The sequence below is a fragment of the Strix uralensis genome, chromosome 14 (assembly GCF_047716275.1).
Source record: "Strix uralensis isolate ZFMK-TIS-50842 chromosome 14, bStrUra1, whole genome shotgun sequence".
NCBI lineage: Eukaryota > Metazoa > Chordata > Aves > Strigiformes > Strigidae > Strix > Strix uralensis.
Genome location: NC_133985.1, coordinates 12865374 through 12937462, shown reverse-complemented (window position 1 = coordinate 12937462; position 72089 = coordinate 12865374). Strand labels below are relative to the sequence as shown.

General features: G+C 38.9%; 1 protein-coding gene across 2 annotated transcripts; it reads right to left on the bottom strand.

The window, feature by feature from the left end:
* Nucleotides 1-16272: 16272 nt before the first annotated feature.
* On the bottom strand, nucleotides 16273-61413 carry CPEB4 (cytoplasmic polyadenylation element binding protein 4). 2 transcript variants are annotated; one of them, XM_074883514.1, is made up of 9 exons: nucleotides 58393-61413; nucleotides 48255-48336; nucleotides 30831-30854; nucleotides 28705-28878; nucleotides 26231-26320; nucleotides 25481-25599; nucleotides 24465-24579; nucleotides 24073-24254; nucleotides 16273-20714 (listed from the first exon to the last, which is right to left on the bottom strand). In XM_074883514.1, exons 1-9 carry the CDS (start codon nucleotides 59512-59514, stop codon nucleotides 20487-20489), a joined length of 2136 nt encoding a protein of 711 aa, XP_074739615.1. In that variant the 5' UTR covers nucleotides 59515-61413; the 3' UTR covers nucleotides 16273-20486. The 2 variants fall into 2 exon arrangements, with proteins under 2 accessions (XP_074739615.1, XP_074739616.1); XM_074883515.1 differs by lacking the exon at nucleotides 30831-30854.
* Between the last annotated feature and the right edge of the window lie 10676 nt (nucleotides 61414-72089).

Here is a 72089-nt window from a genome sequence, read left to right as displayed (position 1 = left end):
CTTCCTTTTAAAATGATGTAGCATAGTCCCACAGACAAAGGTCTATATTTATCCAAAAAATCTTAATGAGTAGGCTGAATTTCATTCAGAGATTTAGGTTAATGCATCTCGTCTATCCTGTAAAAGTAGCAATTATCCACCTGGAAGAAAAGCTTTGTTTCCAGGGCCCCTTAAGTCTGTGTCAGTACAGGTACCAACTGCAGCTGTAGTTTACAAGAAAAGAAACATTAGAGCACCAACTCTACAATTTACAATCTGGGATTATAAACCAAACACTCTCCAGGCAAACATTTCATTGATAGAATTGTGGGAACAGGGAGATCATCGCCCTTAGTACAAGAAAAAAAAAAAAAAGAAAAAAGTGTGACTTCAAACATGTGTTTTGAAAATACCAAAGAACTATGACATTTTTGCTCTGCCAGAAAAATGATCACATCTTGATTGAATACTTTGCTTTCTCACTTCCTTTTCCAAGCTGAAATGTCAACTATTTTAAGTAAAATCAGAATATTACTCAACCACAAATCAGAAGAGAACCTTGATGCCAGAGCTGTCATCAAAAGGCACATTCCAGTTACATATTTGCAGTTTTACTATTAAGAAAACAGAGATTAAACCCTTCCAAATGCTTTGCTGCTTAATGACACAATCACTAGCATGTTATTAAAGCTCAACACTGACATTCCAGTCATTATATCTGCAAACACTAAGACATTATGCAATGAGAAAACAATCCTTTTATTGAAACCAAGGATGTCTAATTGTGACAGGTAAATGTTTTATCTACAGAGGTGAAATCCATATACATACTATTTTCATGCAGTCTTCATGTCCCTTTTACACAATTTGCTAGTTTAAAAGGGCTTAACAGTCAATCAAGAGTTCAAGTATGAAACTCCATAACAGAAGAAAATTATATCATGTTATTGAAGTCAGCTAGATAAACAATACCTTCTGATTATGACAATATCATTATGTGCTTCACGGTGAACAGTAAGACAGAAAACATTCACCTGGTTTCATATTCAAAATACTTGCTGAGATTCATGTATAAATGAATGAACGAACATAAGGGTAATTGTGTATTTTAATATAATAAAGTCAAATATATTCAAATCAGTAAGAAAAAAAATGCTTCTTTATATTTTGTGTGGAGTTCTGCCTTACTGAATTTGTGTTTGTTTATGATTCTGACAAGCTACAAAAAAATAGATATAAATACAGAGTCAATGCTAAATGTGTATCTCTATTCTTTTGCAAGCAAACTGTCACAGTATTATGCTCATTAAAAAGCTTTGGAAACTAATAGCTAAGTGAAACACTAGACTTAATGACTTGAAATAAATATCTCGCAACAGAGCTGTTTAAGCCACTGTAAAAACAAACCTCTTGAACAGTAGAAGCACATCCACCAGACAAACAACAGAGAACCTGTTTTCACTGAAATCACTTGCAGTCTTGCCACCGACATCAGTAAGAACTAGGTAAAATAAAAACTTTCACTACTTTCATATTTCCTTTTGGATTGAATCTTCCTTTATTTTCTTGCTATACCCAGTCAAAGATAGATGACTCCTAGAGAAAAAAAGATTACAAAAATGAAGTGGTGCATTCCCTTTAATATAAAAAAAGTCAGATATAAAGTGTGACAAATACTCTATTCAGATTCTTCAGATTTTACTTTGGACCATCACAGAAGGATTTAGCTCAATAAAAACGCAAAATCTACATCCCAGTCTTGGCAATGCACACAGCCCTTCCTGCTGAGGACAGATCTATCCTGCTTCCCAAACATGACTGAAATCTTAAAAAACATTTGAGCCCAATGTCAGTAATACTGAAGTATACAACGGGTATTTATTAATAATGTTAAACAATATCAGTGCATCTTTTTAATATTATGATTTTGTTTATTTTAGCATTTAAGCTTGCTTGGCAATTAACGGACTACATACATACCCTGTCCAGGTAGGATGCCTCATTCTGTGAGCTTCGGTTCATATCATTGCCTGTGGGAGAATATTTTGTGAAGGCACATCATCATTTTCTGTCACACTGAATCTAATCTTAATTGCAACATTCCAAGGAGTAAATAGGTGGCATTAGAGTTCAAGTAGATTTTTGTTCTCTCAAGAAAACTATTTATAGAGGCAATAAAATGCAGCAATAGTTTTCCAGATTTATTAATCTCATTAAAAAAAAAGATAAAATGAACCCAGTTTATTCAGATTTGTTGATCCATATCTAAAGGTCTGATAGAATTATTCCATTTGCTTCTTGTTTAATGAAAATTTCAGATCAATAAGAGACTTATCTCCTTGATTTGATGTTGTGTAAAATCTGTTAATTAGGAAGAAGGTATTAGAATTGATGGTTTTCACCTAAATAGAGTTTAATAGTAAATTCTCAATTAAAGTTTCTGAAAAATGAGGTGCAATTACAATTAAGGATAGAGTAAATGTTGAGGGATAGAGTAAGTGTCGGGTTGGTTGGTTTGGGATTTTTTTAAAGTTACTGGCAATTATATACAAAGATAATGCTCTCCCTCCAGATGACAAAAAGAAATGAGTATCTGAAAAGGGAAGGGGCCCTGTCTATAAATACAAGCTTCACAAATCAGGACATTGCATATCTGTAACAAAATCAGATTAGCAGCCATTATATTAAGATGATAAATCCACCTAGGAGATCGCATATCAGCAGAATTTTGGGGTTTTTTTACAAAAAAATGAAATTTTGGAGGAAATCACCTATTAGAGATTTCTACTCCTTTTTCCTCATCTCTTGATCTCCTTTTTGTTGAAAGCAAGCAAACAAAAAACATGGAAGGGTTTTTTTTTTCTTTAGTGTCCTACATATACACAGATGTATATGTGCTATATATACATCCAACATACACATTAATAGCTGTACACAAAAATTTCTGCAATGATCCAAACTGTAGATCAAAACCTTTCGATTAGGGAGAGTAGCACAGCGTTACAAGGGCTTCTGCAACAAGTGTTAAAGGAGGAAAAATCCTAAAACACTACTGACATGAACGACACCCACTCCCCTGCACCAAACCTCTCCTGGCAGGCAGGAATGGATGAGTTCAGGGGGAAGGTACCCATGCCCAACCCTGTGCAACTCTTAAATGTCACAGGTGCTCACTTCTACAGGCATGAGTTAGATACAGTGTTATGGTTGCAAATAATTGCTCACTCTCATTACTTCAAACAAACGAGCAATAATATGGATGAACAATGCACCATATAGAGAAGCAGATAGCATTTTGATTGATGGCAAAGATAAGAGAATAAGGATTATCAGAGCCACAAAAGAGTTTCCATATAAGGAGAGACTTTGTAGACTGGAACTTCTCAGCATAGAAATATAAATATGACAGAGGCCAATGGAATCTTGATTGGTATAAAGAATATAAATAGCACATAGTTAATACCCAGCATTTCATAATACCAGAATTATTCAGGAATTGGTTTTAAAGCAAACAGAAGAAGTGCTTTTGCACAAAATGCTTAATATTTGCTGAATAATTGCAGAACATGCTGTTGTAGCATATTTTGGAATTTCTTCTACTATTCCAATAACATCCACTGTAGGTCACAGGGGGCATTCATTGAGGTAGACAGATATTTGTTTTAAAACAGAATTGCACTTTTTTGTTCTCATGAAGAAAATTTTTGAGGGAGTATTTTCTTGTCAGGTATGCAGAAATCTAATTAGTATGCAACATACAACATTTTACAAAAATAAAATACTGGCAACAACGGACATCCATTTTGGAATATACCCTAACACACCTACATATGGAAACTTCCATCAGTACAAATGTAAGCTAAGCAGAAGTACTGTGGGTGAATATGCCATTTTTTAACGAGCCTGGTAACTCTTCATGGATCAGTATATTCTTTTTCCTAAAAATTCATCAGGCTGTGAGGTCAAAAATTCCAATTACATTTGTAAGCATACACTGCATTATCTTAAATTGTGCAGCAACTACAATGTCTCTAATTGAAGTTGGCTCAATGCAGAGCACAAGTTTTAATTCCTGAGTCATTTTCCAGTAATGAATAGCTGCATTCAGGCCACAGTGTGAGAACATGTTTGATGGTTGTGTTAAATTGTGTTACAGCTACCTTTGAGGAGCGTCTAATTTATTTATTGTCTGTATGAAACCAACCAGTATTTTCCTATGTGAAAAAATAAATTATTCACACAAGTACTGCCTTAGACCAATCTGTGAATAATAGTTTAATTATGTATTTCATGTGTTCGGAAAAACTTGCAGATATTTTATGTTCATGTCTTTAATGCTAGACAGCAGCAAACGCTTCTGCCTTCTTTCCTCCAAATGAATACACATAAGACCCTCAGTGAAACACAAGGGTTTTACAGATATGGCTAGAAGTGTCTAAAGTATGCAGTGAATTCCATAATTTGTGAGTTATAAAACCTACTACCCAAAACAAACAGCTGAATGGACCTTAAACCTAGGGATCTTAAATCAAAGCACTTACATTAATAATTTGTTTTCTCTAGTAAAATAAAACATTATCAGTTCATTGCCTACCTTCTCCATTAAACTGACTGCAAGTCAAGAGTCGACTTCTGAACTTTTCATTTTCTTCAAGCATCTTTGAAATTACTTTGCGGACCTTAAGCCAGGCTTTGGACTGAAAGGTAAGATTGAACTTTCTCAGTGAAGCATATAAAAAGTTTGCATTAAAACATCTATAGGGCAGAACTTTGAATTCTCCAGCATGACTATGGAGTCCAGTTGTTTTTTTGCTGAGGATCAGGAAGGGGGAGGTCTGGAGGAGGGATATATATGTGGGATATACTGGAAGAATGACCTCTATTTAAAAGTCAAAAATCATAAATTACTTCATGATTTTCCACATGCGATATCCTCTTCCTTTCTTGCCTAGAACTCTTGTTTATGCAGGGCTTGTGAAGTGCCCTTCTAGATAAGAAGATCTTATGAAAACGTGTGTAGAGCCATTAAACTCTCTTAAAGTAATCCAAAATGGGAGGATAAATAAGATTGTTTATTTTTCTAGGAGCAAGAGCTTTCCATATAATTCCTCAACAGCAGCATAATTCAGACCCCACACTCAGATTCCAGAATAGCAACAACCTTGCCTATTTCATATCAAATACATATTAATCTGTTTTATAGATGTTGATGACCTTTATTTTAGAGGCATAAAGCTCCATTTATAGTGGGCACATTTCAAACTTGTGCATTTAAAATATTTAATTGGAACTGTTGACAAAGGCATTCAGGCAGAGAGGCAGCCTAACAAATACCAATGGCTGTTAATGTGCTAACGTTATGACTTTTGCTGGACCCCATCCGTGAAACTAGTTTAAATCTAAAGATAATCACTTTCTCATGGACGTTTATGGCTAAAACATAATACATATTCCTCATTCTTTTTGAAGACTATTTAATGTACTAGAAGAACGATATTATAGTATGATATTAGCTGTTCCTCTGAAGTCAGTAGTATTTTGCTAGTTTTAAATCAAGTATCTGTGACACTACTATAGTACAGTCTAGCTGATTACTTGTACTTCACACATTACGAAATCTCATAATGAGTTACTGTTTTAATAAATGTGCCTTTTAAAATTTCAAGCATTTGTTGAACTACTGAACAGGAACAGAAATAGGTCTGTGAAACAGAAAGTAATTTTGTATTGCTACTAGTATGGTGTTAATACCTCTGATTCTCGCTTTCACTTATTTGTAACCTGTGGGATTTCTTTGCTTAAAACATAAGAGGAAGAGGAGCTGCAGAGCTTTTTCCTGCTGGGTTTCACCCAGCAAGGTGTGCAGCACCCTGGCCCCAATCCAGCAAAGCATTTCAGTACAGGCTTTAAGTCAACAGCATGCTCTCATTTTTCAAGGTAAGCACACACTTAAGTGCTTTATTGAATGAAAGCCAGAATTTTAAAGCCCCCAGAGAGGGAAAATAATACCATTTTTCTTTTCTGTAAGTAAGGATTTCAGTAACAGACTACCAATTCAATCTTTTAATCTCCCCTCATGCTCTCACATAGACATACACAGAACAAGCAGGAAGCAATTTTCTCAAACGCAAAAGCAGCTAATTCAGCTCCCGCATTTTATACCTTTTGCTTCTTTTGTTTAATTACTTTATCAACATTTCTTGAAGGGAAGGGAAAGTCAAAGATGTCAGCCTTAGCCTCTCGAAGGTCACCTAGGAAGAGAGTTTAGAAAGCATATTCTGAGTGTTTACAATATATTCCTGCCAAAGCTGTAGATCTTCCACGTGGAAACTTACTTCTGGTCCCAGCAGGTTACAGGATATCAGCCTTTACACTGTGCTATTGCCTTGAGATATAATTCTCCATTGTAACCATGGGCCAAGTGGGTGTCTCTCAAACTCCACAAAACAGATTTCAAAACTGTACAGCAACCAAAAATTAAGACAACAGGCTTCTGGGCCACACAAACTAGCTTTTAATTCTCTCTTTTTCCCCTTGCTATAGCAGCTACTAAAATTCTGCCAGAGCTCAAAGAGAAGGTGAGTAGATTGAGGCAAGAAACCAGACAAATCATCCCTGCTAGCACTAAAAAACAGAAACAAGAAGGGCAGGTTGATACTGTGGATTCAAGACAGATATCTGCAAGGAGGAAGGACTCGGGTGACTTCCCAGCAAGGTGAGGATGGCAGCTTTCCAAGGAGCTGCTGGACAGGCAGGGCATGGCATGAGCTGAGCAAAAGGGTGACCCATGTGGGGATGCTGAACATGGCCACAGCTGCAGGCTCATCCCTTGCTGCAGCAGGACTTCAGGCAAACCAGCATCCTCCAGGCCACCACAGCCCCACCACCAGATACCCATGGCAGCCACATCACAGGAGCAAGGCTTTGAGTTACCGATAGTCACAGTCTGCCTCCAAGCCACAGGTTGGCATCACTTAGATAATAACCCATCAGAAGTGGTGCTTTTAATTACAGATTAACATAACATTTCACTTTGAAATCTTTGGAAAAATGGCTTTTAGGAGGAGAAAAAAAATGTAAGACAATGAAAACATCTCAAGAGCAACAAGTTAGTAAAATTCAGGACCACCCTATCTGTGTCACCCATCATTTCCAGCTCACACGCCAGAAGCCAGGTCATGTTCTCCATTTTCACTCCATTTCGTCCTGTGCAGCAGAGCTATGTTTCATAACAGATCTCAACCAGTGGAAAACTCCCTAATCTTTTTTGTTTGCTTTTATAAAAAAAAGGCACCCACACCCATGCCCATCCCAACTTTCTTTGGTTCCAGCCACAAAGAAAGAAAATTAAGAAACATCTTTGAGCTGTCACAGCAACAAGGGAGCCAGCAGCACAGCAGCTCTCTGGTTAGGCGGGAATCTCCTGAGGAGAGGAAGGAAGGACCCAGAAGTTTGGTGTGTAACAAGCAGCCCTGTTGGATGTAGCTTATTTTTGGCCTTATCGCTGTCACAGAAAAGGACAGGGAAGGCTGCACTGCAGGCAGTCACCTCACCTTACAGGTCGGAGACGCTGTAGCTCAAAAGTGTAAGAGTTTGGGGCAAAAATATTAAATTTTTCACTCATGTAAGTTTAACACCATGTTCCACCTCCTGCCTAAATACCCTGTCCAACTGTACTGGGCACATTAAAAAAAAATTGTGCCACCTTCACCCCCCAGTGTGCAGAGTCTGATTGAGAGGGAGGAGCCCAGTGGCACAGTATCAACACACTGCAGGGAAATGGTTTCCCGCCAGAAGAGGGGAACATGGCAGTGGCTCAGGCCTGTGCTCTTCGGTGCCCAGGGGCACAGAGGTCCCCGTGCTCAGCAACACGTACCGCAACGGCAGCTGACAGGCTTCGCCATGCCACAGCTCCCTGCCACCTGTGCCCTGCCACTGGCAGCGGGCAGCCCAGGGCTGGCCTCGTCCCCTGGCACCGAGGCTGCCCTCTGCCTCCCGGTCTCCCCCATGGGGCTCGGCTGGGGAAGCGAGGGCCCAGCCCGGCCCGCCTCGGCCCGTCGGCAGCCCCTGCCGTAGCGGATGATGGAGCCGCAGCGGTGGGAGCCAAAGCTGTTGACATAAACAAGCGTCACACAAAGCTTCCCCTGGCTGCGGCCAGGCTCCATCTGTGGTGGGGCAGGATGGCGGTGAGGCCCTGCTGAGGAGAGGCAGGGGCTGGATGGGCGGGCGTCCTGGCTGCCACGCTGTGGGGTGAACAGCACCGGTGGCCTCTTCCTCTGGGCAGGCATAGCGTGGGGAGACCTGCAGAGCAGCCCTCCGGCCCTGTCCTGTCTGCTCGCCATATTTCAGTGTCCCAGCTGGGTGGTGAAGAAGGGAGAAATAACTGTGAGCAGGAACACTGAGCTCAGTGCAGAATGGGAGCAGGCCTCTCCCGGTCTCTCTCTCTCAGTAGTAACCTGCTCCACAAGGTTGCTTTTGGCCAGCATTAGTTAGGGTTTAGCACAAAGTATGCTGCCTGAAGTCATATACTGATATATTTCATGCAATATTGATAAAGTGATATAGGGGACTCCAGGATGAAGGCAGTGATGAATTGTTTGTCTCTGCTGTGATTGAAAGAGGAACAAGTGGGATCTTTTTGGTGTGGGAGCTTCCATAGTTCCTGCATTGATATAATGAATTTTCACATTGGTGTACTTGAAACAGGTTACCTGCTAGGGCATGGCTGGGTGGCTCCAGCCACCTGCTTAACAACATTTATGAAACAGTAATTTAAATAGCTGTTATCATTTTGTTCTTCTAGCAACAGCAGGCGTACATGCGCACTGTGCGATACTGAGGGGACACCCAGCGCAGGCAGGAGTCCCTCCCGTGAAGGTGCTCTACAGAGACGTGTCCCTCTGCAGCAGTGGGTTTACGAGATATGGCCAGTGACAAGTGGGATTTCTCAAACCACTTAAGAGCACAAGTCCCATTGATTTTTGCTTTGGCTCTTAAATACTGCTCCATAGTATTTCCCAGAGTCTAACACACTTAACTGCTCAGAGGAGGGAAAGCATTACGGATTAGAAAGAATAAATTCTGTGAAAAGACCTTTCTCTAATTGTTTTAGCAGCACCAGCAATCTGAACGACGCTGACAATTTGTCACCCTGGCCAATGGATCCGAAAAGACCACGAAGCAAATTGGAGTCTTTCCTCAGCCTTTGAGGAGGCTGAGAGTCCCTGCGGTCCCCAGGGCTGCTGTCACCTTGTCCCCACGCAGGGCAGGGTGCTGTGCAGAGGGACCCCACGAGGTGGCAGCCTTACCTACCGAACAAGCCTGTGTCCCTACCTCTGCGGCGACCTGACGTGAAGACGGGGAGCTCAGGACAGGATAAAAACCCAAAGAACTCTTCTGCGAAGTATCCCAGGATTTCCAGGTATTTTACACGCTGTCAGAAAATGGCATTTTGTGTATGCAGTTGAAAAAAAGGAAAACAATTTCCAGAGGCACAGCCTGACAGTTTGCCAGAGTAATTTGTTATTTCCCAATGATAAAAGGGCATCTACTGCAGGCTCCAAAGTGTACAGACTAAAAAGGAGGTCACAGATACAATACAACCACCGAGTCAGTAGCCTTGAGATCAACTGTAATCTCAAAATAACTCCCCAAACACCTGAGACTCCCTCCTCTGCAAAGATCTGAGCTAACAAATTGGCCTAGTGAGGTAGCAGCCAGAAGTTCAATCTGGGGGTATTTAGCCCAGAGAAAGGCAACCGAACAGCTTCATTAAAAACTGATCCTGGAGTGCAAGCTTCGTCATATCCATTAATCACAAAGCCCTGGTAAAGAAAGTACTCCTTTTCCTGAAGCACACAAGTCTCAGTCCACAACACAAAAAACCACTGAACACATGCACATAAACAGCACCATTTTCATTCCATGACTGTCTTTGCACTGTGCATGAACACTTGCTGCTGTGTCTTCCCTGACCAGGAGTTCCCTTTGCCAACTGCCAGGCTGCTTCCTTCCTATGTCCCTGTCAGGGCATCACGGCTGCCAAATCAGTGGTTTTCTCAGTATCTGTATTTATGGAATATGTTTCCACCCTACTAATACAAATACACGTGCCTTGTGTGGCACATTTTGTCCACTTTTCCCAACAGCACGTTGCCAGGACTTTGACTTCAAACGCAAATTAAGCTCAGATCCCTTTTAGGATCTATTGCTACTGACAAAAATCAATGCCCCCTTAAAATCTATGAGTCTGCAAAACTGAAAAATTCAGCTATTTTAGCTGCACACTGTTCTTCATCCTCCTTTCCAGATGTGTGAACTGACTACCAGTTAGCTGCTACCTCTGTATTTATCACTTTGAACAAACATCTCAGCTCTTCACCACATCTTCAACTGTCTAGTTAAAAATAGACCAGATTCTAGCTTCCAGCCTGCACCTCATCATGCCGTTGTTCTGTGTTCAAATGTCAGCTTCAACTCAGAACTTGTATTGTTTCCTGAATTCTATTGTTTCAGTTTTTTTTAAAATAAGGTAGGTTTTGGTGGTAGCAAGGCTATAGCTTACGCCAAGGAGAAGGAAGGAAGGAGCTGATGAGACATCGCTGCATGCACATTTAGCAACTCCCTGATTCCCTAGTGATAGCCAGCAAAAACGAAACTCCTGCTGTTGGAGACTTGTTTTTCTATGAGGATTCTTTGCAATGGAGTTAAACAAAGTACTCACCATAATTCAACATAATTCAGGCAAGGCAGGTTGCTTATTAAGTATTACATTATCTTGATCTACTGAATACATCTGAAATATGAATCTTAACACGGTTAACAGGGATTTTTACGTGGAAAGTATGCTAATTCTGGTAACAGCTACAGTCAAACCTTGTTAATTATACCCTCAGCAGTATCACAAACAATTACTGTATCTCCTTCGTTTTCACAGAATATTTAATAAGAGTCACTGGAGTGAGGTATTTTATTAGAATGTGGTTACTTTAGAGAATACTCTGGGGACCATTTATTAGTATAACTAGGAATCATTATAAAAACAAAACTCACCATTTCTGGTAAATCGAAGCAATGCATTATGCCTTCAGCTTTTGCTTACTTGTAAAATTTCATAATTTACAATGGATCTCACAGTTAATTATGTAAGCAATAACACAGAGCAGCAGAGAGATAAAATGGCCAGCTGCCATTTTAACACACCTGCATTTCATATTAATGAACCTGCATATCTCAGATTGCTTTACAAACCATACATGTGGGAATCACTTCATCCACACCAGTCATAAGGAGAGGCATATTTTCCCATTTCTTCAGGCTGTGCATAAAAATATTTAGCAGACTATAAACTAAGTTTGTTACATAAAAGCCTGAGCCTTCCCTTGAGATTTTCAAATCACTGAGAAGATCCATAGACTTCACAATCAAACCCAAGTCAATGAGACTGAAACCATTAACTTAGAAGAACTTTGTGTTACAGGATTTTAATAGACATTGTCAATCTGAAATAAAACTATGGGGGAAACTCAAAAAGGCAAAATGAGCACTGAAGATAACACCAGAATTAAACAATCTTATTTCTGGGAAAGACCTGTAGTCAAGTGAATACAGCTAAAGGAAGGCAAGGACTTCAGTTTCTCTGATGTCATTTTTCCACACAGATGTGCAAGTTATTGGTATTTAATGATGACATCCTTTGTTTCCAAATCAGAGATAATAAAATTTTACCAAATTTTGGGCTGCAGGGACTATGATATTAAATGTTACTACTGCTATTCTGGGGAATACGCAGTTCGACCATACATGAACACACAGATGAGGAAGTTTAGTCCTACCTTTGATAAACCTCCAGATACTGTTCTCTCACATCCTGGAAGAATACTGGTTCAGTACAGGATATAAAAAGCAAAAATCACTAAATCATCCTCAGATTCAGTGGTACTGTAGGTCTTACAAGACCACCTGTCCAAGCACAGAAAGCTCACGTTTTCTTAGCCTCTCTTCTGAAATCTAACGTGATCTCAGGCCAAAGTGTGCCTGCAGGCTAACATAATCACCAATACACCTGTCTGCATATATGAGAAAGTTCTATTTAACTACAGGATAAATACCACTGAACATACTCATTCCTCAGCAGTAAGTCCACTTTGTAATGGTACTAGGGTCTTTGCAAAACTGTTCCAGATACTGAACATTCGCTCCCTCCCTACCCCCAGAGACATAAGGATACTGCCAGAAAAGGAACAGCGCAGGGCTTCTGTCTCCAAGGACTGCTAACTCTGCAGAGAAAACTCAAGCAGTCACTGCTTTGTTCTGCCATCACATTCCTCCAATGACATCCCCCTGTAAAAGCAACGCTTGAGCAAATTTTCTTGCCACTGACTGAAGAGCCGAGTCGATTCTGCCAGTGTGTACAGAGCAACATCTGCCTGTGAACAGCTGGCCTGCTGAAGCAAAGCTGGGGGCTACTGCCTGCTGCTTACAATGAGAATGTGCCTCAAAAACCTGAGAAATCGCATTTAACTCACTGAAAGAAAATTCAGAAACGCTTACATGAATGTACTCCATACACAAACCAGTACTGGGCATGTGCTTAAAGCGACAAGCACTGTCTTGAAAAATGACACTTTGTTAAATTGACAACTTAATGCTTTCACATGCATAGCAAGGCATAAACTGTCACTAAGCAAACTGATCCCGGTTCATGAGTCAGCAGCAGTGTAAGATGGTGATTTACACTGAGCAAACATTTTCTCAAACGTTGGGTTGGAGAAGGTTGGAGGAGACTTTTTTTTTTTTTAAATTAATTGCTCTATGTGTGAATTGCTACCCTTCCACAGATTACAAAACTGTAAGAGTTACTAAGGCACACAGCGTGTGTCAACTGCATCTACACTATCAGTCTGCCATTTAAGTAAAATTGATGTTCTTCATTCACATGAAAAGCACAGCAGCTCACCCTGCCACGCAGTTTTGGAATAAAAAGATGTCACATAGCTGAGAGCAACAAAACGCCATTTACAACTTTAAGATTAATGCAAAACCAGAAATGTGTTCTCACAGTTACCCTTTACCTGCGTTGTATTCAGAGGATTTAATCTCAGCTTTCATGACTCACCAACATTAAATTTCATAAAGAAAAACCCACTCAAACACAAACCTTATATATTTCCATATTTTATATATAAAGGAGGACTGAGAACTTTTCACCAGCAAATTTTGTGAAGGAACCTTAATGGAATAGTACCACATAACAGTCTCCCAAGTTCCATAAGCAAGGTGACTGAGGGAGCTTCCCTTAGTAATAGATACATTCAAATAAATTAACATTTAGTATCAAATTGTCTCTCTGATAAGCCCTACAGAAAGTCAGCAAATTATTGTTCATGTGTCATGAAAACAGGTGATATCTGGTAGCATTCATCAGAGCACCAAGATTCAGAAAGACTTTCTCCCCATCTTAAATGGGGAGCTCAGTATTTAGAGCACTGCTTCAGCCCCCCGCCCCCTTCAATTTCTATGACTGCAAAGACAGCTGCAAGTATATTCTTATCCCAGAGGCTGCTTTTCATACTGACAGACTGAATCAGCTTATTTTACACAGAGGAAGAGATGTCAATGTTTTTTCCTCATCTATCCTTTCTGAAGCTATTATTTGTCTTAGATTTCCTGTAGGCAAGCAATGTGCATTTTGGACTGTGGCTGAGTGGGTTTTCATAGCACTGAATAAACAGCAGCTGGAGAATCGGGACAGACAGTAGAAACTGTCCAACAACGACTTGACAGCTAAGAGACTCTCTTTAAAATATACCTTAGCCTTTAAATCTGTACTAGATGGGTTATATCCATCTCCACCCAAACGGAGTTTCTTCACTCATGTGGAATGTAGCAGTTCATTTAGTGAAAGTAGCACCCAAGAGAAAGCTGGTGGCAGTTTGTGCTGAAAGAAAATAGTTGAGATTCATGTACTGTGGAAATTCTGAAATTCCACCCAGCAGGCATACTTCCATCTTCTAGAGTCTGCCTGTAGCATTTATTTATAGTTTCAGGACAAACTGAAACCCAAAAGGGATTTGTTATATCATCTTTCCTAGAAATTTACTTCTCAGCAATTCAGAATCAGCCAAGGCCATCACTACCAAGAGTGACTAATTTTAGTTTTGAACACTCCAGGCTTCTGGCATTTCACCTTAATGAGTTGAATTTTTTAGCCTCTGCCTATGTGATAGAATTTCATTTATTAACCATTCAACAAAGTACTTTGCAATCTTCATATAGGAAATTTTAGAACTAATACACACATCCCCAACCATAAACCAGATGCTATATCCTGATAAACACCTTTGAGTTTATAGCATTTTGAATCGAAATGAGTCAGGGAGTGCCTTGCTTCTGAAGGACATCACTAGTTCCACCACCATGGCATCAAAAGACTTAAACCCCCCATATTCCAGGACCAAATTTCATGTCTATCGTACTTGTTAAAAAACATTATCAGATAAACCACTGATAAGCACATGCTTTCTAAAAGACCATTTGCACTTGAAAACAGTATCAAGAACTTGTTATCACATTGGGAGAGGCTGAACTATGACTATTTCCTAACAATACCAACGCAGAGAACAGAGAGATAATGCTTCCGTTACCAGCCAAGTCACACGCTAAAAGCTGGTCAATACTGTCTGGTGTTGTTTGGCTGGCATAAAACACGGCACTGCGGAATTCATTATTCACTGGGCAGACAACACATCTCTAGCCTCTGTATTTTTGATCCAAAGCGTACCAGCATTTTCGGTTTAAACAGCCATTTTAAGGGATTGGGAATATACCCACGGAGTCACCAGCGAAACTTTTCATTCTTGTCAACAACTAGTTTCTAAAGGCATTAGCTTCTAAGTTTGCATCATCTGAAGCCACTGGGAACTGAAGTGATTAGCATCTTGCAGAACTAATCCCATTATAGCTCAATTCTGTAAGATCTGCATTTCCTGAAGCACCCACAGAAAAGAACGATACCGGAGATCTATTTAACATTTACAACATCATTCCTTAGATGATGGCACAAGAGATTAGCAGCTCAAACGCCAACAGCAAAGTACTGGTCAGTGCAGTGAGCGCAGTCCGATTCCTACTGCAGTACTGTACTTTGGGCAGCAGGTTTTTTTCCTCACAAGGTACATGTGCATATTGCGACTCATGGTTCCACTTAGCAGAGCTACTTCCAGACCAATCAGAATTATACTTCATTGAAGATTGGCTCTTTGTATCAAAGTAAGAAAACCAACAAAGTTTGGGGAATTCCTACCTAGTGAGAATGCAAAACTCTTGAATCCTTTATGCAGGGTTCCTTTTGAATAGTCCATGAAAGGTAGATATGTGACATTGTAACGCTTCACAAAACTTTTTTAGACATCTTAAGTTTAGGTATGTTAAATTAAAGGCTGACACGGTAGCAAGCTCATTAAAATGCCAGACTTTTTTGTTCTGTTAGTGTCAGATCACAGCCATGAGACAATTAAAAAAGAATCCTTGTCTGCCCACGCCTTGCTTGGCTCCACTCTGGCCCTAGTCTGGTTATCTTTTTGTCCCAGCTGCACAGTGGTTTCTGACTTACATGATGCATTACATGTGCCTCAGTGGTATTCTTCCCATTGAACCTGTCACCTGCCCAGTTAGCTTGATTTCACTGCTGTGTATTGGTTTTCATCTTTGCCCCTATGAATTAGCTGCAGAGAGCACAAAGTAGAAGCAAACTTGCTACAATTCTTTAGCTAGGTTGATATGCTTACAGCTGTGCAAAAACCAGAAACGGCAGTTCTGACGCTGCTGAAAGGCTTTTCCAAAGCTACACACATTTCTAACAAATAATTCAACAAGCACCAAATTCACAAAATTAAGTAGTTAGCATTCAACATTCCCTAAAGACAACGTCTGGACACAAGCAGTAAAAAGGGTTCTTCTTACAGCCTGATTCAACAGAGAGCAGAGCTACAGTCCTCTAGACATCGCCCTTTCCATTTCTGCAGCACTGAACAATAATTTTGTACCAATTTAATGCAGTGTTCACGGTACTTGGCACCTCAAATGGTTATATCCTCCCTCACACACCTCCTACGAAACCATGCTCCACGTTTTGACCAGCACAGGACTGCAGAATTTAGCCTAAAACACTTTACACACACAGCCAGACGTGTGCCATATACTTCATCAAAATCACTTCCCCAAGCCCCATGAGCTTCAGCCACAAAGGAACATGTTTCTACAGGAGGCTTAAAATAAGGTTAAGAAGAAACATTGAGTTAAAAGTTTTATTCATTCAACATCTCACATTACAAATATTTAAAAATTATATGCATACTGGTATAAATAGTCATTTGCAAACTATTTAATAACATTAATTTTCACTAGCACTTCAACAAATGAACTCTTTAAAAAAAGTAACTTGTGTTATATAACTTAGAGTAGAACATACAAAAATATGAACTTAAACGTGAAAATGACTTTAATAAAAAATGAATTACCCTTATTTAAAATGCTATAATAAATACTACAACCTCCCCATACACAGTAAAAACTATATGGAAATTCAGCCAAGTAGTACAATTAACTGACATACTTAAATAACTTTTCCTTCTGATAATATGAGCAATACATTGGGGGAAAAACATATTAGGGATTAGTAAAAACTAGACACCCACTTGCTAAAAGTTTCACTTCCAAAAAATATAACAAAAAAATCTGATGAAAATTATAAAAACTAATTATACTTTAAAATTTAAAAATATAAAAAATAAAACAGTTGAATACAATATTGTCCCAATTCTTACAATGCTATCACAGTAGCTTTAAAATAAGATAATAAAATAAAGCAAATGACCAAAACCTTTTATTCCATTTTTTTAAAAATAATCTCAAATTTACATTAGTAGAAAGATTGATTTCTGATTCTTTTCTTTAGAAACACCAGCAAGAAAGAGGATTTACTAGAACAGTAGAAAATGACATTTTTAAATGTCTGCAATTAAAAACAAAGAATTACACTGCAAAGATCTTCCAGAAGTCTGAAATAGGTATTGCACATAACTTGAAGTTAACTTGCCACAATTCATCACATTCAAGTTTTAAATCACCTTTTAACAGAAGGTTTTAACTCTTCAAAAACAAAAGGGGTGAATTATCAAGTCTTTCCAACAGCATCCTTATAAAACGCTAAATGCATTCACTGCAAGTTTTAAATTTGCATTCTGCAGAGGTCTGTGTATGGAGAAGTATATACTATACCAAAAAGCACGGGGCAGTGGGGTTCCTTTACATATAAAATAATCAGAAACACTTTATTTTACATTGCAAAAATAACCATGTAATTACTCTGTAACTACATTGTAAATACATGGCCAGTGCCATGCTAGTGTGATAAAACTACATGCTTATTAACCCCTTTGCAAATTGAAGTGATACCCTAAGACTGGTAACCCAATTACATGTTAATTATGTTTGGAGCTACATGGTAACCCCAACTACAAATCCCATGTAATCATAAGGACATGTAATCACTATTTAAGTACAGAGTAATGTATATAATTGTTTATGCCCTGTAAATCGAAGTGTAACCAAATAATCTGTAAACACGCTTGTCACACAATCACAAGTGAATATTAGTAGAATAACAATTTCTTACATTAGTCATGCATACTAACATTACATGCCTGCCACCTAGCAGGCTCTCTTTTATTCTTTAAATATAATTTAAAAGAGCAGACACATTTCTGCATCAAACACCTAACATCAATTTTTTATTAATATTAAAAATGGCTAAACATTCACCAAAAACGTCTGCATTTGTGTATAATTTTTAAAAACTTAGTAAGAAGCGGTAGACAATTTTGATGTTTCTTTACTTTTAAATTTCTACACTATATTTATGCATTTAAATTTCATGGGTCTAAAGACAGTGTCATTTGTCACTTTCATGCTTTTCTTCTTTAATTCTCAACTTTACATATACTATTTCTTAAATTATATGTACACCAAATACCTGGTGCTGGGCTAAGATGTTTAAGCAACATGCTTTCTTTTCTCTGCAGATTCTAAAATAGCATTGCCAGTGCACAACATCCATAATTCAAAATGTATGCAGAGCACTGAAATGTATAAAAAGCAGAATATAAGAAAATAAAATTTATTAAAATTATTTATATTAAAAAATGAAGTATATGAAGATCTCTCAGTAATAAAAGTACAAAAAGCTACTCTTTGCAATATGAAAAATTGAGGTATTGCATAAAGAGATATCCCGTCAGTGAAAAGTGTGCCTAAAAATGCTCACTGTTGGAAAAACAAGATATACAAAAGTAGTGCATAACAAATATACATTATGTGCATGACAAAATAAGTTAGCTACAAAAACACTGTACCGAAATTCAGCAGGTCATGTACAAAGGGAAAATTATTATTCAAAGCTAGTTCTCAAACAGTGTTATTTCTTGTAATGGTAACCCATCTCACCTGTTTACTGGGTAGGATCGGCACAATAGCACACCCCAAGCCACCTACAAGCATTAAAAAAATTAAAGGAACATTCCAACTATAATTATGTACTTCAGAGAAAAAAAAGTCCCTGACAATCTACACAAGAGCACTCTGCATTTGCATTACTGTTGTCAATATTTTCAGGGATTTCATTAAAAGCAGCTCCCTTTCTATACTTGACTAGTAGACAGCAAATGTCTCCATTTTGACCTTTGGAACTTGGTAAGGTATAGTTCATTAAAGCCTGTATTGAAAATAAAAACTGCTTCTCATAAAGATGATCTGGGCTAGGGGAACGGGATGAGGGGGGCCGACAAAGGCTTTTAACGGAGCAGATGTTTTCCAAGCAGTGCTGAGGCAAGTCTTTGGTTTGAGAGAATCTAGGATGGTACCATGCCACTCAGACAGTTCAGAAGATTGCCACTAAACCTGTTTGTTTGCACACTGCTAAATAATCATTTGAGAAGCTGGCCAGGGCATTAGTTCAAAAGAGATAAAAATAATTTTCAGAACTAATCCTTCATTCAACTATTTCAAACTAAACCCCTGCACCCACTCTTTATCATTCAATTAACATGTACTGTGTTAATGCTTCTCAAGGTAGAACTCATTTATAATAAAGCAGGCATTAACTTAGCAATGTTGGCACTTCAAATACCTGTGTTTCTTTATTTCCCCATTTTAAGTTCTGAAGAGGTGGAATCTTAGTTGGGATTTTTTCTACAGGAAGAGTAAGAAAGGCATATGCACACTTGCACCATTTCATGCACAAATTCAGAAAATAGTGCAAATCAAGACTTGGAAACTACTTAGGTTCATGCCTTCTGTTACAACTAAGTTAGAGTGTATTTAAAACTAACTTTACATCCAAGATGGGAAACGAATAAGCAGTCAATTTTAGTTTGTGTGACACGATGGAATATCAAAACTTCAGTAAAAATCAGTGATATCCTTGAGGTATCTTTAGGTTTTCTACTTTTTCACGTCAAAATGGAGAGCAAAGGCTGGCCCCTGATGAATGTTAGTATATTAGGATATAGAGTTATATATAGCCATCAAAAATAAAATCTATATATTTATCCTTCAGGAGAGGAAATGCCAGTTAACTAGTTGTCATTACTCTAGCTTTGGTAGGATTTCTAGGGCTGTAACCAGACAATTGAGTTCTCTTAAAGAAAAAAAAAGTGCACTCCCCCCTCAGTAGTAACTTTACTCAACTTTTACATTCAGGAATTCTTAAAATGTAATCATTTTGATGAAAATATAGTAAGCTCTGCCTATCTCATTAGTAATTTGGATGTGGGTGGTAGTCAGAGGCACGGTCAGATACATACAGAGCTAAAATTTCAGCCTCAAAACCTTTAACAGATTTTTTTTTAAAGAGATCATTATTGTAACGCTGCTTCAACTTTGCTCATGCATTTTTGTTGCTTTAAACATGCTCTTTCCTGTTGGTAGGTAAATGCTAACTTCATCTGTTGCTGGAAAAATCCGAAGTCGAAACAAAAAGAGAGGCAAAAACAGGCTTCCCTGGGGAAAAGTGTCAGAACAGACCGATAGTGTTATTGTTACACGGTTATTTTAATAAAAGTATTCTTATGTTCTTTATTAACAATAATTTAATTAAAAAACCAAAATACTCTATTGTTTCAATTCTTTTTTCTTAATATTTTTCTCTCCTCTAAGAAAATGTTGCATGAAATTAAGTGTTCTCTCGGTAGTAAAGACAAGAGAATGCAACTCACTTGCAACATGTTACCAATACGAAAAGGAGTTCCCAATACAGTTTTCAATGACAAGATTCTACAAAATACCCATATTATAGGTCATTCTTTCATTATACTATTGTTAAATTACAGACTACTACAAAAGGGCATGCTATCTTGAATAAGAGAAAGGGTAGGGTGGGGTAGGGAAAATCAGGATAACAGAAGAGTGCACTTAATTTGAGGCCTGCATATGAGCACTGCAGTGATCATTTAGTTCCAGCGGAATGAAATATGTCTTGGGCGATCTCCTCCCTCCTTCACCAGGGGCTTGTGGAATTCCCTGCCAGCGCGTGAATGGATAGCAGCCCAGCAATATTCACAGTAATACTGCAGACAGGTAACATTAGCACAGAAAAATGGAGCAAATTTTCCACCGCAACGGGCCCCCTGACATTCATCACAAAGCTGATCATCCAAGACATATGGCTTAACTTCCACCTGTATTCAGAAAATGAGAAGAAAGTTTACAATTCTTAATAACAATGTAGATAATGACAATTCCACACTATTTACTGTGTTCTAGCAGGATTGCAATCACAGTTCTGTAGTAGCGAACAGCACATTCAACAATTTTCTCCCCCATTGCACACGACCATTGCCATTGAACACCCAAAACTACAGGCACTCAACTTGAGAACAATCCTGCTCCCACTGTCCAACGTGATCCTTAAAAAAAACCCCAGAAACCAATGCTGCCCACCAGTATCACACAGGCTGTCATTGATTACAGAAAGGACCAGTCATTGATTTACAGAAAGGACCAATCAACCCATCGCTGCAGAACTGAAACACAGATTCACATCAAAACCGTGGAGAATTCTGGGGATTTATTTTTAAGTATGATGATGCACAATTAAGCTCCTACCCTTTCAGGTAGGAATGCAAATTGTTTACACAACACATGGTCTGCAAATTTCAATGTCTGAATTTCCAACAAATTTCATTTATTATCTTAATGAACAGCACGTTTCTCTTTTCTTTTTCTGTGGGTTAGTCCTCTCAGCAAAAGAAAAGCTACCTAATCTTCTTGGGATCAAATGAGAAGCTTAACATGGGACTGATGCCCACCTACGCTGTTAGCATTAAGGGACAGATGATGAGCAGTAATTCAGTACAGCAGACAAGAAAGGAAAAGAAAAATTTCTTCAAGTTCTTAACTGATAATGACTCACAGGAAATTACCAGCTGGTGCTCCAAGGATACATCTACACTGCAACATCTGCAGGCTACTACCTTTTAATCTAGGCATTTGCATACCAAAACCAAGCCTGCTGTACTGTGGGCTACAAAACCCTGCTCAGAGCACTCCAGAGCACTTTCTCTGTGACAGCAAGGCAAACCTTGCGGCCCGCAGCATCTGAGTTGGCTACAGCACAGCTCGTTTAGACATGCCTACGTGTTCAAATCACAACTGCAGAACTGCCAACCCCTAAAGGCTCAGATTCACCTCAAAACCGGTAATCACCACCATTCCTTAGCTCCACTGAATTGTGAAAGGTCCATGTGACGTATCAGAAGCGCAACACAAAATTTCACGTTAAAAAAGTACAGGTACCAGTTCCCATTCTAGGAGTGTTAGTTACATGATTTCACAAACATTTCCAAATATCCAGACTGTGACTGATGTCTCTACTGTTATCTCTGCATCTGGCTTAGAGATGGTCCTTTCTGTACCTCACAAGCCTCAGAGGTTAGGTCAGCTCATTCAGAGGAGGACATTTACAAGTTCCTGTGTTTTTAAACTTACCCAATTTTATCACAGTCCAGACAGAGCGCTGCAGTAGTTTGATGTCATTTGTGCTTACGGTACATATAAACTACTTGGAGACACTACAGCTGCCTTTTTTTTTTTGACCTCAGTTTTTCTCCTCTTCCACTGCTCCACTGCTAGAGTTGCCTTTCTCAAATACCACTTCACGCCAACTCAGAAGAATGAATTTGTAAAAGAGCTGAGGCAGACAAATATTCCTAACACCACGTTCTCCCTTTGTCACCTACATTGCTATGTAGTTTGAGGTTGGGTATTCACTGATGAGTGTTGTCTTCTACAAGTGCTAAGAGGAGAACCTACAAATATGCTATGCAGGCCTCCTCAACTTGGCAGTTCTGCTCTATTATGTCTACTCAGACATATTCAGAGGCCAAACTACAGCACAGGTAATTATACCTCTGCTTGCTTTAGCCTGTTACTGCAGCACCCATTTTTGTGCAAGTTTGCAACCCATAGATATTAGAGTCCTCAGCACATTTATTCAGTGTGTGCTGAAGTGCACGTGCCAGATTCGACCTGCAATTGTTACTTGTGCTAGGTAGAGTGAAGTTTCCCAGCTACAGAGAAAAAGCTTAAACTACAGCAACTTCATCAGGCACGCTTAGGGTGGCAGCACTCATCAGAAGCTCTGCTGTGGCTGGTGCTGCAGGCCACTGAGCGTTTAATTTGCATTATCACTTTGAAGGGCACACCCTTCAGCAGCACCTCCTTGCCTAATTTTACTGGAAATCCCTCCTTGTTACTAATCTTATTTTTACAGATAAACTTTATTAGAAAAAGTATTAATACATAGTACATTGTTAACAAAAAGTAGTACTGCCACTGTTGTACTTTTATCTCTCATGTACCCAACCTCTCCTATAATGAATCCTCTGAGCACTTATCTCCCCACATTTCTTCTGAGCTACACACAAAATGGGGAAATAAGGAGGAGTGGGAGGAGAGAAAGAAGAGGAAATAGATTGCAAAATCTTTGCTAGAGTTCACAAGTACTTACTCAAATTTGTAGTCCTACCAGCTTCAATGGACCTATTCACCCAAGTGTCTGCTTATGCAAGCAGAAGTTGCACAAGGGCGGCCCAAATTATTTGTTCAAAGCCGTACAGAATTTATTTCAGAGCCAAGATTAGAACAAAGACATTCCAATTCGCAGGCCCACAGTCAAAGTGTTGTTACAATTCTCCTACCCAAGCTTTATAGCCAAAGCAGAAGTGAAATGATAATCAGCTAACCAGCCAAGTTTGGGGGTTTTCCTCTGTAGTAATTATAAAATTAAAATCAATAATGACAGTCATGTAAGAAAAATAAAGAGACAAAGCAGGGATTAGAACGGTAGATGTAAGGATCTGAGTTTCTCAAAATTGTGGCCCAAAAAGATCACTAAAATTGGCAAAGTCACGTTTTATATAGATGAAGAGGACAGAAGCAAGCAAACTGCAGATCCATTTAGCACATTCCTTTAATTTATAATAATAAAGGAATAAAATAACCAGACACAGCCTTTACATAAGCTGTGGAGGATGACTATGAGGCTGTAACGCACACTAGCAAGTTGACAATGCGTTACTATGATGCTCCTTAGGAACACTCAGCACACAATGTGTAATGCTAGGGCCAGATTCTGCCCACTCTAAAAAGATGCAGAACAGGAGTAAGAACTGCTCTGTCCTTGGCAGATACCTTACTCCCTGACATTATACAAACACTGCAAGTGCAAATACTTGCAGTGGGAGTATATGACGAGTGCAATATTCTTATAAAAGGGCAAGGCAGCTGACATGCTTCCCATTATGCGAAGCAATTTGAGAAAGTCTGCTTCACAGTTGCCTCCCACGTTCCAGAAGCAACAGCTCTGTACCACTCCTTCATTTTTATTCTGTGTTGTATCTAAGTGGCACAATCTATCCCTAAATATGCAATTAATCTGATATAACATTTACAGTCTTCACAATGACACACATTTACATGGAAAAGCATTTCTAGAGAAAGCACTGAACAAAAATAGAATACGCTTGAAGACCTTACCCGTTTATCTATCTCTCCATGCTGCAGCTGAACAAAGCGAGCACTGATAGCAGCTATGTAACTCTGTTGATTAGAAAACGCAACCCGCCCAGCTCCTTTTGGGTACTTCAGCTCAGGGTCTGTGTCAATTCCAGCATAGCACACCCCTCCATACAGCCGATCCATTATCATTGCAAGTTCCACTAAAGCAGAAAGGAAAATGAAACAGTGCTGTAGACTTGGTAATTTTTTCTAAAAGCATCAAATGAAACAGTCCATTTGTATTCATGTCCCCCGCTATAAGTGTCAAGAACACTTAATACTTCCCTTGCTGAAATAAGTTGTTTCCCCCATTGCTCCCCAAATCGGACTGCATATTCAACATGCCCAGTGCTGCGGAACACGCAGTGTACCTGCTCGTAAAGGCCGAGGAACACCACCAACAAAAATGGTTTTTCGTGGGTCAAGAGGCTGTGAACCATCCATAACAAAATCACTATCACTAAGGTTCCAAGGCCGGATCTGAACCTATGGACAAAAAGCCTTTTTTTTTAACCATTCACAATTCAAAGTATCTCAGTAATATAAATTAAAACAGTATCCTACAAAGAAGAAAACCTCTTAAACACTGTACTTTCTAAACTCATTTTCCACTTGTTCAGCAATCATTTCTCAAAACGAAATGGTAATAAGCTCTGTTAAGACAGACCACTTGATCATACTACATTTCACCACTTCCTTGTTACCCAAATTTCTGGGAAAAAAACCTCACCCTCTACTTACACATTTACTTAATCATGACTGAACTGTGCTGTACGAACCACACTGGTGCATACATATCTATGCTATTCGTGTTGTTCTAGCCAAGTGTAAGCCCTAGACTAGCGTTATCTCAATGCAACAGGCTCCAGTGCACAAAGTTGTGTGTTTATTTACTATGCAAAACTAGCTGCTTCATATTTACCTACAGCTGGCCAAATTTGAAGTACAGGAATATAGCAGAAGCCTCTCCAACTATTAACAGACTCACATCAGCCCCCAAACCATCTGTACTAATCGTTTAGTGTTCAATGCCACGTTATGTTTTTTTGGATTCATGTACATGTTACATGCAACACTCAAACAATAAGAATTCTACATTTTAATCAATAATAAGCATAAAATACCTGTCTGGAAATATATTTATTACATCAGCAATGGTGAAATTTAGCAAACCTTTTTCTAACAAAAACATGAACTGTAACTAGACTAAAAAACTTCATAATGTGTAGTTTAAAAACAAGTAAGTTGGTCTTCTCTTTGAGAACTTAATTTGATACCTTAAAGAAATTTAAACATTAACAATCTGAAGACAGAAAAAAAGGCTTCTGAAGAGAACAATTTCTGGTTCTCATACAGGAATTGTGCAGGCCCTGACAATTCTACCTACCGGTTTGTCTTTGATAGTGGGGCTGGAAACACAAAGATAGAGCTTTCCATCTTCTTCAATACATGCATCAATCAGTGCCTGTACAGAGCTTTCATCTTGGAACAGCAAAAATGCATACCCTACAAAAGGGAAAACAAACACATAACTTCTTCTGTCTATTTGCCTATAGGATAATAATTTAACCCAGAATTATGCTTGGCACCATGTCATCATGCTACCATACAGTAAGGGACAAATTTTAAGGGGCTCTTACACACTTCCAACCTAGCCTCCTCCACGTCCTCTGCAGAGACGTGAAGGAAAGCAGGGAGCTTGCTGATCAGCACACTCTCTCCCCATTTCCTCTGAAAAGGATAAGACAGCAGTATGAACTGAACAAAAGCCACAGCTGTAGAGACAAACCTGTCAGGACAGTTGTTACTGTAAGGTACAAATCCTCTCCAGCTACTGTGGAGGGCATTTAGTCCCTTTAAAGAGGACTAGTCTTGACTATTACTACAAAAACAACAACATGGGGGGAAAAAGGAAAATGGAATAAAGTAAAAACAGGAAGTTAAAGAAGAATTCTTTTAGTGCAGAATAATTGCAAAGCTACATTCTAAATTCCACCAGTTTATAACAATCCAAAGGATTCAACTTTTTTCCCCCCTAAACATTGGGTCACTGTCACAAAAATCTTGTCTAAAATGGAGTCTTATCAAGAAAAATGATTCTAAAATGCTTGTATGTTATTGGTTATCAGATATTTACCTTTAGGAGGAAAATAAGATTTGCTCTCTGCCTTGTGTGGCCAGTCTACAATCAAAGGCCCAAAGCGACGAAAACTAGCAGTGATCTCATCTGTAAAGAGAGAAAGGAAAAGGCATGAATTGAAATTAAAATATATTGATTAGAAGACATTTGAAGAACACTGATTTCAGGTAGCTTCCTCCTATAAACATACATTCTGTGACCCTAAAGGCTCAGCAGCTCATAGCAATGCTTGCTAGTTGATGGGGAATCTTTATGGCAAGTCAGAACACACATTAGAAAACAAGACAGGTCAAAGATCAAGCTTTTCTTTCTACTGATGATTATCAATAAAAGCTCATAACCCACTGATTTGCAGAAATGGAGCCACTGCATCTATACAGCTATCATAACCCAGCTTCAACTGTTCTCCCACAGAGTGTTTAGAGACAATTTCCTGACTTGCTAGTAAGGCCAATATGCCTTGTAACTGCAGAAAGACCGAAAAAAAATGAAGGGACTATCACAAGACCCAGCCATGCCTGCTCATATCACATGCCAGTGCCACATATGCAAACAGTATCTGAGCTTGACCTCAAACTAACAGAGTAAACTTGCAGGACATAGCTATGTAATTTTATAGGAGAGATGGCAAGAACATATTACTATATCAAGAAGCAATTCTTGCAACCATTTCAACTCTGCCTTTGACCTCAAATTACTGGTATAAATTTGCTAGTCCCATAGAAGTCTTCTAGCTGCAATTCTGTTCTTGAAATTGAGTGATTATTCCCTTTTCCTTCTCTACAAACACACTTGAACGATTGCTAGTTAAAGTTCTCTGGAAAAGATTTTTCATTAAAAAATTGAAATAAAAAGAACAAACTTCACACTGCTGTCATCTAAATCGGCACACTGCTCAGCTGTGTTCTGTTTATGGCCATTACAGGGCCTTCTATACTAGCACACTGTTGGGGGAGGGTCCTAATACACAATTTAGAGGATTTTCCCCATCCTCAAATTCAGTTAGAAATCTGAGAAAGTGTTACTGATTATGTCTTTTTCAATTTGTTTACACTCTTTGATGACATTGCTAATAAAATAGTAACTGACAATCCACTGTACTGAGAGCTTCTCTGTGCACTATAGATCATCAGGAACATATACAGCAATGGTTGTGTCAAGGTTACATGATGATGAAGATATAAACCAAGGAGAACAATACTTACTACATACCTATTCTCAAAACAGATCTCTGTTCAGAACAGCACTTAACACAAATTTAATGCTGGAGCACATACGTAAAATGCTTTCTAGAAACAGGATCAGAAAAACCTCAAAAATTCAGCTGTGATGTAGATTTTAAATTGTACACTCCTTATTCTAATTCACACTTGTTCAACTGGAAGAGCGCTGACAGAAGCAACTGAAAAATTCAAGCTACCCTCCTAGCACAGGTTTAGGAAAGATCCTATTCTTCAATAACTAGGGTCCACAGAGACCAAACTATTCATGTGCTCATCTGCTTTTAAAACCACAAAGGTGACAAAGTTAAAAAACAAACAAAACACCAACAAAGAAAGGGAAACTATAAGATCATTTTTCCGCTTTTAAACACCATGTTATATTTGACCCTGTAATAATAAAGTAGCTCTTATGTTTGACTTGAAACTCAGGTTGTCACATCACAGTAGTACACACTGCAGTGCATCACACTCTTCCTGACAGAAAAAGAGGGTATTAAAATGATTTTGTGATTAAGAAAAAGCAACTTTTCACATTTACAGTTGCTGTAAATCATACGCTTATACATACAGAATACAGAACTCTGGTGAAATGATGGTTCACAACGTTGGCGCGTGATATTTTTTGGTTTTGTTTTTCTTAACAACTGCAGTACTCTGTCATCCTTGTATGACGGACCCACCACAAATTCCTGGTTCCTCACTGTATGCAACGGCCTCTGCAGAGACTCATTCCCGAGTCCTCATCATGCACTCGTTAGAAGCTACCAAAGGACATGTTCCTCAGAACAACCTCTGAGAACTACACACCAGCATCCAAATAAAGAGCTATGACTTACTATGCTATACAAACTTCATAAAACTGCCAGCAATACTTTTCCGACTACTGGCTTCTGGTGCCTATAAAATTATTGCAATGTATTTATAAGTTTCAACAGGTGATAGTTACTTGTTTATTTTTGCACCACTATCCCTTTTTTATAATTTGTATACTGTAGAAGTCAGTTAACTGTGTGGTAACATGATTTTGTTCTTCAATGGCAGAACAATGCTACAGCCTGAACTAGTTTGAATTATCTCACATTTGCCATGGACTGAAAGTAGTAATATGCAAAGATCCATTTACATATCAAAGCCTTTCTGTAGAGTTTGGAAAACAAACATTCATTAGCTAACAGACAAAAGGTTTCACACTGTAGTTTTGTCTTTAAGCCAGAAGGAGCTTTTCTGGATAAGATTTTTGGGGTGTACCTTCATCAATATCTGGTGGCAGTCCGCCGACAAAGACTTTACGGGAATACCGTTCCACTCTTTCTCCATTCTGATGGGAGAAGCAGTGAGGTGATCCTAAACCACTATGAAGAGTCTGATCCCCACGTCCATCATCCAAGAACCCGTCTTCCATTGGAAACAGTGAAGACTGACCTGAAGAGGGGGTTAAAAAAAAAAAAAAGGGAAAAAAACCATACTAACAGAACAAAGCACACACTGTTTAAACAATTTTTTAAAAAGCACTAGTTGCTGCATTAGCAGTAGAACTGTTTGCAATCTTCCCTTTTAATGAGCAGTTGTGTTTTCAATTTCATATGACCCTTATTGTTTTCAATATCATTCAGTAACTCAAATGCATTATTTCAGAGAAAAGGTTGCTACCTTCTTCATAACTGCACTAAACGGATGCTCGAGGTGACCATTTTCTATAATATTTCATGTTTCCAATTAGATTTCTTTTAAAAAGGTGTAAAAACAGAAGAGAATAGAAGCCAATTTTTTTCCTGAGACTTTCCCAATAGCAGACATCACTAAAACCTAAGCCATATATATAATTTTCCAATGAACAGCTTCTTACAATTAGATACAATTTCACGGTGCAGATGGGAAAACAAGAATTCTACCAGCTAAATATATTACACATTTAAATTACCTGATAGCAAAACATATCATAAACCACCCACTTGTAAATAACAAAAATATCCTGACAAAAACAGGAAGACCCACTGTAATTTACTGCAAATGAAGACTAAAAACTAAGCAATACTGTGTCATTCCTAGAAGCAAGTTTACTTAGATATTACAACAGAGTTTCGTTAATGAACTCACTCTAGGAGAAAATGTTCTAAGCATGCTTCCCCTCAAAGCCCAATATTCTTCTATGATAATCCTTATCATGGATTTCCTTAATAATATTAATTACTTTTAAATAAGATTCTTTGATTTATAAATGCAACTCTAAATATCATAAATAGAGCACACAAGCTGATCTCTTCCATGAATTCACCCTTTAGTTATGGTATTCAATATCTAGACAACAAACTGAATGATTTCTACTCATTTAAGGAAAATTTTAGGAATAAATAAATATGTATAGGGAAAGTAAGCAAATAAATGAGGTGTGCTACAAGTTTTAGGATACATTTCCTTTTGCCTATGATGTGATATACTATATCTGCTTTTACAAAATTCATTACAATCAGCTACAGTAATGTATCGGTAAGGTTAATTTATCCTGCCCTTGCTACCTTCCTTTGAAATAAATTGATTTTAAAAAAGAAAACATCTTGAAAACAGAAAATTTGACTAGTTCTAATATCCAAATGGCAGTATGCAAAAATCAAGCAGCTAACAAGTTGGAAGAAAAAAATACAATAAAATCCACAGTCCATAGAATTTATACAAATACAAAATTGAAGGCTTGGCCAGCTTGCTTTATTTGTACACCTTTAATTAAAGTCAACTATAATCAGGCCTATTTCTGTAGCTAGGCAAACCTGGTTACTACTATGATAAAAATATTGTCATATAGACTTAAATGTTTTTTTTTTTCCCCCTAAAGAACTGATGCACATGTCATTCGTTTCATCTCTAAAGACCCCAATCCTGCAGGTATTACTGGAAGGGAGCAACACTCCACACCTAAACAACCTTTTCAGGTTCATCTGCATTACCACTGCTGTTAGATAATTCGGCATGCATGCTTGCAGGATCTGGCTCTTTAACCTAGCAGGCCAGGACGTATACTCACTATAGTCTATGCTGCAGCAAGAAAACCATCAGCACCCAAAAGAACCAAAATAAACTTCTCCAGCAATGGCATTCATAACATACACACAAACACATCAACGTAGCCCTCCAATGTAACAATCATATAGATGATGTCCACTGTAAGGATTGTGATTATTTCAGCCTCAATAGTACTACTGTGGAGTACTACCTAATTCAGTTGAAATGTTTATTTATGGCATGCAGACTATGTAAACTTATGTGAAACTGATCCTTTATAATCTTAAATTTTGAAATTTGCCCTCTAGTAACAACTTAATGTTATTTCTCCCATGAGACATTGTCAACATTAGAAAATTAAATAGGAATATTGTTACCTCGCCTTCTCCCATATGTCCTTGCTGCATGTTAAATGAGAAAGAAAACAGCCTTTCAAACATTGTTATAAGGACCAAAAGACCTTGTTTTATCGCCTTTATACTAACTCAGTGATTCTCAAGCCTTTTCATACTCCAGGTCATTTAAAATGGTGTTCACAAGCTGACCTCCCCCACCACCCCCAATACCATGCCTTCCTTGCACCATCTCTGTTACTTATTGATAAAACATGTTGATACGAGGCTGACAAAGTATATATGTATACTCAAAGAGACTGTTTGAAAACAATTTTAGTTCTTAATTTGCACATTTATTTTCAAATCTATTCCTTAATCCTCTGCCTATAAGTAAACGGATCTTTTCTCATGCACCAGGCCTCCTGACACATTCTGCAACACAATGTGCTCTCAGCCTTGCCAAGTTCAAGCATACTCTAACACTGATCTTCATTTGAACTGTAGGAAAAGCCCTAACACAAGGAAAGCAGAGGAATACTGTGTTAATTTCTGTTTTGAAATTAGGTTGCTACAAAAGCTTTGCATACCCCACAAAATCCATGGTTAAATTATTACTGGCAAATAACCAGCTGAAAAACTTAAGGAGAAAACATCTGGGGCACTAAAATTGCCTTTCAGACCTCCTGCAGTCTGTGTACAACAGTACAGATTCTCTCATACCGACTCAGTACACCTTGCTGTAAGTATTCGACACTGCTTCCTACTTTTCATTTTCCAAAACAAATCAAATCTACCACTAAAAAATACAACATTTTTCTGTGCTGGCTTCCAGGACACATTGTCAGAATATGGCCACATTTTCTAATCAAACTTGCACATTCTTTCTCTTTTAGTCTCATTAAAATCTGTATCTGAAAGCAGGCCAACTGTTTTCAAAACTTGGATTCTCCTGGCAAGTACTATGAGAAACTCTGAGTACATCATGCATTTTATTTTGCTTCCTCATTCAAAATTGAGGCTGACAATTAGTTTAAGCATTTAAATATTTGTAAACCACAACAAAACAGGAGTTGTTTCCTCTTTCAGAATAAAAATCATATCAATCCAATTTACTTCATGATTATTTAACATCTGTAAGATCATTTTACTTCTCTGATCTTTTGCTGATAGTCACAATTAACACCAAGAATACAAAATAATGAAGCCCTAGTCTTCAGACTGAAGCATATTCTCAAGTGTTCACTCAGGCACTGGCTTTATGGGAGAATCTTAAAGGCTGAGGGCCCTTACGAGTATGATTTTTCCCTGGTAATTTTGAATTTAGAAATCCAAGATGCTCATACAGTCCTCAAAGTAGAAAGTTTTAAGGAACCTGTCTTTCATGGAAAGCAATCAGCAATCTTACTGCATTTCTGACAAAGCTCAGAAGCCTTTGCACGTTTTAGAAAACATTAAGCACTTTCAAAAACAGCTCTGCCTATAAAGCCATAAAAATCTTGACTGTGGTTTCTAAATTACTAACAAAACCACACAAACTCCTTCACTTGGTACACCCATTCTTGGCAACAAAGCATGCAGCACAGATACGATTCCCACTGCAGATCTGTGACCGCAATTTAGGTCAGCAGACTCCTCGCTGCTTCGCCACCTGTGTCACTCAAGGCAATAGGATTTTTCTCCTTTACCAGTACAGAAAACAACAAAAAAAGCTCAGTCACCAGCTAGGAAGTATTTCCAGTGCCAAATACAACTGAAGAGGTTTTGAGAACCAAATAGTAAGATTTCTTTTCTTCTTATTTTGCCTCTTATTTTCTCCATTTGCTTTATCTAACCCACAAAATACCAACATTTGAAAACATTTCTCAGGAGCCACAGTTTATAAACCACCCCAGTACAGCACAGACACAAACTCTTCCTGCTCATTGAATTCAGGGCTCATCACACACCATTAATTTCACACAATGTAATACACAACACTGAAACTAAAGAATGCTCTTTTGGCCGGCCAGGAAGACAGCTAACTCTGATTTACCAGTTCTGTCTCTGGCTTTCATAATTTCATATTAAGAGAAATCTTTGCTACAGGAGTACCCTAGCTAAACTGGAACATAAATAAAGCCTTAAGGTAACTGATACCAACCAGAGAAAAAAAATTAATTCTGAAGATCAGGATGCTTGCCTATCCCCTGCTGAGAAATGAGACAACCACAACATTGGTCTGTATTCCTCAAATCTATTTTTCCTTTCCCCATTTCTTCAACATTTCAGTTAACTGCATAAAGGGCCTAGGACAGATTTACTAATCTCACAAGATATCTGAGCAAGAATCATGTTACAAAACTTAAAAAATACATTGTTTATGCCACCGGTTCAACTGCTTATAAACAACCTATGCAGAGATATTTTTCTGATAAAATCAGTCTGAAATTTAAAATGCTATTAGCAGCTGCTTCAATTATTTTGTCACCTCAGCCCTCCCTGCAACACTCCTTTCTATGTAAGAAATAAGGCCTTACAGAAAGCCAACGATCTTTTGCAAAAATCTGCTGCTTTTACTGTCATTCATTTTAAAGAACTTAATGAATAAGCAACCCACTCAAATTTTTGCATCTTCTCTTCATTAGAGACACTTAATGGGCTCCTGGCCATCTCCCTCTTTTTTTTTATTTTTTTAAAAAAAACCCACATCTTTTCTGTCTAATGTACCTCCAATTAAACATGTTGAGCTTTCTTCTCTCTATAGGAAGCACAAAAAGACTCTCAGCATGTTGTGTATAATCACACGTGCAATTCTGTATAAAGTACACAGTTCCCAATGACAAAGATATTCTGCTGAAGAAGCATGAAAAATGTATGCAGGAGTCCTAAATCACTCAAACCCCAAACTTACTACAAGCTTGTCCTGCAAAAAGTATGCCCAGGCTGAGCACCTGGCACTCTTTAATGGTTCTTGCTGCCTTCCAATCTGCAGGATGGTAGTAATTTCAGGTGTATTTGGTGCTGTTAACCGTGGGAGATTTACATAAAAAGGTCAGCTCAAGAGCAGACTGTTTAAAGCAAAGGGACCAGCAAGCAAGATCTGTATCTCCTGTGAACACCATCACAACTTTCTAAGGACACATGACAACTATAAGAACTATACAAGCATCCACAGTTAATATTAACATAAACACCATAAAACCCTGGAACAAGCAGATCAACTGAACGCTCAAAGTCAAATTATGGTTGTACCTTCATTCTCACTACCTTGCTATAGTTGTTTCAAGGCACGCAAAATCTTAGGGTGATGTAATACCTGTTCAGTTCTGTACCTAATTCATATCTTTAGTCCAAGAGCTCCTCAAGGCAGGGATTCTGCTCTTTACTGTGGCACAGAGGCCAACACAGTAACACACTGCAACCTTTTACCTTAGTCATTAATATGCTCTCATTTCTTTCCTCTCAAAGATCAAACCACACTAGCTTCATTAGCGAGTTCCAAGGAATTTCAGGTTTCTATGCATATTAATCACTGAAGTTACCAGAGAAATATTTTTTAAATTTAAAAGGGACAAATATTCATGTTGACTTTTTACATATGACTGTGAGAACAGGTAAGACCCAATCACACCCTTCCACCGGGCATTAGCTCTACCACCGAGACAGCTTCCCACCATCCAGCTGCAGGAAAGCTCGGAAACTCAGCCCATTTGCGTATTATTCTTTCGTATTCTACACCAATCATACAGGCTCTAGGAAATATATTCAAGCTGAACAAGGTTTTGCTGAAGGGATCCCAATTTCATAAGCTTTCATGAATGAAGTAATGATTTTAACTGCTGATTTTTAGGGACAAAAAGCAACAAACAAGAACCTGCGGTGCAAATGATGGAACCACTACAGGGCAAACAGGCTACAACTCTTGCAAATGAAAGCAGCGAAGAGTAGGAGGGAAAACAAAGCCTTTATACTATCATCAGCTATTTGTTAAATATCATATAAATGGAGAAAAGTGTAGAGTCCAGAATTTTTAAAAAAGGGGGCTAATGAGGTTTTCTCTAAGACTATATTGAAACCTATCCATATTATTTTAAAAAACTTTTCACTGTAGATGGTCATAGGCAGCCAGTTTCTTATGTTGGAAGGCAAGTATCATCAATACAGAAACACACAGTTTCAAGTTTCACCAAAACCGTTTACTCTGCTAGTCATTTTCTTCCCCTAAACAGTAGGTAAGGAGGTAATTTCATGCTGGTCTGTCCTCTGTTTCACTTATGCCTTAACTTTTAGAGAAACAGAAGTACCAAAGTTTCACTGGATTATTTCTAAATGTGAGCTAGATATCCTTGAATCTATTATAGAAAATATTTATGCTTTCATGAGTTTTATTTTTAGATTATAGAAAAATAACTGAAGTACAATCTGGTTTAACCATTCCAACTGCAAAGTCTTATTTCTAAATTATTCTACACTAAATTGTATTTAGTAATTGTAGCAAGACTAACAATGCTGTGCACAAGGCCATTAAAATATGAACTATAGTATCTTATTACCTTTTTTCCCCTACTACTCCCTGAGGGCAGGTAGGGTTTATGGTAACCCAAGAGTTAGATTTTATCATCACTTCATGTTTCACAATGCATTTCATAGTTAACACATGGATCACATGTTTCTACCACAGGTAACAGTACATTTCACAGGAAGTTCTGTAAGGTCATCTTAAGCCCTATTTCACTAGTGAAGAATCTAATCGTATCCTTAGCCAAACCAAAAGCAGAAAAAATAAAATTAGAAAGAACATCTATATTTAACCTACCTTTGGTTAAATTATCTCCATATATGAAGGAGCAGTTCAGAGACCATGGCAGGTACTTTCAGAGAGGTATATATACTTTCTCTAATTAGAACATAAAAATCATATCTACCTATATGTATTATACACAAAAGTATTTCTCACAATTTAAATCTTAGATTACATTTTCAATAGGAAAGAAGATAGTGTCATAAAGTGTTGCATGACAGGCAAAAAAGTACTGGTTTTTATGCACTCCTTGATTTTAGTTCTAAAATATTAAGGACAAAAGCATTAGGCTACAGTTCCACCATTGTTAACATAAGACACGTGCATGTATGCCAAAATTCTGCCCACTTCAAACACATAATCTCATTTCTGTCAAATTACCCCAAGCACATGATATTGACTGTGGAACAACAGCCAACGCATGGTAGAGTAGCACAGACACGCGATACCAGATCCAGGATAAATTCTGTCAATATAGAATAAATGTATCAAAATTCAACAAATCTACACTGACAGTGAACTTATTCCATGTCAGAACTTTGCATCTTACAGTCACAGTCATCTTTATGATATTGTCAAATGAGATCCCTGTTTTAAAAACTGTTTTCAAAAATAAGCTACTAAAAAGGGATATAAAAGTTTCCCCATGTTGTGGATTTCAAACACTACCAAACTTCAAAGAATGAAAAACATTCAAACAGTATTTTCTTAATCTAAGACAACCTTACAAAAATTAAACACTTCTGTATGTACATCTGGAGAATGTATATTTGTCACACTTACAGCTATGTCAAAGTCACCATGAAACCAGAAAAGTAGACTACATTTGGCTGCACAGTAAAATCAAGGATTAACACCTTTGGAAGTACTGATTCGGCAAAATTAAGTGGCAGAGATGCCAAAAACTGCATTTCTTCCTCCTAATTTCTTTTTAAAGAAACACAATGTAAAAAAAAAAAAAAAAAAAAAAAGGCATGTGATGAGAAATATAGCTCTAGTTTATGTCCAAAACGTCCAAACAAATGCTGAAAAACAAGAGTACTATTGTAGATGCAAGTATTATGCTTTATTTCAAGTAAAGCCAGATGCCTGAAGACAAGTATTTACCCATTCCTTCTGCCGAGAACACTAACAAAATGAACTTTCTGGTATTCTGTAGCATTCAAGTACAGGTCAGACTAGAATCTTCCATGCTAAATTTCAGGTCGCTGTCACAAAATGCAACCAACACAAAAAGCAAACAGGTTTCTTTTCTTCTAAAACCCTTAAGAGATTCTACCTATAAAAGCCTTTTAGGGCTCTTCTGATGCTAACACTGTTTATCTGTGATTATGTTGAATTAATTGGGTTCACATGGTAAAAAGGTAGAACCTGACTGTATGGCACAAAACGGATTATCAGCATAGTAACTTCTAATAGTTTGATTGTTGACAACTTTATACATCAAATAACCAGGGGGGCGGAAGGGGAGAGAAGCTGAGAAACAGTGAAAGTGAAAGCTACTGTTTCCAAGGCTTATGCAATGAGCTCCAAGTTTCCAGGGCTTTAATCTGCCTAAAGCAAAACTGTCTCACCGAAGAGATTGTGCAGTTATATACAGAAAATAATAATCTTTGGGGGAAAAAAACCCCCACTAATGGCCCTCATTCCCAGGCACTACACAAACCCAGCTGTACCCAAGGCAGAACAGCACACCGCTTCCAACTGAGCCAGTCCAGCCCAGCATTGGTTCCAGCCCACCCTTGTGAGAAACTCAAGCTAACTCCCACATTGGACAACTGAGACAAAAAGCCCTAGACATGCTTCCAGCACGCTATTCAAGCACAAGACTGAAGCGGAAATGGGGGGAGGAAAAAAAAAAAAAGGTTTAACTATGAAAACACCGCAGTTGGGTTTGTGTGAAAGCTTTAAAAACCACCACTTTTATTATTCCTTTACTGCTGATGCTCTCAGGTAGCCTGCCAGACTAACACAGTGCCAGGGGGACTGAACTTCAAGAGATGATTTTTCACACCTTTCAACAACCACTTAACTACTCATGAAAGGTGACAAACCAAATCCAGTTTCACTCCTCTCAAAAATACAGAAGCTTCAAAGCTAACTTTGAAGTTTCCTTCGCTATCAAACAGAAGAATACAGAGAAATCTTCTCCTAAACAAGCCCGCTATAAATCCTAAACACAGCTACAGCTATCAATATTCTTTCCATAATTCCAATTACATTACACTGGGTTACTGCAAATCAGTCTAAGTGGAACCCTTAAATATCATACGTATTTGAATATAACTCTTCACTCTCTTCCAAAAGCCCCCACAGGGTCAGAGAGAAGAATCCAAAAGCAAAAAGCAAATCATGGAGCACAACTCTCTGCTGGAGACTAGATGTTAGTTGGAATTACACGTGTATTTCAGAAAAGCAGGCACCCTACAGCCAGTGGCCCTGAGCTCTAGTTTGTAGTAACGTATGACTTCTGGAGAATAGACAAGAAGTTATAAAAACATCCAATCTTTTCCTTCAATACATCTTCAAGTTTATGATATGGAATAATTGGCAGCATTTATCTTTTGAGCACTTAACCTATTACTAGATTCACTCAAAAAATGAAAGGCAGAGTTTGGAACTGGAAGAAGGAAAAGCGTAATACAGCTTTGCCAGCAAAGAGCAATCAGATTCTCAGCCACAGAATTACTTCAAATGTGGTAACATTAGTAAATTCCAGAATACATACTAATGATGGAGTTTCTGTCAGGAGGAAAGGAAAGAATAGGATGTCATATGCTAAAAATTGCTAGACAGAATTTATATTGTGACAAGAACCATTTATTGAACCTATTATAGAATTTACTGAATAACTTATGAAAACATATGGAAAAGGTGCAAAAACTTCACAAACCTCCCATTTGCAGTCCCAGTTCATATGCACTGTGTTCCTGGATTCTTTATACATAGCATTTCAGCTCAAGAGATGCTGGTATCTGCCTATACCATCACACCTATACCATGAATTCTGCCCACGCTTTAATGAATAACCTGAACTGCAGTTCCTGCATATGACTTGCAAGAGCTGGATTTACACTGGCATATACTTAAATGCTGCGAGATTTAAAACCATAGTTCCTTAAGTACAATAATAGGTTCAAAGCAACTTATTTTTGTCTGTGGAAGGAACGATCACAAGACAGCCTGGAATGCCACATGAGGGCTTTGTTACTTTTTTAAGCATCCTCTGACTTCACTCCCAAACAATAAGGAAGGAGTAACACAAGCAAGTAAGTCAATGTCAACATCAACACACTCAAGTCTGCAGTATAACATTTCCCCATCTTTTCATTTTTACGGTAAACAACATAAGACACTAATTTTTCCAGTAATATATCTGAAAAAAATGTACTATACACTTCCCCACACCCAAACCAAATGGGAAGAGAAACAGAAAACTGTATTTTAAAAGAATCAGCACTTCATTTCCTCTGCCTAAATTCAAAATGGTATACAGGACCAGACACCAACACTATTTATTGTAACAATTTTAAATCACACATGAGCAACCAAGACATTCTTTAGAATACCTTCAGAAAGCTATCCCCATCTCCCTCATCATTCGTGCACTAACACTAATGACAATATGAAGATTTGTATGTAACATTACTACAAATTACTGGGAATTTATTATTATTAATGGTTTTATAGATTTGATTTATCCATCAAAAGTATCCCCACATTCCATTCACAAAATTTCTCCTTTTCTCATATCTATGCAATCTGACTGCTGAGCTGGGATTCTTGTTAATAGGATTTCTAAGTAAAGCTGAAAGAAAACCATTCTCTGCACCTCTAAAGACACCTGACATTTGCGTACCTAGAGACAGCACCTTGACTGCTCCACTCACCTGAAAGTCCAACTATCAATACTATAGTGAAAAAAAACCAACCACCAACCAAAGAACTAGCATCACAGCTAATCAATCTGCATTCCAACCAACAATACTTTAAGCCAAGTATGGATAAATCTACTCTAAAATGTATTTTCAGATTTGCCTTATAACAGTTCTTATCATTCTACCTAATGCTGTATTAAAATAAGTAGACACTGAATACACAAATTCTATATGCATCACAATTATTTCTCAAAATACCTCAAGGAATTGATGCAAAAATCAGATTTCAGGCTGCTACACAGTCACTCTTGGGTATATGCAAAGACTGCCCACTGCTAAAAAGTGTTTCTGTATGACTCTCCTAGGAGCTTGTTCCCCTTTACACTTAAACCTCATCTGTCACCTCCTTATCTTTTCTCAAAACTCATCCCCATTCTCATTATCTCCCATTTCTTCTTTATCTCCAGGCTTAAGAAAAGCACTTCAGGCTTTTCTTTCTGCTCCTTTCACACCATTTCTAACCTGATAAACATGATAGTAGAGAGTATGCAAAACATTGCTAACAAAAGACTCAAAGAGCTAACAATTCAACATCAAGGGAAAAAGTGAACAAAGTGAGCAAAAAGGAGAAAGACAGGTACTTTCAGCAGTTTGGAAGGGGAAGTGGGCAAGGTCTCTGTCTTCTAAAACAAGGCACAGACACTACTCATGGAATACAGCTCCAAATTAAGGGCTGCTTTGAAGATGATCCAGAATGGTCAGAGATTATCAAAGCAAGAATTCAGAAAAGGAAAAAGGAAAAAAAAAAAAAAAAGAAACCAAAAACCACTTGGTGGACAAGTGATACTAAACAAGGAAGAAGATTAAGCACACTTCTGAAAAAAAGGGATGGAATTAATTTAACAAAGACAAAATATAAAAAAGAAAGCAAGAAAACCTTAGAAAGGTTTTAATCAGATTAGCAAGGCTGCTGTCATGGAATTCAGCACAATTTTGTTGGCTGTAACAATTTTGAAGATCAAATCACTGATTTAGACATGAAAATTTTTAGCAGTATTTCAATGTTTTGTTGTGTTTTAAAAATCTCTATGCCACAGAATTTGCAGTACATACTTTCCTAGGGAATATCTTGTCTAAGGAGTATGAAAGGCATTTAATTTTCCATACAGACTCTGGAGATGGGACGGCATGGCAAGGGGCCTAAGACAAATGTTTCAAGATCAGACAAAAAAAACCCGTAGGTCTTACACTCCAATGAAGTTAACAGGAATCCTAACACTGATTTCAAAGCTGGACCAGGATCAGAAAAGCCTGGGATATTTGTAGTGCTCCGTGGTGGCAGGGGAAGGAATTTCCTGGCCTCAAAGGGTGGTTACATTAATACCCTCTAGTTTATTGCTCAATGGCTACAGCATAAATCAAGGTGTTGCTCTTCCTCAGTTGAATGAATACCCTACCTCAAAATCCCACAGTAGTGAAGTACAAACATCTAGTTGTTTGACACCTGCATTATCACGACCTGTATTTCTATAAAAACGCAGGAATTACCAGAAAGTTTAAACTACTCAGTATTTTTTGTGTAAAAGTAGTACCAGCACAGGTAACCAACAATATCTGATTCCTTACCTTATTTTCTTCTGGTACTATCCTTAATATTATATATATTTAACATAAATCAAACTCAAGTTCTGAATGCAGCTCCAAAGGCACATGTCAACATTTTGAAAAATCCCCCAAATTCTGAGCAGCACCATAATCTACAAACTACTTCCCACACACTTAAAATTACAAATATCAATAAATCCAAAGGAATTAATTTAACATCAACAGTAATTCACCTCTTCCAACTGATGTTTTCCATCACTGAAAACGCTAAACTGCTGCATTTCCATACATAATGTGGATTGTGCTGTAATTTCCCAAATTATTCCAATTTGCAATGCAAAAGTGTTTATTATACTGTCTTAAATGTTGCATCCCTGTCCTGGGATTTTTTGCAGTTTTCATCGTAATAAGAGAATTTGCAGCAAAGAGTAAAACAAACAGCAGTAATTTAACAACTGCTTTATTTTTTAAATCACGTGCATTAGTGTACACTGTCACAAATGGTTTAAATTATTTGTTAGGTAACGCACAATATTTTCTGAGACAGTATAAACGCGTTTTGGCTTTTCGCAGTTGATAACAGAAAACTAAGGTGTCAAAGTCAAGGAATAATAGGAAAAAAAATCTCAAAAGTCTTAAACTAAACCACTGTACTTTTGCCTCAGGGCATCCTATGTCCCAGCCCACGTTTTCCAAAGAACAGGCAAATTCTCGTTTCATTTACATCTGCCTAAATGCTGCCCATTCCAGACTGCTATAAACGAAAAACCTTTTGTTAAATTGACCCTATTTTCTTATGGCATAGAGTGCCACAAAACCAGGCAATCATTTGACAACTTAGCAATCAGTCTAGCTTCAAGGTTTTAACTGTCAAAAATATCTTGTATACACCCATGTTCTTTCTCTTGCTACACAAAGAATCCAAGCCCACTGCACTCGCAGTGCTGATGGGCCAGTGGGATTTGTAGGTGAGGAATCAGAAGCCTGAATTATGGGGCTGGGGGAAGAGAGGGCCTGCCTGTGACTTTAAGAATACAGCCATATTAAAAGTCTCCATTGGTGTGTAATACCAGAGTCACACAAACCGAGAAGGGCACGCAGGCTTCAGCACGCCGTCAGGAAGCACAGCACCAGCGATGACCTTTAAATCAGCGCTCAAAGAAGCGCTCGTTCCAAACAAAGTTACTGGACCCAGCCACCGAAGGCAACACTCCAACACTTTCCTCTCCCCCCGCCTAACTACGACAGACAGAAGTCTTGTCAACTTGCACCAGCTTGAAAAGGCAGCAGCGGTTCGGCTGCAATTACGAAGCCAGGCAAGCAGTCGCCTATCGCTGAGCACAGCCCGAACACGAGCAGCCCCGCCGGGAGAGCGAAGGTACCTCGCGGTGCGAAACCCTCCCGGCCGGTGCGAAACCCTCCGGGACGGCCGCTCCCGGCACCGGCGGCAGCAGCAGCAGCCAACCCGTCGCCGAAGGGGCACAGCGGCGGGAGCCGGGAGAGTCCACGCAGGCGACAACTGCGGGGGGGGTGGCTACACCCCCTCCTGCCTGAGGGCCTCCCCTACACCAGAGATCGGCCGTGCAGAGCGGACTGGCTCTGACACGGGAGTGTTTTACTCTGCGTTTCAGTGGGCCGACACTTCAAAAAAAAAATTCCCTTCACGCCTGTCTGAAATTAGAACGGCGCCCACCTCCACTTCGGAGCACTTGGTAGTGCCAGGTGAGCCGCGGAAGGGAGCGTCAGTAAAACGCGTCTGCTCAAACAAAAGTTGGTGTGGTGGGGTTTTATTTTGACTTCTCGCGGCATATCAGCTGTGTTCAAGTCCTCATATTTTTTTTGCAAGTTTGAGGCATAGCTTTTCTATTCCAAATCAAGTTTTGCCTTTCTAAGCCGCATGAAATTAAGCATCTCTTACAAAGAAGCATTTTAGTTCAAGCCACAAAGCCAAACGTCAATTTAAATGAGAAAGGTGGAAGTTTATTACATAACAGCCAATGAATGTGAAATCATACATTATGTATGGTTGTGATTACTTCTATGTAAGGTTAGAATCCAATCTATGGTCTGATCTTGGTATTAATAGAAGATTTCGTTCCTGTTGCCCAGGTGATTTAATTTTCGTACTAGATTGTTGGATTTCTAAACAAAGGCTCTCGTAAACCCCAAATATTGGAAAGGTAGGGATAAATCAAGGAACACTTCAATTGCCATGAGAGGAACTGGGGAAAAAAGCATACCAAAAAGACTAAAAACTTAAAATTCTGAATATTACCCCAAAATTTTGACTATTAGCTGCATTTGGAAAGAAAGCATGCCCTTACCTGATAATAGCAGTTATAATACTTATACTCTAACCCAGCTGAAAATAGTGGATTGCAACAGGGCACTGCCAATTTCAAATAAAATTCACAGACTGTGTTTCCTCCATCACAGCTCCATCAGCATGGGTTGTAGTTTATTGCTATTGGACCCAGTTCGGCAATATTTTGAGATAGTAAAACAATTGATTTTCCTTTTAATTAACTTGCACTCAAGTCTGCAAATCCCATTAGCCTTTCCTGGTTACTGCATAGGAGGCAAAATTCAAGATGATCCTGAGTAGGAAACATTCAACACAGTAATTCATCGGCAGTTTCCAAAGACAATCATGGCAAACCTTAATTGTCTACAAAAACTTGTCTGTAGCCTGGTACAGTAGAAGCAAAAGATTTTGTGCATTTTATCCTAAATTGGATACATTAAAAACTTGCAAACGAGTAATCCTTAGATAAAACTGTTCTGAGACAAGGCACACAGATGACATCAGCCACTGAGGTACGACCACCACAGTTCCCCTGTGAAAGCTGGCTCACATACAAGAGGCAGCAGAGGCGTGAAGATGGCTGCAGCATCGGTACAGACGTACACATTTGCCAGTGGCCTTCGGCTTTCAGAACTCAATAACTAGATCATACAACTCTTTGCACACACCAAGAGTAGGGAAGAAAGGTTGACCTTAGCCTCTAACCTCAAGCATTCCTCATTGCTATGAAAACAAAGATGGTTTTAAAATTTAAGAAAAACCTAAAAATCTATTATTTTACATCTTAAAATAGCTCAGATTTTGTCCCATGCATATGTAAAGGACCACTTCCCTAAAAAGAATCGTAGCCTTTGTTATTTAGCCTGTGGCAAAAATTGGGATGGATTCTTACCAGATCCGCATTAATTTTCTCGATCATATAGGAAACCAAATGGCCCATTCTACTCAATATGAATATGTTATATAGTCCATACAACTAGAAAAGAAACAACTAGTTCAGTTTCTTATCCAATACTCAGAAAATGCTATCAAAACTATTTTGATCCCTTTCATCAAAGAACACTTTATAAGGTTTAACTACTTTCTTCACATCTGAAATAGTTTTTCAGATCAATATTAAGGGGCTGATGACTGCTTTAAAAATAGTTGGGAATATCCGCTTGCTCAGAGAAATGCTGAATGGTGCCAGTTCTCATCATTCTGGCTTTCCATCTCTGAAATTTAGAGCTGCTGTTGGACTCTCCCTGTGTCTGTATGTATATCTCACCTTACACTACTTCTAAAACCTTCCTTTTTGTGCGTAAGTATGTTTAGTCTTTAAAGACTATTTCACCCTCATAGCATTCATGCAGATACTGAGCTGTTCACACCCAAATTTTGCAGGAGTGCTTTGCAGTGCTAGAAGCAGATGTAGTGGCCTGTTTCTTTAATCCATTTCACCTTGCATAATTTCCAGGCAATAACCTTATATTCTGAACCAAACCATAGGATATTTCAGTAATAAACCAGTCTGCGGTTATAAAGTATTTAAAGACATTTCAGTGTCACTTAACAAGGAAATATTTAGTCAGTCTACTACTATTACAGTAATGCTCAAATTGCCATCTGGAAGACCCAGATTCAAAAATCAGTCTCTGGATCCCAGGCTCAGCTCATGAAGGCCGAATACATTGTAAAGAAGATGCAATTAGTCTCCAGGGAAAGGCTTCTGCAGGCTGTCATTGGCTATGCAGCATGCAGCACACTCACTCGTGTGGATAAAAATAACATATTGAAATGGCAGCTGCTCAGCAAAGGAAGAGGATTTGAGCAGGGATAAAAATATACCTTAAAAAGAGGAAAAAAAGAGGTAAAATGGCTATCAAAAGAGTTAAAAGGTAATATTGCATGTACTGGATCAATGATACTTAAGATTCACCTTTGAACTTCAAGCAGGAAACACTATTTCATGTAGCAAGACAACCTAAGAACATAATTATTACTGTCTGAAACAAATCCAAGGCTAGCACAGCTTAATCACCTCAGTCAGGAAGTACACACTGTGAGCAGATTTTGTTAAATTTTGAAGAATTCCTACTTATAATTTTATTACAGGATCCAAAACCTGCTGCTCTGAACAAACTATTTAAAGATAGAAATTATTTTCAAGACATGGTGGTTTCCAAACTGTAACTGGTATCTATTATCATGTCCATGCTCTTTAAGTTGTTTTGAAGGTATATTTTAACATAGTACCTCTTTCTCTTGAAGTCCATTACAGTATGAAACGGGGTGCTCTTAGAAACTCATGTTGAGTCAATATTAAAGCCTCTCAAAGACTCACAGGATAGCAGTGAGACCTATTAGATCATCTAAATTATTTCCATGCCATTCTGAGATTGCTCTCTACAGTATGTTTTATTAGTGTCTTGCCCAGGCTATTTTTAAAGTCTCAAACCCAGAAGCTTTTCCTTTCTGAGAGTATCCAACTTTAGCTTAAAAGCACTGTATGCACTGATTAACCCATTTAAAATGCAAAATGAAGAACTTCTTATGGATCTGCTTATTTAACTGCAGGTGTTTGAAATGGCAAGGAAGATTGGAACTGACAACCATAATTTGTCTTTTTTTAAGATTTCTAGATCAAGGTTTTCAAAGAGTCCTTCCAATCAGTTTAAATAAAGATGAGGCAAGAAAAGTGAAAACAGGAGACAATTTGTGTTAAGACATACACCAACTGATACAGGTAGAAAAAAACCACAAAAGGGTTGTGATCACATAAGCCCTTCTTCACACTTGAATTGAAATATGTTTTGTATCAGCAAGTTACAATTTTTTTCTAGCTGTATCAGCTGGTTTAACTAAAGGTATTTCCTCTCCCTACAAATCCTTCCCTACTGATGGATGATCACTGCAGCATTATCACAACACGGTAGGTGCTAGTTTGAATAAAGGTCCATTCCTAAGAATATTACAGCAACTAAGTTACTGTATGCTATGCCAGGTAAGCAGCAGTCAAATTCAGTGTACTGTGTATTTCACTACAAGCAAACTTAATGTTTTTGCTGAGGAAATCCTTGAAAAATGAAACCTCGCAACAAAGTATTTCACACAGGATCACTTAAATTTTTCATCCCGGTTTTGAGGCTTTTTCTTTATAGTTTTATAACTATTAACCATGAAACAGAACAATTTATAAAGAACTTAAGAAATAATTCCCAGAACAATACCTGATTGATATTAGTGTGTTTCGTCAGTATGATACAAGGCACACAAAACTTTAGACAAACCATAGATGACTGCACAGGGGATTATCAAGCTCAAGCAGGAATTGACGTGTATCAGAACTATATATATTCTTTGCTGACACACTCTATCATTCTTAAAACATGGTAAGCACTCCAAAAAAAATTTCAATTGCAAAGAATCTTTTCAAAGCATTTAAACGAAAAATCATACCACTGCACAGAACTACCCTTGTTTAGTTGCTGAATATAAATACATATGAACCTGACTTTGTTTAAATTCAAATTTAAAGGGAAATTTTATTTGTTCTATAGCCATGTCACCTTGGGTTGTTATCTTGCCAGATTTCAGCAGCTAAAACCTGGGTTGGGCCTGCCTGACAGTGAATAGAAGGTCTCGGGACAAATCCCAGGTGCTGCAGTCAAGGAAGGCCACCTGATTCATGGTTCAGTATACAATGCTGCGGGCATAGGATGTTGCCAGACAGCATATAAAACAAATAAAAGCTATTACTACTCATCATTAATAAAAGCCTGGCCCCCACTATACAAGGGGGGAATGTATTTTGTTTTTTTAACTCATTTGGCATTACTTTTATCTACATCCAGCTCTCTTTATCATTTCAATAGGAAAGTGTATTTCTTGGTGTTTCTCATCACCCTGAATTGCTGCACAGTACTGGGGCTATGAAATGCAAGCTGTATTTCAGACCATGGTGAATGCAATAAATGCAAGTTATTGCCAGTTTATCAAAGGTTGGTCTTCTGAGCAATAATCACTATTAAAACAAGTCGGATTTCATTAACACCACAAGCCTTGATATCGAAAAAAACTTACTTTCAGAAACCACAAATGCGGGTTTGTTTTCTTAGTGGTCTCATGACTGGTAACAAAAGTGAATGCTTAGATAATGAACATAAGTAAGAGTTTGACTACTTATACAAGTAACTGTTGAACTGAAATAGATTACTCATTATACAGAACAAGAATAAGAAACTAGACTTCTGAATTCTATACCATAAGCAGTTTCTAATATAGATAATGCTTTGAATATTTTGTAAGTTGAGATATTATCAAAGAAAGATTACCTTTACCAAAAAGGAAAAAAAAAAAAGATAAATCCTAACTGCAAGTCAGTTCAACCCCCTTTTCCTTTCCCAACAGCACAAAGAATTCTGCAATTCCAGGCAGTAACAAAAAGAGAGGTAAAGAACTAAAAAAATTTGTGAGGAAATACTCGGTGCTCTTCTCAAACTGATATTGTTAAACCTCATTCTTCCTCAAAACAGAAAGGACTATGACTTCAGCAGGAAAACACTATTAAGAAAAAAGTTACGTCTCACTGAGCAGCACAAGATTCCTGAAGTTGATCATTTTTACAGGCTGCACACATTGTATCTATTAAAAACAACACTGGCAACTTACACAAAAGATCAGCTTATGTTTGTGTTTCTCATTGTTTTGTATAAAGACAAAACACACTCAAGTGTTCATGTGTTGCAATAGCTTCATCTAGAGACAACTGAAAAAAAGGAGGCCTACCCAATCTGACCAATATGCATTAGGTGCACAATGTAACTTGACTTTTCCTAACCAAAACTGAAGTTTCTTATTCTAAGTAAGCATGTCTTCCCAATTATTTACTGCAGGAAATAGTCTCTTTCTAAATTTACCTTTCAGTGAATCATTTTCAGCTCTCATTATGTCAATTAGCGAGTTCTCCAGTGAATGCATGTCAAAAGTCCTTGTGCGGTCCTGCAAGCAAATGCAAACAAAGCCAGTTTAGGCAACACACAGTGTTAAACAAGACCATCTGAAACACAAAAACTTCAGTTTTGTTCTACATTACTACAGCAGAATTAAGCAAAAACACCACTATAGGCAGTCTGATATAGGAATATCAAAAAATCAGAAGAGTCTTAAATATGAATCTGATCTATATTTAGCATAACCAATAATTTAAAAACCCCAATTCAATATTTAGTTTGTATTCCTTGCTATGCAGTTAAACTTTGTTAAAAATAATTTCACAGTTAGGTAGTAAAGATCATATCCTGGGAGACTAAATTGCAAGGAGAAATCATAAAATAGGTATTTCATCCCGCATTTAGGACAACCTGAATTCTGGAAACACATACAATTTCCTTCACCTAAACTACTACCCCAACAACTTAAATAATCTAATTCTGCACAGTCAGTTCAAATTCTGCATAATTATAAAGTATTCCATACAAGCAGTAATGTCCCAGATAGCCTGGTTTACTAGAGGAAAACTTCGCTCTGATTTTTAATTCCCTGACTTCAGAAGTTTGGTATTCCAAGCATTCTTAGAATTGAAGGAGGACTCAACAAATGGGAAGCAAGATGTCTCATGTACCTTACTGTTTCATTATCTGAAGCCATTTGAAGTATACTTACCAAATATTTCTCTTTCATATTAACCAAAGCCATCATTTAACACATGCATGGTTCAGACTTTCCCAACTAAAACAACACATTCCACATCGTACAAATCTGATGCTATATTAGCGTAAAACAGCATAAAATATCCTGGCACTGCATTATTTTAATTAGCAATTTCAGAATAACTGGAACTATATATAAACTTTGAAATCTTTACAGTATCATAAAAGGTCACTAATGGAGGCAAAAAAAAAAAATCACTCTCATTCCCAAAATTGTTCATCTATCCATGTTACCTATGTATTTATACATTTGGACATTTGTAGAAACACCTGGATAGAGTTTTATATATATTAATCCACCCTGAATTTAATTTTTCTGTGTCCAAGAACTCTAACATCAGTTATAAAGATTTTATTTCATTCATGTTCTAAGAGATTCACCTCTGAACTGAGATCAAGCATGGAAAGCATCTGTTCAAATATGAAAGCAAAATGTAAGCAATTCAAGACAGAGATTTGCTCTAAACTGCTTCTCTACAACTATTGTTATTACAGCAGTGAATATATATTTTTTGTCCCTAACTCTAGCTGTGAAGCTGAAATTTCTCCAAAGCACACAGATCCAGCTTTGATCATTTTTAAAACCAGCGGTGAAGTAAAAAGCGGTATTGCACAAAGACTGTTGTGTATCCAGTTATAAAGTCCTTTACTTCCAGTGATGAAGTGCTAAGGCAGCATTGATTGCGGTGTTGCAAAAGGCATTCTTTATATCAGACAATGATCAGTCATCTTGGACTTTAAATGCCTAATACTATTTTAAGAGCAGGAACCCACTAGCTCCTAGAGTCCTGATCCATTTCCAAGTCCATAAGTTACATTCTGACCACTAAAAAAATACCATTTTTTCAATGAAATTTTCTGTTTTTCCTCTCTTCAGAACAGTTTATTACTGACACAGAATGGGTGAAGTATTTCTACCCGGATGTGCTGCATTTCAAATAGCATTAGAAAGACCAGAGTTTGGAACCATTTGCTTTATTAGTCTAGCCCAATATCAAATTTGCTATAAAAAGCATAGTGCTGCCCTGTCTCTCCACAGTAGTTATTTCCTTGGTCATTTATATTACAAGAAAATATTAGAGAAACTATCACAAGCGTTTAAATTCTTAAATTCTATGTTTTACTTTCACATATTTCCTACTCATTGCTTCCTTTCCTAGTAGTATTTAGTTTACTGTTTTGGTTTATACATTACTAGTTCACAACTATTTCAAACTATAGTTACACTAAAATTCCCTGGTAGGATTGAGTAAATGTCCTTGGGTCTGTATCCTGGACCCATTTGGATCCAGTAGCTGCATAACTCAGGAATGGATGCTAGAAAACAATCTCTACATTTTCATCAGTCCTCACAACATGACAAAAATAACCTAAAACACAGGTGGGAGCATCTTCTGAAAACCTGACATCCCTCAGTAACTACTCCTTCCATTCTGGCTTTCATAGTGTATTGTGTTTCTCTGTGTGGAAATAACCTCAAGTCCAATCCATGAACAGCCACAAAAGTCTTATTTCACGAGGTGCAGAACCTCAGTTGTTCCAAGTCTTTGTTGAATTTGTGGCACTTAACATTTCAGTTGTCTGAGACACGTGAAGCAAGAAACCTAGGCCGAGTAATTTCTAATTTATTGTGCTGTGTATGCACTGGAGTATGTGAGCCCAAAGACAATCTCTTGTCTCTAAAATGTCTGTGTTATATTGGGTTGAGCTACAGTAACAAGTAGAGGGTTTTGCTGCAATGGAAAGTTTTTAATATTGAGACCAGAGAGTTTAAACATTTGAGAATAAAAAATGGAATCAAAGTGGTTAGCTGATAGGGGCACCACCTTCTCCAATGGAAGCTTTCTGTGGTGAGGAGTTTATCGTTTTCTCTTTCTGAGTGAACCAGCTAGCTGTCACTTTTGTAATATAAGGTCCATAAGCTTCTAATCATACTGAAAACATTTTAAAACACGACCCTGCACTCTGATACTAAGGATTAACTCGTCATATTCCCACTGCAGCTATTAGCAATCACATGAAAAGGAGGACTGACTAAAATGCAGCCCACATTCATACTCACACTCTCCCCTGGTTCCAATAACTTGTCACAGGAATGGAGAAGACTGTCATAGGCTAGAGCACCCTCAAAACACTGATATGTTACTATCTATTCCTTGCCTATCTTTCCCCCAAAACGTCTCTGTGCTTACAGCATATCTAATCATCACTGTCAATTCATGGTGCTGAACTGCCCCAGCCTCAACACCCTTGGGAAGATCAGTCGTATGCTTGGGTTGTTTGAGACACTTTGCTCCTCCATATGTCTGCTTATCAATTAGAAGATAGAAAACCACGTTAAGCACAACACTATGAGCCACTACTACTGTTACACTGAATTTGGATATATTCCTGAAATTAAAGCAGCAGTCCACCTCTCTGGAAATGCAGGGTAATTCAAGAGTATATAAGTATATATAGTATATAAGTAAACCTGTATACATCTATCCAATGAAAAGATGTCAGTCATGTATGTCCTAAATATAAAGACAAGCCAAAATGCCATACTCAACTGGTTCAGATATTTGCACAGTGCTTGTTATAAAAGAACTCCATTAATTTAGTTGACTACTTGCCCTGATACTGAAAAGGTCCCACTACTAGAAAAAGTCACCACTGGTAGTTTTTTAGAATTCTTACACAATTTAAAGGCCATTTGTAGTGAGACTGCTTTGAAAACAGTAGCACGGATTTTGACAGTCTTAACTTCCAAGATGACCAGCACATTTTATCAGAAACACAATATTATATCTGAAATATATATATACACGTATTGTATACCTAACATAAAGACTGATGACAGGCTAGTGATAGTGGCCGTACCGCTGAAGAAATGTGTAACTATACATTTAATTCCATAACACCAAAAAAGCTGTAACAGTCAAGAGAATGATCATTAACTGATAGATAAATGGGAGCTGATCTCAGATACATGTTAATTATGAGTTATAAAGCACACAATCCATGCTGTACTTAGGAAAAAAGTGATGTTTTCTCCAAAAGACTTCATGTAGAGAGAATTAATAAAAATATGGTGGTGTTTTTAATGGATCAATTCACAAAGTTACAGTGCTTTCCATGGAACTGGATTGCTTACTGTATACTTTTTAATTTATTTATAAAGAAAAGATATAAGGGTAATGACTACCCTGGAATAAAGCAGAGTATGTACACTTCAGTAACACAGTAAATTAACTACAGCCTGATATTATTTACCCAGGTTGATCACAAAACCTTGGCTTTACACAAGTTTGTTTAGGGCATCTAAAATTTTTTTTTTATCAGAAGGCTCAAAGGGCATACACATTTATCCTTGGGAAACAGAACTGAGTCAGAAAGACATCAGGTTGAACACAAGGCCACAAAAAAAAACCCCAAAAAACCAAAAAACCAACAACCAAAAAGAAAGAAGTCAACCTGCAGTCTTAATGTATGACTGTGTTTAAAATGTCAGCCAACATTTCAGAAGACATTCATTAAACATAATTTTGAATAAGCAGTATTGTTTTCACAATAATATCCAAGAGGTGACAGCTAGCTGATCTAGTTAAGAGAGCTATCAAGACTGTAAATATCCTACAACAAACACAACAGTTTTGAACTATACACTGGCCAGCTCTGTCTACAGAAAAGTAAAATTACTCTGATTCTCCTACTATCTAGAAATCATTTGGAGGTATGTAGAGTGCTCATAATAATGCAATCTCATTGTTAAAGCATAGAGAGTAGAACTCAGGACTTGATGTCACAACTTTGTCATTGGACTCATACAGCATGGGCAAACCACTTCACCTCTGTGACTACAGTGGTTTCCCCACTAGCGCCCAGACAGATTATTTAATGTTTAGAGGTTTTGCAGAAAACAGAGCCATTTGTAAATAGGAAATCACTAAATTCTAATTCCAATTGCAATTTTATTTTTCAAAGTCCAAAGACATTTCATTCCAAAAAGAAAGTCACTTGGTACTAAGTATGTACAATGTATACTAGAACACCCTCCTATGCAAAAGAAATTAAACACAAATTTTTCATGCACAGGAAGATCATACTTTGCACTTAAAAATCCTATACCTAAATTCTCGTGTACATCAGAAAATCATACATCTAACTTAACTATTAAAGTGCAGATTCGTTATATTTAATCTGCACCCACAGCATTATCATCACCTGAACAATTAAGATTCCAGAACCTGAGAGTTTCTACTCAGCTCTTCCCACGATGGGCAAGGTATGAGCACTTGGTGGTAGCTAAGGCTGTGACTAATCTTATAAAACATGATTTCTTTGAAGACCGAGGCATCAATAACAATGCAAAGTATGCCACTGCATTACGCAGTTTACTGAAGGTGATTAAGCAGTATTTATGGAGTAGGTGTACTTGTAAAACTTGGGCTTATTTTATTTAGTTAAATCTTTGTCAAACCAGAATACTTGTGAAAATCAGAAAACTCACAACTACATTGGCTGCCCTCATTATAGCATGGGAAGCCTGAAACCTTCTGAAACCTATTCTACATATTTCCCCCAATTCAAAAGCCTTGTGTCTCAGGCAAAGTGTGCAGGGAGAGGTAATATTGTAGATACTAAATACAAGTTCCACATTTTTCTTTTAATTGCAAAGCAAATTTGGACTTGATTATGCTTCTGGATAAGCTTCTCCTCCTTCCCACCACTGTGCAAATGCTGTATTCCAGCTCCCAGTCCAGTATCCAGTGAATTAAAGGCTTTGAATAAACAGGTTTTTCCTGAAAGGATGTTGCTGTATGCTGCCCTGATCATCTTTTATAGCTTCACCAGGGAACAATAAGAAAAAGCTGGAAAAATTAAGTGACGCATAACATAGGAGTTTTTTTGGGAGGGAGCACTTCTGGTTTAGTCAAACTTGAACTTTTTTTCTAAGTGTTAGAAATTACAGACCTTTATAAAAATTTCCAGTAACATGTCTGATTCTATTTTAGCCACATACTAAGTTTTTTATGTATCTTCTAGAAATTATTTTCCACGATATCTTGTGTTCTCAATCTTTATGCTGGGCTGCTAAGTATGCAATTTTCAAAGCAAAATGCTTAATAAGAGTACTCCTTTTAATCTTAGGAAAATACAAACATAATTCAAATAGCTTCTAACAAAAGCTCTCTTTAAAAAGAAACCCTGAGGTCAAAAACGCACAGGAGGGCCAAAGCTGAAGTATTAACATCAGTAGTAAGTTTATAAAACAAGAACAGTGTTAACTTCCACAGTACTTAACTTGTGCATGTCATACCACATTAGAGTGCTTCTAATTCCACAGATCAGTAGCTGTGGGGAACAGCATACAAAACACTAATTACTACACAGCTGATGCAGTTATAGAAAAATGGGTGAACAGACATTTAAAAATCCAACTTCAAGTATTTATCCTATTTTAAAAGGACAGCTTGAAATTTCTTGGAATAATTGCTGTTGCTAGAATAAAATTCTGCAAAGCTTTCTGCAAAACAAGTAGCCTCATTTTATGCAACCAGCCATCATGATTTATGAAAAGGTTCCTCAAAAACAAAGAACAAGTATTAAAATAAAGAGGCATGGTAAAGAAAGTTATTTGCAAAATTCCTTCAAGAGGAAAGATTGGCAAACGCATTCAAGAGGTTTTTTTAATTCCAGTTCCCTGTGAATTTGTTTAATGCACTTATTAAATCAAGCCATTTCTATGGGCAAACAAATTATGACGTATAGTTCAGAATTAAAACACATTCTGTAATCACGTATGTGTTTTCTCAAACATTCCGTATCTGCCTGGGGGAAGAGAAAGTCTCTCTGGCACAGACCCTCAATGGATTTGGAAGGGGTTATATACCTGGAAACTAGCCACTGTAAAAGAAAGGAAAAAACATTTTGAACAAGTGGATATAATGAACTGTTCTCATGTACAAAATTATTTTAAATGGGCAGTTATTTTCAAGTCTGATTCTAGGAAGAGACACAAATTATTTTTAAGTGTTTTTACCGAAAGCTGAACACTATTGCTTAACTTGCTTGTGCCTTCAAAGACCAATTTAAAAAACATCATCACACATTTGAAGATGAGATCTGGAAACCTGGAAATGCCTATCAAAGCAAGATTTATGCATTGCATAACAGGCAGGATGTTCCACTCTCATGAGGAAGTGCAAGTACATAGCAAAAGGAAAGCCAAAACAATCTTGAAGGCAATGTTGCAGTAAAATGCAATTACTGAGCACTTAGTTTGTCAGTGCTGCTGGGAGAGAAGTAGAAGGAATTATTTTTAAATCAGTAACTTTGTAAGATGCAATAGTCACAGTCAAAGCATTTTCATTTATTCTCAGGGAAGGCTGTTATATCCAAAATACTTTTTTTTTTTTTTTAATTCAGGAACCATTTTTTCGTTTGGAGACCATTTCCTTTTCAAATGAACGCACAAAGAACAATGGCTTTTCTCTTTTCAAAAGATCTTTGAAGGGAGAAGCCTGCCCACTGGCTAAAGCACAATATCAAAACTTAATTTCATTAACAGATCTGGTACAGTCTTCTCTGACCTTACTTCCAGTTCCACCTCTGCAACAAGAGGTTCCTACAGACATGGTACTTCAGAAATGTTGAGACAGAATTCCAAATGAAAAACACTTAGAACAAAAAGCACAACGTTTTGCATGCAGCTCTCAATATACCGAGCAAGCAGTCATCAAATTGCAAGATTACCAAACAGATCACCACAGTATTTTCCTTTCATCTGCACCATTTGGAATGCCCACTTCATCACAAGCACGTAAGGGCCATGGGCAGAAATATTTGAAGTGAGCAGTAGTTCACATTACTGGCTTATAGGGACATGATGCAGTGTTGTCATCTCCAAAGAGGAAACAAGCACTGGTTACCTTAAGATTTCCATCAAAACATAGACTTCTGTGTTTCACCAAGCTTTGGAGCAGAGACAACATTTGAGAAAAAAGAAAGTGATCCCCAAATATTTGCAGTTGCTGGTTTACATCTTGCCTTCTAAAGAAACTAATTTTCACTAGATTGCAGCAACACTTGTTAATGATTTAAGCAGCAAAACATAAATATTAAATGAAAGGGATAGTTGTATCAAATTACTCCATTATGTTGCTGCAGCAAAGACAGCTTTCAATTATTTCCTAAGCAGGAATCTAAGAAGATTCCAGTAACAAAATAGCCTTGTCCAGTACATGATTGCATCATCAAGGATACTTCATATATATATATATGCATAAACACAAATATAAAATAAGCCAATATTCCTTATTTCTGCTTTGAGTCAGGCATACAATCAGCATAATCAAGAAAAAATAAAAAGACATCAAAGGTCAAATTTTACATTATTTTTTTCCAGCGATTCAAAAATTCAGTATGCTTTCAACACACAAATGACTAAGTGACCAAAGGAGCTAAAGACTTTACACAAAAAAAGTTATAAAAAGCAGTTGTCCAAGATGGCTTCAAAATTAATCAGCATCTTTCTAGGTCTGCAGTGCTGAAGTCCTGTTTTGCTGCCCTGCCCTTTTCTTCACAGAAGTGATAGTAACAGACTGGAAAGCACTTCACTCCAACACTTTCCTTTTCTTGGAATGAAGGAGTGTCAGACTTGGTCTTGACATGTACAGCTTCATCTTCGTGTTTATGTAAACAGATACCAACATGCTACACAAAACTTACTCTTTACCATGATCAAAATACGTGTGTCTGATATTTTATGTTTGGAACGCAACCCAGAAGTCAAGGTTGACTTTGCCAATTTCCTGAAATTTCCTTGATGTCAAACCAAGCGCATTTCTACCACTGTGTATATATTTGGACCTTATACACAGCAGCAAGGACACACTTGATCTCATTCTGTCACTCTGAACATCAGCTATGTGTCAGGGTACAGAATGAATTAAACTGTGAGCCAAGTCTCGCTGCAGTAGGCTGAAAAAAGAACGACTCCAGCTGTGTCCCTTTTTCTAATGGTTTCAGTGTACAAATTTGGTATGCTGGACACAGGTTCATTATATTAATTACAAATCCTGACATTAAAATCGATTCTTACTACACATTCTAAATTTACAAGGGTTCTCTGCCCGATACCGAACCAGCTAGTAGCTCTGCAGTAGAAAAAAGGTCTCCAATGGAAAGTTGTTGCCAGCAGCTGCTTCGCTGTCAGAAGGCTGCATAGGCAGGCCCTGCAAACCAAACGGAAACTGAACAGTTTACAAAGGAGAACTGAACTGTTCCTATGTCTGAATCCACAAAGTCATTATTAAATATATTTCTAGTTCTTTAGGTTGGTTTATAACATGAGACATGCAGCACAGTTTTTATCTACAGATCTTTCAAATTATTTTAAAGTAGGTCACCCTGGTTCTTAGAGCATGGCTAGAAATACTGCAATCATTTTGAAATTTTTACTTCTGCCCTCATTTGAAGATCTTGAAAAACAACCCTCTAAATGTAAAAGAGCTCTTGGATTTTTGGATTCATCCTGGAGGAGTTTACAAAAGGCGCACACACACCTAAAAGCTAGATTTAACTACTGGTCAGATGAAGAACACTTCTGTTTTAATTTTTACTGCAAATTAGGTTCAACATTATACAGTTCTTTTCAAATTTGTAAAAAGTCAGCCTAGAAGGAGAGGTTGAACTGCCAGACAACCTGCCTCCTGCCAGGACAAGGCCATATTAGAGAAGATCACCAACTGACACTCGTCCAGATCTGGTTTTGGTGATGATTTAATGGCCTGTAACCAAAATTTGCTGCCATCACTGAGGAAAACAAACTGTGTTGACACAAACTATGTAAAAAAATCAAAGTTTCCAAAGAATGCTACAAAAATTATGTTGCACTGCCAGTCCATATGATACTATAAACCAAAGTACAATCACTTAATACTTTTTCTCAGATGTTGTACATTCTCAGATAATTTTGAAGGCCTCAGATCTCTCACACTTCATCAGGCAGCACTTTTTTTCCTTACTCCTTTTTGTAGATACACTTACTACTTACAGCTAAATTTGTTCATCAGCTATTTCTGAATGTGTGTAAGTATTAAGCTGAAGGAAACTGGCTAATACAGCTGTCTGATGGACAACAGAGAATTATATGACGACCACTATTAGAAAAAACCACCATGATTCACAGCTCAGAGCATAATTCACACTATGACATTTTGAGTTAGCCATGTATTTTTTTTTAGTTGCAAGCACAGAAGTCATACAATCAGATTGTACTGTTCAAACACCTGACCCTTTCTAAGGCATTTTAAAGCACTTACGTGTTATTTTTTTTATGGATTTAACAGACTATGCTCACCTGAAAAGGAAAAATGTTGTCAGCTCTATTCAAACTGTCTTCCATCCACGATTTTGGAGCAAAAGCTGAGCTGGGTCGAGCATATTTCTGCAACTGGATATGATTACTTGCAAAATTCTTCTTTAATGGCGAGATGGAGTTCAAGGGTGTTATCCCTCCGTTCAGTCCCCTGCGGTGGTCTCGACCTTGGGACCCACCCCACCCACCATATCCACCACCACCAGGGCTCCATGAAGATGGTGTAGGCGATGGACTTTGGTAGCTGCTCCATGGAGAAGGTGGCTTGTTAAGATTATTAGCCAAATGAGGCAATTGATTAAAAGCAGCATTTCTATGTGTGAATGGAGGTGGATGAGGACTTGCAGGAGACCTCCTCTGTTGCTGATGCTGATTGTGGTGATGCTGAAAATGGGGGTGATGAGGGTGGTGTTGAGAGAGGGGTCCGATCTGGGGGGAAAAGCTACCACCAAAGCCAGGGCTGACGTGATGTGGAAAATTCTGAAACAGCAGAGCACCATTATTAGCTGAGGCAGTAGGGACCCCTCCCTGGTGGAAAAAACTTGCATCTTCATTGATTATTGTAGAAGAAGAAGGAGCTATAGCTGCAGACCAGTTACTAAAACCAGTCAGGGAAGATGCAGTGGATGTCAAGGGCTGCGTTGAAGTACCTAGCCCCGAAGCTTCTTGATAATCAAATCCTGTTAACACCGGCGATTCTATTCTTATTTTCTCTTTTCCATTGCCGTTCTCTGAAGAATTATCGCCCTGATTTTCTTCGGTTTTAGCTTTCTCAGGTTCAGGGAGCATGCCTGCTTCCTGACTTTGACCAGGGGAAAGCTGCTGTTTTTCTAGGGACTCTTGCTTTTCCTGTTGCTGAGTTTTAGATTTTTCTGACCCCAGAATCTCATCCTGAATATTATGGGCAGCTGGAGCAGGAAAGAGCCAAGCTGACCCAGCACTACCGCCATTGGCAGCTGTGTTATTATTTATAAAAGCAGCAGGGCTGGGGGTTGCATTTTGATGATGGTGTGGAGGCTGCAGATGTGGATGAAATCTGACTGGAAAAGCTGACTTATTTCCAGTGTTGTTTTGCACTAACACTCCAAACCCGTAATCCCCCATTTATTATATTTAGGGTTTGAATCCTCCCTGTAAGAACAAGTTGATGTTTAGCGTTTACCTCGTCCTCTTCTGAGGCGGTATTAGTAAGTATCCTGGTTTTAGCTAAATATTCCAGTTTCTCCCTCCACTCTATTTCAGATTTGGATAAAGATGTTTGTTTTTTGCAAAAGATAGATCTCTTCAACTATTTAAATGTGTCAATTTGTGTCCGTTTCCTTCCTTTGGCCAGGAGGAAGGGAAAAATAAATCTTTGGTTCACAAAATAAGAGGTTTCCTTTTTCTAAAGGAAATGCACAGCAATGAGAGAAAAAGCTTATGGGGAATAAGGATAAAGAGATTCAAACTATCCTGTTTTTCTCCTCCTCAGCAGCCTTGACTCGCCCATAAATGAGTTAAGGAAAAAAAAAAAATACACAATGACGTCTGGTCCCCCGACCCCTTGGCAGCAAAAAATAGATTTAAATCTGGAATAATTTAATACATCTCTATAATCTAATATATATTTGTGTCCTGTTCAAAAAGAGTCTCTGCTGTGGATAAGGGAAAAAATTTACCTCAGGATCTCAGCATTCAGAAGGGTGAAAAGGGGGAGTGAGTTGCAGAAGAGGCTTTTTCCCGTGCTGCTGGGTTTAACCTATTATATTTAGTAATAATATACGCTCTGTGTGTGTGTGGTTTTTTAAAGGGGTAAGATCTTATCTCAGGAAATTAGTATTCTATGTGTGTTGGGTGGGGAGTGAGTTGTGCAGGAGAAGGGTGGATTCTTGATGCTGCTCCTTTTGGGCTGGGTTCCTGAGCTCGCCAGACTCGCTTCTTATTTATGATCCAGTATTTGCGTGTCCCTCATATGAGTCCCGGCTGTCCGGAGAGGAAGATTTTCATCTCAGAAATCAGCATTCAGCGTTCGGGAAAAGGGAAGGGAGGGGACAGAGTTGTGCAGGAGGAAGGGGAAGGAGATTTTCTTGCTCTCACTGCTGCTGGGAGGGTGGTTTCTGGTGCGGGGCTCGCCTCCTTCCACCGAGATACGGGGGTTCCCTGCAGACGAGCGAGCCCCCGCCCGAACGGCCGGGTGGATATGCGTTTATGTGTTTTTCCTCCTCAGGGACTCGGCATCCAGCGGGGTAGGGGCGGGCGGCGCAGGCAGGCTCGGCTCGCCAGGCCCCGGCTCTCTGTGGGGTGCCCCCCGCGGTGTCCCCCCTCCCTCGCAAGAGTCCTGGTGTCGGGGAAGGCAGGAGGGATTTTTTTTACCTCAGGAGAGGAGCAGCCTCCAGCAGGGAGGGGAAGGTGCAGGCGGCGGGGGGCCGGGCTCCTCTCTCCCCCATGGAAGGTGTTTAACCGGTTCTCCCAAATCGCCCGGAGATTACGGGACAGGGTCTCGGCCGCTGGGCGCAGCGGAGGGGGGGCCCGGCGGACTAACCGGGGCGCGGGGTCCGGCGGCGGCGGCGGCTCCTCGGAGCAGTCCTTCCCCTGCTGCGCGTCTTCTCGGCTCCAGGCGGGCTTCCTTCCCCCTCATGTAAACCGGCCGGGCACCGGGAGGGTCGCCGCGGGGGACGCTGCTGCCGGGAGGTGGAAGGAGGGGGGAGGCTCCGCGGGCGAGAGCGACAGGAGAGGGGGGAGGGCTGCCGCGACACCGGCTCCGGGGAGTCGGGAGGCGCTTCGATAGCCGGCGAGCCCTGCCGCGACGGGTCCTCCGCGCGGAGCCTCCGCTGCTGCTGCTGCTGCTGCCGCCGCCTTGTTTTGCCTCTTTTCCTTTTTCTTTTTTTTTTCTGTCTCCTTCCCCTCCCCCCACCCCCCCAGCGGCCGCCGCTTCCTGCCTCGGTGCCGCAGCCGGTGCCTCCCTCCTCCCCACCCGGCCGCTGCCGAGCCCCGTCTCCTCAGGACCGAGCTGCCGCACGAAATGACAACCAGCTGGAGGAGGCAGCGCGGCACTTCCGGTTCGGCGGCGGGCGCGCCCCCGCCCCGCCCCCGGGCCCGGCTCCCCGGGAGGAGGCCCCGCCCCGCCCCGCCCGCCGGCTGCCGCCTCGCGCCGCCATTTTTGGTAGGGGCAGGGAACACCCTGGCTAGGGCGGCCACTTTTGTTTTGGGCACGTCGCCCACAGCTTTGGTAGCCACCCTAAGTACGGGCAAAACGTCGGACTGATGCCGGCGGGGCGACCATCTTGGACGGCGGAGCGCAGTTCCCGCCGCGGGCGGCCATCTTTGTGGAGGGCAGGACGTCGTCCTCGGCGCCGGGCCCTGACAGGCCGGGCTGCCCGGGAGCGCCCCAAGCCAGTATCTACTGACAGTCATTCCCTGCTGTAATATCATGGCTAATAATTAAAAATTAAATCCGACCCAAAACGCTGCCAGTCTGTAACACCCTTCAGCACCCAAGTGCAGAGGCCCCTCTCTAGCGAATCCTCCCCTCCCTAAACCACCCAGGCCTGGGCCACCATGTTCGGGTGATCTCACTCCTGGAATGGAAAGTCAGCAAAATAGCGTAACAGAATGTTCAGAGGGCAAGTTATGTGGAGAAAATACCACAATACCTGACTTCTGCTTGTTTTCTAGCTCTTGAAACATAGAAATCTGATGCAGAGGGTTATATTAAAAATAACGTGAAAAACTTTGGGAGTTCTCTAAGATTGTAATTCTGAAAGTCTTTCAAAACTCCAAGTCAGAAATTTGAAAGGCTTTCCCAAATAACTTGTTATGTTGGTTTAAAAAAGGAAAAAAAAAAATTAGTGAAAGATAGGATAGGTGCAAATAAATGGACAGTAAGTGGGAGTTCATCAGGGATGGTTTTGGCTGCTGGGCCCACACCGTGCCGGCCAGGTCCCCCCCATCCAGCACGAGAGGAATTGTCACCTATCACATGGGCTGAAGGGGGATTTTTCTGATTTTCAGCCGTATTTGTCAGTGAAGGGACAGGAGGTTTGAGCTGTGACAGCCAGCAAGTCTCGTCTTTCGGGATGATGGATGAGGCCATTACAACATTTTAAGCACTATAAATAGAGGTGTTTATGGGGAAGGGGATTACAGAGACACGGTTGCACTGAAGTGCAGCTCTCAGAGCTGGAGTGGTGGTGGGAAGAGAGGACCTTTGTTGCATTACTCTGATATCTTGAACGTTCTCATGGCTCAGGTAGTGCCTCCTGGACCACCATACCTTCACCTTAGCCCGGTGTAAAACTGGTGCCAGTGTGTGGTACCTTAGGACAGGATTGCCCCAGCAAGAAACTGTTCCAGTAACTAATACAAAGGCCCTAGTTTCTAATATACTTTAGAAAATTCTGGATTGAAAGTGAATGCATATTACAGCAAGTTGTACAACGTAAAATATTATTTCAGCACATATTTTATATAGCTCTGTTATTTATTAAACATTTAGTGATTATTACTTCATCATGCGTAGCAAATCCGTATAAAAGCAATGGGCTTGGTTGTCCCCAGCTGCCAGGCATACAAAGTGAAATTCCAGTTTCACTTCAAATGCGGTTACCAGATGGATAACACCATACATTGCACATCTGATTGGCTTTTTGTATATGGGCATAATCATGGGTCCAGAACTGATGTGCGCTTTAAAATTTATTCTTGCACAGGAATGTGTATTGTTCAAGGGCAAGCATCAAAATATTTGTCCACTACAGATTCATTTTGTAAAATAGTTAATTTCTGGGATGGGTGCCCTTTTCATGCATCTACAAATTAAAATATGCAAATAACATATAGTTCAAAATTAAGTAACAAAAATTAGTGAAATTAAAATAGCTATATGTAGTTACACCAGTAGAAAAATCAAGCAGAAAAGGAAACATGCAGAAACATTTCCTGAATAATTTTCACTTAGTAATGGGGTGTCCACTAATACTTCTTTCAAGACTCTTTCCAGCCTAGTCAGTCACCTGATTGTAAGTTTGGATGATACAGATACTTTTACCAAACCCAGTATTTCTCAACAATTTTATTAAATATACTTTTTTCTTTGCAATCATATATACCTTGTTTCCATGTGTGAAAATGGACTTGTTTACATATGACGAAAACATCATTGCTTGTGAACGTGTAATTACTGGGTTATAATTTCCCCTTTTGTTTACTGTTTGCAACCTATGTGAGCCCATCTGATACTAAGTATTATTTTTCTCTGTATTTTTCTAGTCATACTGTTATTATTATCATCATCATCATCATCAGATTCAAGGTTAACAAGCACATTTGTCAAGAAGCTATGAACCTGGCTCCAGCAGTAGACTGCTATTACGTGAATAGTTTGGGAAAGACTGAGTAGATGGCCTTCATTTAATTTCAGGCACACCCTTGCAATGCATTAGGGTAGATGCAGATCAACTAGAGTGATAGGAGCAGAACTTCCAAAATCTGACTTTAATCACTTTGCTTGACAAACATAGTTTGCTGAAACCACAGGAGGTTTCTTAATGGCTGACATTTTGATGGTATCAGCTGCCCAGCAGGATTTGTGTCATTTTATTCAACCTCTTTGAGGAAAAATACCTGAACAATATGCAGAGATTGCAGTCACTGTATTAGTTAGAAAGAAGAATAAATCACTGAAGAATGTTGGTAGTATTTGTAAGTATGTGCATTTAACAACCTGTGAGGAAGTTGCCACTTTGATGGCTGGATGACGTAAAGAGAGTCTCAAATAATGTGGCTGAGCTTTATTTGGAATGCATGAAAATCAACAGGATTTTTTTGATTAGCCACATAAGTTTTGCAGAAAATGATCATCAAATCAGCTACATGATTAGTTTTTAAATTTGTCCCAACATTTTAAAATTAATTACTTTTAATAGCAATAGAATTTCATTTGCCACCTTCTTTTATGGGAGAGAATCTTCCTTTCCCAGCTGTCTAACACTACAAAACCAAGCTAGTTTCCATGGAGGGATGAAGATATTACTGTTACTTTTCATTACAGACAGACTAAAATAGTGACAAGCATTCCTAAAAACTTTCTTATTGTTCTAATTCAACAGATAGCTAATGGTATAAGGAAGTTTTTTTAAATTGCTCAAGCCATAAGATCTTTGTACCCTTTAATTAACCCAATTAAAATGTGCCCAGATTAACCCTTTATGATGTAGTAAGTCACACACTGATTTTCCTGTATCTTATGCCAAGACCTAATTTTTGGATTAAACTTGAAACATAAGGTCCAAATAATTAAAAACCCCACACCCTTGGGCATTAAAATGATGTGAATCTAACTAATTTAGAAATTTAATCCTAAATTTGCCTTTACCTCAAAAATAAATAGCCAATAATATTTCCAATGGGAGGGAAGGGGGAGAGTTTGCTCAGTAGCATTTGCCCACACACAGTGGTGAGACTCAGTGCCCAGATTTGCTTCCACATCCACCAAATAGGTACCTGCAGCTCAGTCGTGATGTATCTAACACCCTTCATCTGAGAGGGATTTCAGACTGAATTACACTTGAAGTACTTTTAGTCATCATGGTACCTTCCACTAATCACTGTCAGCATCTAATGGATTCATTTCTGGAAGGAATTTAACTCTTCTGGCTACCTTACAGGAGAGGATTCCCCTGGCCACTCCAGCTGACATCATTAGGCAGCTTTAGCAGATGACTGCCAATGGCACTCTGCACTAAGCAGGCTCCCCCCAGAATCAATCTCCAGGATCGCAAACCCCTTAACAACCTCTTCACTGTGAGACTAAATCACAAGTGGGAACATATTGCTCTCCTCTGAGGATTAGATTTCTTAGCCTCCTTTTATTCTGACAGTCTCACCATAACACGTCACCCAATAAGTGCTCAACTGTGACTCAGGTCACAGGAATAATTGAGGACTGAACTGATGAAGAAAAATCTGCTCACTTTTAGTCAGTCAGAAACAGTCTTGAGATCTGTGATTTGCTTGGGTCTGGTGTAGCACTCATTCAGCCTTTCAGTGTTACACACCCAATGAAACACAGCAAAGGGGAAAATCTTCAGGGCAAAACAGAACAATTTTGTCAGATGGACCGCATAGCCTTCATAAGGTCATATGACCCATAAAATGTGGAATCATTAATGAGCATTTAATAGAATTAGCTCACAGATAAAGTAAACCTGAAAAAAGTGGAATCCCCAGGAAGGAGCCTCTCCAGCTCAGTCACACCCCTCATCCTGGGAGACTCCAGGAGAACAGATGTGTGGCTTGTGATATACCCTGAGTGTTATCAAATCAAGGTCCTATTGAGCTAAGAAGTGAATGACTTACAGAGCTTAGAAGGAACTCCTTATGGAAAATGCCTTGCCAGCAACTCTCTCTTTTTTAAATCAAAGGACTGTCAGCTCTCATGCATCTGCTGATTGCAGCTGTCACGGTGTCATCTGGAAAGAAAGGTGAACCCTCGGTGACTCAACACACAAACTTCAAATGTTAACGCTGCACACATTGCCGACTACAGAAACATCAGACCGATGCACCTATTTAACACTGGTGGTGGGGAAACTGAGAATTCAAGTCGTGCCACCATATAGTTAAAGTCATCTTCTGACTTTAAAAAAAAGGAGCAGAAAGATGATAAGAATCTCTTTTCTAGGAGCAGAATTATCAACTGTAACTTATATATCAAAAACTGTTACAAGGCCTGACGTTTTCTTGAATGTCAAAAGTCCTATCAGGATGTCTGGATCTCCAGTTTGGTATTAATAATGGTTGTTGTATCTTGTCCATACAACAGTCTACAGCTTATTACACAATTTAGCAAATCAAATTTAAAGTAAAAATTAACACTATACTTACAGAACAGGGACTTTAGGAAGGGTGCACTGCACTATACTAAAATTCAAAGGAATCATTTATGGGATTATTAGTCACTCAGGTGTTCCTCCACATTACTTTAGGTCTAATGTATCACATAAGACGCAGGACTTGCTCACATTCAATGGTAATTAAGGCAACCAACAGACCTGAAAAGCTGCATCAACATTTTATCCTAAACAATTGCTCCAGGAAGGCTGAGCTAAAAACTTTAGGCAAGCTGTCAGTAGCTAATATTAGCCTACACGTAGATACTTTTTTTTATTTCAGAGCACTTTTCAAAGACTGCAGAAGATGTTCTCTAGGCCACAGAGAAAACCCAGCAGTTCATTTTTGTGCTGATGCAGCTGCAACTGCTGTTGCTAGATCATATCTCAGCTTGGTCATTGCAATATCAAAGTATGATGTTATAAACCCGGTAAACCATTTAACTCTTGTGTAAAACACATTATACATGCTAATGGCTTCATTTGGCTAAGCTGGCTTCGTCATTTTTCTGCAACTCGATGAAGGTACTATATACTGATATACCCTCATATGTTAAGCAACCCCTTAATGGAATGCATTGCCTTGGAGTCTTTAGTCTTTATGAAAAAAATCCTTATCACTGCCCAGAGAACTATTTTGTGTGCAGTAATTATGTAATATTAATGAACAATATTACGTACAACTGTATTTTCCAGACCTATTCTTTGTATGGAATGTACTTTAGAATGACCTGACACTGCAAAAATGCCTCTAGCTTCCATGGCTCATGTAAAATACAATAAATACGTAAATAATTTAGAAGAGGAAATAGGTAGGGTTGCAAAGGCGGTGGTGTTCTTAGCACTGTACTTCAAAATCTGGTGATGGGGCCTTTAGAAATGTGTTTTTCTTTTTTCATTTAAGGATACCACTTCCTCAAGCTGGACAATAATTCCACACAGATACAGAGCTTTAAAATGCAAATTTGAAAGTTAACTTTATAATTTTATTTCTGAAACTGTAGAAGGGAAAAACCACATGAGGGGTATCTGTCTGCCCACTGCAAGCTTTTGCAAAGAGCCTCCTGTATCTCTGTGCTAATATGGGATTTCTAAAGCTGAACGTTCCTAAATTTTGACCACAACTGCATCACAGCATTGCATCCATGGGGGACACAAGAGGAAGATACCTCTCTGGTGCCTGGTCTGTATGCTAAGGGCTGCCCCAGAACCCTTTCAAGACAGGCTCATCTGCCATGAACACAGCCTGCAGCATGGCCTCGGGCATAGCCAGGGCGCCCTTTTGCAAATATCTGGGAGGCTGAGCCTGAGCACGGTGGGTGAGCCAGCCCCAGGCGTGCCAGGACAGCCTGCCCACGGCACCCACCAGTTGTCCAAGAGGCATTCTGGAAGGCAGTAGTCGTTCAGTGCATTTAATAGGAAAGAAGCTGTTTATGCTATGGAGACTTTCTTTCTCAGTCTCCTGGGTTTTGGGGTGGTTTTTTTCCACTTCTAAAATAAAATAACTGGTTATTTAATTCCTACTAATAAAGGAGGAATGCATCAGGGCTGTTGCAAGGGCCAATTAGTCAAGGCTTACAAAGTGCACTGGTGCTAATTTTTACTGCAACTCGGTGACACCTTCATTTCTCAAAATAAGATTTCATAGCCTATTCATTTACAAAGTGGGCTAGTGCCTTTGGGTATTTGGGAAGGGCAAAAAGACAAATTGAAAAGCAGCAAATCATTTAATTTCAAAGTGCATTAAGCACACACCTTCCAATTTTCTGACTAAAATGTTCATTGGCTTTTTCCAAAGAGGTTTGTATTCAGGGCACAGAAATAGTTTGTGGATTTTAGATTCCTGAAATACTTAACAATGCTATTCAGGGGAAAAAACACTGGCTTCTTGTCCTAAAAAAAACCCCAGATTCATGCGTGAAGTGTTAATGAATCCAAGTGGCAGCTTAAGGATAAAAATAGCATTAAACCCCCCAAATGTTAGCTAATCAAATATTTTCAAGAACAGAATTTCTGGGAAGTGTGGGATATAACAATGAAAAAGCAAAGAGAACAACATTAAGAGGCCATTTCAGAATGACCAAAATGAGAATGGTCTTTATTTTCCACCCAGGAGTCACCGTACCCCTTACTGCAGCATTTCAGGACCCCTCAAGGCTGGGTCCCAGCGCAATGCTCTGTCTCTGCAGCGCATTTTGGAGCGTTGCTTGCTGGAATCTGTAGTCTCCAGGCTGCATCTCCATTATGAAAAAGGAGAGCAGTGGTAATCTGCTCCATTTTAAGCAAATTAAGTGCAGCTCTTTGGCTCCTGGCACATTCCCAAGCCGGCTCTGAGATGAGCATAATTCTACAAAATCCATAAAAATCAGAGCCTAAGACTGCTACTGCTCCCCCTTCCCCATGTCTTGCAGATAAAGTCCTCTGCTGGGGTACTTCACTGGGGAGAAACATATTCTGTATGTGCCTAATGAATATTGGTTTTCTATGTGCTAAGGGGATGAGCTAAGAAGAGAGTGTCAATCTTACCTTTGAGTTCTCTACCTTATGGGTTTCATGTCATATTTCCACTGGCAAGGAACTGGGGGGGTGTTGCATATTCAGTGTTCCCCTCCTTCTCCCTTGCAGGGGAAAGAGGGTGTGTTTCCACTGACAGAGTAGAATGAACTTATGCTTTCCAATTTTTCCCCATGTTAGGAAATAGGTCCTGTCTCATTACTGGTGACAGCACATATTGGTAGGTCATAGAGCAAAGGGAGAGCCTTGCGTAGAACAGCTGGGGCCCAGAGCCAGAAATCTCATTAAAGTAAGCTGCTGCTATTTCCAGCCTGTAATAGAGCTTTGGAGCTTGATTATATTCAGTGAAAGCAGGTCATTACAAACACAGTGCTTTTTGCATATTATCTAAATTGAAATAATAATATGTTCTCTCCTTTCATGTGCTATATTGATAAATCCCAACTTATGAATGAAACATGTTGATTAGTTAGTTAAAAATAATTAGTTCCATATTATGCCTCCAAGTTTAAGGCTTGATTAGTGCAAACAAATAACTTTTCTTGATAATAAGTCATTTACAGATTATTCTTTTAAATGGAGCACACAGGCATAAAAATAATCTGCAGCAATAAATTGGGTTATTTGTTCTCTCTTTTCTCTTTGACTTGAAATATAACAGTACTTTTAGAACTTGAGAGACAGAATCTATATGCAGATTCTGATCTCAACAGCAATTGCCGCAATGCAACTCTGGCGTTATTTGATTGAGGTGGCAGTGTACCAGATAAGAATGTGAACTGTAAGTGTTCCTTGATTCAGTCTTTCTGGCCATGTAGTCCCAAAAGAACAATTACTGCTTACAGTGACTGAGAATATTGCTCTGTTTAGCTTCTTGTTACTTAACTTGGATTTAAATATTCTGATATTTACATCAGAATGGAGTTAATGAGTGGGTGGTGGTGGTTAAAGGTCTTCCTTAGTAGTGGTAGTACTAAGTAACATTTTCAGTTCTTTTGAAGGAAAACAAAACTCTGCATGAACATCCTTTTCTAGTCATCAGTTCACTGAAGCCAGCACAATTTAACAATGTCCATAAAGCACAGTCCTGAATATGAACATTTTCCCAAACCAGAGATTAGGACAGTCATAAGGACAAAGGCTTTTTCTCAGCTCCCCTGGGGTTCTTCTCACACTGGCAAAAGATGGGTCCGTAACTGTACAGGAGACATCCACTAAAGAAAGGCTATACATTGATAGGATTACGGTATATATACTATAATAAAATTAGATAACATCCTGGTAAAAAGCCTCGACTCTGTTGATACTACTGCCTCTGCTGTTGCTCCCACCTACAGAGCCTCCCTGGTGGAAAGTTATGGCTCTCAATTATCACTGTGAAAATCCAGCCCTATTTTGGGAGTTCTTATAACTTGTAGCAGTCATCTACAGTGTGGGAGTTTGACGGGGTTGTTAGAGAATATCAGCCTTCGTATTTAGGCACTGGAGCATGACAATTCTGGATGTGGCAAATAATACACTTTTGTAGCGCATTTTTATAAAACACTTTCCTTCCTGGTTGACAGGAAAACTTGCAAAGCCTGGGAAGAGAACCAGACCCATGCTCTGTCCTCCCTCTTTCCAGATTGCCAGCAAGGGAGCTAAATCGATAGTAGCGGTTGTGGTATGGACACTTGTCCATCGGTGGCTGAGACCACCAGTTTACTGACTGTACATAATCATGAAATAGCCAGTAGCTAAAACTAGTTAAATCTGTACTGTTTTGTGAAAGACCTGAAGTGACTTACTGGTTAAAAACTCTTCAGTCCTTCCCAAGCCTCTCAGAGGGCACTTACTGAGAAATGGTAATGGGTTACAGTCTTAGAGTGCTTTTAAAGCACTCAGTGTCAGAAAAAATGGCATTAACCCCTCTCCTCCCCATATACTGGACCTGATTCTCAATGCTAATCAGGAGTAATTTCACTGAAGTGAAGGGAGTTATACAAGACCTGTGTAGAAGTGAAATCAGATCCAGGTATCATGCATTTAAGATTCCTGGCAAAATATGCTCTATTTACTTGAGGAAATTAAAACATTTCAAAGAGTCTGGATGATTTAAGGGCTATGTTCTTACTTCCTAGAAATTAGAACAGTACATCAGGTAATCAATAAGGTTATAAAAGTGTCTCAAATGCAAGTATTGCAGAGGTCAGGAATGGAAAAAACGCAGCTGAAATCACTTTACATGATATACTGGAAAGCAACATTATTTTTACCAACAGCACTGAGAAGCCATTGCAAAAGGCAAGAAACTGATTTAATGGTATGGCAAGCAACATTTATTCCATAAAGCCAATTTTGCCAGTTTCATGACAAATAAAACTAAGCACAAAATTAGACTGTTCAGTTAGGCACTTTGGCTCCAACCTCTCTTCAACTTTAAGAAATTCAGGGAAACAAGCAAGAGCTTGGGCCCATCTGTATCGGGAACACAGCACTGCATTCATACCACATTATCAGTATTTTTTTCACTTCAAACCACAAGCACCAGGCAGTGTGGGGCATATATCTCCTTGATGGTCCGTAATAGAAATTCCTCAGTTACATGCGAAGGCTCTCCAGTGTCTTCCACAAGAAGAGGCTCCATTAAGACTAATGAAAGTGCTGATTCTGCACAACAGATGCTGCAGATCCTCCAGGAAAGCTGTAGGAAAGAAATGGGCTCTTAAAGAGGTAGGGAGTCACTCAGCTTGTACCCTCAAATCTGAAAGAGCTGCTTGATGAGGCTTGATGAGACTTAGAGGTAAGCAAGAAATTCAAGAAGGAACTATCCAGGATTGTGAAAGCATAAATAAGCTGCACATAGTTTTCTGGCTTGTAATAACTCACAGATCACTGTATCAGCTCCCAGGCTACTGCAGGAGTATAAAGAGGCTGCTAGAAAGAGGAACAAACACTCCTCTATGCTGTTCCTTCCCCCTGCATTACAATAAGCCAAGATTTGCAGTGTTTGGCCAAAGAATGGGGAAACCTAGGAGTGACTTTGGACAATACATGCTGATGATCGTGAGTCACTGGCTAATGTTAAAGACAGATATACAGTCAGATGTGGTGTGTATAGCTGACTTTGTTTGCCATCAGTGGAGTTACCATTTGCTTTATGCCTGATCTGAATTTTGCATCACATATGCTCCTAATGGCATGAAAAGAAAATTTTGTGAATGTCCACTGAGGGAAATAGACCTTCTCAGTGTCAGCCTCAGTTTTGAATGGGTTGGCTTTTTTGGCTTGTCACATCTTTCTAGTCTCTAAACCTCT

Excerpts from the sequence above, each read along its gene's own strand:
- CPEB4 (XM_074883514.1), bottom strand. The coding sequence starts at position 59,514 with ATGGGGGATTACGGGTTTGGAGTGTTAGTGCAAAACAACACTGGAAAT. Across the intron at positions 48,337-58,392 it reads ACAACATTTTTCCTTTTCAG|GACCGCACAAGGACTTTTGA; the intron begins GTGAGCATAGTC and ends ATTTGCTTGCAG. Across the intron at positions 24,580-25,480 it reads CCACTATCAAAGACAAACCG|GTTCAGATCCGGCCTTGGAA; the intron begins GTAGGTAGAATT and ends TTTTGTCCATAG.